The sequence below is a fragment of the Bemisia tabaci genome, chromosome 7, assembly GCF_918797505.1.
Source record: "Bemisia tabaci chromosome 7, PGI_BMITA_v3".
NCBI lineage: Eukaryota > Metazoa > Arthropoda > Insecta > Hemiptera > Aleyrodidae > Bemisia > Bemisia tabaci.
Genome location: NC_092799.1, coordinates 27,795,343 through 27,867,083, shown reverse-complemented (window position 1 = coordinate 27,867,083; position 71,741 = coordinate 27,795,343). Strand labels below are relative to the sequence as shown.

Genomic DNA, 71,741 nt, shown 5'->3' with positions numbered 1-71,741 from the left:
TTGCCTTTGACCGCCTCCAGAATTCCAACCGGCTTGAACCCTATTACTGCCACCACCCGTTGATGCAGTTCCTCCAACTGAAAAAACAAACAAAATTGCTAAACCAAGCTCTAACTCTGAGCCGACAAAAAATACAAAGCAGGAACAGAACTCATTGGAAAAAGATCTTCATTTGAAGGCACTGTTCATGCAAAAGGAAAGTCGATTTTTCAAAAACTTATTTTATTACGTCATTTTCAGACTGTCTTTATATGTTTACAAACACTGTCTGTAAGTACATTTAACTGGACATATAATGCAACAACATTTACATTGTAAATATTTTTGTTCTTTCTGATTTTCTCCCTTCTACAAACAATGCGATGATCTGATCAGCAGACTTGTAACAACATTTTGATGGAACATGACATGTGGAATGCCATGATACTGGTGAACGAAGGTTTGCTGGACACTTTTTCTATGAGCCTCCTCCCTTCAAAAACACAAGAACAACGTCTGCCAGCTAAGTTATTTCTTTCACCATGATTCTCACACAATCTTGAATTGGAGAATTTTTCTATGGATAATCTAAGTAACTTTATGCTTTTTAACCAATGCAGTACAGCTAACAACTCAAAAATTTCCACAGCAAATTCCGTGGTTAAGCTCCTATTCACAAACTAGCACTTCCAAACTGTGATGCAAACGGAGCTGAAAAACACAGACACTAGAGGGCAATTTGTTCTAAATACGGTTTTAGATTGATGACTTTGTAAACAAAAATCTTCATTATTGCGGAAAAGAAGCAACAACAATCTGTATCTCCCTGTTAAATATGGGATCTTCAAAGCCTTGAGATAAAATTTCATGCAAGATTCACAAGCATTTTGTTACCTGAGCTTGGACCAGGAGCAGAAGATCTTTGTTGCCAGCTTGGCATTTCTGGCGGTGGTGGTTGCTGCTCATGTGGGCGCCCACCTCGGTCTGGAACCTGATACACATGAAAATAGAATCAATGAAAAAAATCTGTTTATTCTATTCCACAAATTTACGGAACATTATTACAACATTAATATGGACAATAAAATGCAAAACAAGATGACATCAAGGTAGGAGACAAAATAATGGAAAATCAGAAGACACATCAACTGCGGAGTCGAATGATAAAAAAATAATACATCAAGGATGGGCATTAGCTTTTTGCTGTGCTGTTTAAAGGAGGCAATGGACAAATGGAGAAAATCAACACTGAAAGAAAATTCATTATCAATCCCACAAACACAGGACATACAGTGAAATCCCGCTAAGTCGAAATTCGCTCAGGACGAAGTCCCGCTTAACACAAGTTTTTTTTTGGCTCCTACACGCTTCCATAAGTGGCAATGTAAGAAGCATCGGGAGGATTTCAGATCAAGTGAAAAACTAATTAAGTTGAAGAAAAATTTCTAAAAAAATGACTTAAAATTTCAGCATAAGTATGAAACTATTGCATGCAATAGGGATTTACGATTTAAAAGCTTTTCTTTGTATGAAAGTTTGAGAGAGACCTAATAGTACCACTGGTTTTCTCTGAAATAGACTATCAAGCTAAAAAACAGCACTCAAAGTTAAGGCCACAATAGTGGAGACCGCCTACGTTATGGTGAGAGTCCACCTCTATATCGAATAAAACTCTCCAAGCACAGATTGGAACAAATACATTGGCAGGGTTGCGGAGGCTCCAGCCCTGGAGTACTCACACAAAGTAGCAACCCTGCTAATGCATTTGCTCCCTATCTGTGTATGATGAGTTCCGCTGGATGTGGGGGGTGAAGACTCACCATAACATTCCGTTATCGCCTACATTTTGAGAGCATTTTTGGAGCTTTGGAGTTCGTTTCAGGAGAAACCAGGGGCATCATTGTGTTTTTTACAAAATATAATGGAGAATAAAATACTTGAATCATAAATGGATTGCATTATGCAAAAAGGAACCACTAGCATTGCAATGTTGCTAAGATTGTGCAACTTTTTTTGTCTTGGAGGAAAAACCCGATTATCCATTATAGTTTCTATTTTACTCGCTAAAAACTGTGAATTTAAGACAAAAATTACCATCTAAATTTCATAGTTTTTCACGATTTCCGCAATTTTATTGCAAAGGATGAAGTTGCACAATCTTAGCATCATTGCAATGCTAGAGGTTCCTTTTGGCAAAATGCAATCCAAATCACCATGACATGCAATAGCTCCATAAAAGAGTAAAACCACAAACTGAAAATTCTTAAAACATTTTGCTTTTTGTCAGATACAGAGCCTTAGATATAGCATAGTGAATATGTGCTTTGAAAGTTAGTTTATGATCGAAAAAAATTCAAGGATCAGAAATTTTATTCCTCACCGCAACAAAATGACTATCAATTTTAATTTCCATACCATTTTAGGAACCTCCAGAATAAACGTTTTAATTCTTTTTGTCAAGCTTAACATCAAAATCAATTTTTGTCATCGATTAAATTCCTATAATCACTACAGGAATGCGATAAAATTTGATCATCCATTGGAAATGAGACCTCCTTTCATAAATAATCAAAATTTAATGACCGAAACCAGACCTTAACAGAAAGTTCTGTGAAAATTTGGGACAAAAAACGTCCAAAAATACCAGACTATCTGAGTGGGAGTTAACTACAGTTGGAAGTTAGAGAATCTAGAATCATAGTTTTGAAAAAAACGCTGCATCAAAGATGCGTTCTCTGGAGGCATCAGGTCAACTGTTGGTTACCCGATGAGTACCGTTGAGATTTGACGATTGTTCTTGAAGACTTGCTGACTTCTCGCTAATTGCCCGATTACTGTCATGGCGGGTTATCGGCCAACGCAATCGCCCAGCACCTTTCAAAGGTGTTGGGCAAGGCCGCTGAGCGTTGAGATAACCTCAATGTCTGCTTGAGCCACCATGATAGTCACATGACGAAAGTTGGTCACGGGGCAATTCATGAAAAATCAACAACATTTTTTCTCTGATGCCTCCAGAGACCACATCTCAAATTCGAATCTACCATGTTCAGGGCTAGAAATTGCTGGATACTACTGAAATTTCACTCCCTAAATTGGCATGAAAGATGATTAAACTGCTGGAAACTTATTCTTTGCTAAACAACAGTGAGTTTTCGAGTGAGCCAAGTTTTTCTCCTCGCATGATAGAATAATTCTGATAAAAAATTTGTCTTGTGGATTAAGGCCTCTCTTCCCTTAGAAGATTACAAATTAGAACAAAAGATGAAGATGATAATGGTGATAAGACCCATAATAAGACAATAATTCTGCCGTGCTAAGGAAGAACGCCACATGAACGTTCAGGAGTTGTCAAATTTCCCCGGATGAAACATGTATTTTTGACGAAATTCTTTTTTTTTTTTTTTTGAAGAATTTATTGATAAATTACAATTGTCGCCACTACCTTATACAATCTACAAACCTTGATGATAAGTTTACTTTTTACTTATCATACGTTCACTTAAAGTTATATCTATAATCTTTTATTATTAATACAGGGTTGCCAGCCAAATTATTTTTTTCCATTCCCTGACTTTTCCCTGACTTTCCAATATTTTTCCCTGACTTTTAAGTATGGATCTGACGCAGTCTGTTACAGTGAAACGCGTTCAACTTTAACCACAACGCGAGCCCGAGACCGCCCGCGCCTAATTCCACGAAAAATCAGAAAAATCCCTGACCAACACCGAAATTCCCTGACTTTTCCCGGTTGATTTTTTTCCCCTGACTTTTCCCGGTTTTCCCGGTCGCTGGCAACCCTGTTAATGCTAGTCGACGAAATTCATGCATATTTTTCCTAGAAATTATCATATATTTTAGATTACATTGCAAACAAAATAGTCTGAAAAATTGGAAGACAAATATTTACAATTTCCTCAATAAATTCGTATATCATCAGAGGAAAATTGGCAACGCTTGAAGGTTGATACAGCGTTTTTCCTTAGCATGGCAGAATTAGACTGAGCTGAACAAACATGCACAAAAATAAAAGATTCAAAAACGATTGAAGCAAATTACCATCCAACTGACAGGTGTTTCAATGATTCTGATGTGTACTCAATGTATATTTGTTCACTTTAAAAATCAGGCATAATAATAAGGAATACTTTTAATGAGATAATCCAAGGAGAGATTGACTACAGATTTGACCTTTTTTTGCATGGAAGTATGTTCAAAACTAAACGATCAGCAGCCAAACTTAATCTTCAGCGAAACTAAAAAACATGGATAGGTCTTTTTTTCTATGATCACTTAATCCTTCTCCCACTGACGAATGAAAAGGTGAATTCTTACCTGGCCGATGACTACTTTGTTGATTGAGGACTGAGTGTTGCGGCGCACACTGGCGCTGGATGTTTTCTCAATTATAGTCAAGTCATCTCTGGCGGCTAGTACATCAGCAATACTGATGTTCGGCTCTAATGTTAAGGCTTGCCGTTTTGGCGTGTAAGACTGGGTGATGACCTGTGCTTTGCTCTTCAATTTGTCTGACCACTAAACCAAAATTCAAAATTGAAAAATACTATCAAGGTTGGGAGGTTTGACATGATGATAGACAGAGGAGCAAAAAGTTTCAGAATAAAGACCGTTCTTTGCAATCTGGCAATTTTGCCTGATAGCGAAAGAGGAAAAATGCCCAATATGCCACATTCTTCAAAGAAAATTCGATTTTCTGAAAATTGCCAAACATTCCAAGATTAATCTCATGTTTGCTGCTATCAACCAATCGCAAGATCAGGCATATTTCATGCTTATGATGCTCAGAGGTGATTTTTCAAGTTATCGATACTTCTTCTAGAAGAGACAGATAGTAAAATGATGGCAAAACAAGAAAAACACATGAGTCAATTTGAGACAGTAGAAAGATCAACCATTTTATATTCATAGGTCAATATGAACAAAGGAACACACTTAGTTCAAAATTTTTGAGTTTAGGCTGTAAGACATCATTAGGTTGATGTAACTTTCTTGTAAAGAAACCTTGTGAAAGCTATTTTCTACTATGACTAAACTTCAATTTATACGTCTTATTTTAAGGCTGAGATTTTGAATAATACTTGTGCCATTGAGAAGACCATTCTGAACTACTGAATGAAAGCAGTCACAGGAGGACCTACCTCAAATGATAGTACGGTGACATCCAATCGTTTCAACAACATTTCTCTTCTGATTGTGTAATCGGTGTGAAGTTCAGTCTGTATTTTTGCGAGACGAAACCACTGCTTGTCAGTGAGTACGCCAGTGAATAGTGGTTTGCGGAGGAGATCATCAGGCACTTTACTTAAAACTTCCTTCAACTGAAATAGAAAGGACAATCAGAAATCAATTACTACTATTCGCAAAGATCTATGTATTACAAGTTTAATTAAAAGCACAAGTGTGCGACAAATTATTGAAAGTGACCAGTTCTTTTTCCTTTCCTTTTTTTGTTTGTTTGTAAGAAAGTGAATTTTCTAGGAGTATGAGATACGTTTAGTCAATTAAAAAGCATAATTTCAGTTTTTGACGAAAAATTCCCGAACATCAAATGGACCGCATTTAGCAGAAGGGAATTAAGCCTTATTTAACGGGAAATTTAATTTTTACAAGAGAACTTTTGTGTGGATTCCTTTGAATATTTCAAGGAATTTACTTCATACTATGCAGAATATTCACTCAAATTTGGACAAAAATCTGCATAACCGTTCTCATGAAAAAAGTTAAATTGCCCGATTAAATTTGGCAAAAGCTGATGTGGTTTGGTTTCTTTCTGCTGAAGGCAGTCCAAATGTGTCTATTGTCATGATGTTGAAGAGTATATTGCAGACAATTTACTTCAATTTTAAGCCAGTGATGAGCAAAACATTGGATGTAAACCTGAAAATTTTACACTTGAGATATTATCACTTCTCAAAACTTTTCTTTTTGCACTACTAACTTTTCACAGTTAAAGCTTGGATAAATTTTGACATTTAGGGGGTTTATTAAAAAAAATTTTCATGAAATACTTCCCTGCGTAATAGTTTTACTGACTCAATTTTGAAATTTGCAGATCTGAGACTGCTTTTTCTAAGAACGGTCACAAATTAATGAATGAGGGCATTATTTTCTGAGAGAGTTCTCATGCCATGCAGTATCTCTAACATTGCACACCTTTATGCCACTTCTGTACTGATATAAAAACTTTTTTTCATGATATTCTTTCAATTTGTGTTCATTATTCTGGATAATGTAGTGATTGTACGTTAAAAGTATTACAATTGTTGTGGCTAAATTTGACAAGAATGGTTTACCTTTGCTTGCACTTTTCCAAACAGCACTTCTGGTGTTATGTTGTCCGGTGGCTTGGCGAATTTCAATGTTATTAGCATGTTCTTTAAATCAGCCGCAACGCTACTTTCTTGCTGTAAAAACGAGCGAATATGTAGTGAGTCAGTTGAGCTCAGGAGGAATTTGCCTACAAATAGTTGATTACCACAGTGTTTGGCACAAGAAAAATAATGAGTGCAGAATAATCACGGTTTATGTTTGTTTATATTAAATTAATTTAAAATTTCCCTTACATGAAAAATCAAAACAAGTAAAACTATCTATTGATTATCAACTTGTCATTAGGAAGAAAATATAAGATGAATATCACAGAAATTTCCTTCTTTCTTTGATATTTTCATCCTGTAAGATTCAGCAAACTGAAAGAGGGATTTCACCATAAAGAATACTGCAATTAGTTTTGTGCTTGATAAGATTCAAGAAGACTTGGGTTTCTTCCGTGAGAGGAAGGTTTGACTTTACAATAACTGTAAATGTTAATTTCTCACACGTGTAAGTGAGTACATGATCACATTTTTAGAAATGTCCACCATGTAGGTATTGACAAAGATTTTGTGAGAAAACATGAATTGAGTGCTTAAAAGTGGACAGTAGTCCGTAACTTTCTTATGGGTCATATAATAATGAAATTAGGAGCATCTAATTGCATTCTTCAACAGTAAATAATTGTTTGATATGTAAACATTTAAAATTATGCTTTAAGCTCCATTAGTTCCTTTTTTTTCTCAAAAAGTTTATCAAAATGGTCCATAGAAATTCTTTGCCAGAAAGTGTTGCTTATGATAGGACCACATTAGCAGGCAGATTACTGAGAGTTTAAAGGAGCCTGATAAGAGATTTAAGTGCAATATATTGCATGGTCAAGGTGGGGCTATGTCTTGTCTTGTCGTCCTAACATGGTTTCAATAATAGGGCCGCTGATCAATTTTAAGAGGAGGGTGATTAGAGAAAGGAGGGAGACTTACCAAGTGAATAGACATAGTTTTTGATTCCTCAGGGCAGTGTGCTCGCATCATTCTTGCAGCCTCAACCTCCGAGATCAAATAATCAAGGAGAAGCAACCGTGAATCACGCGAGTTGAGACGATCATTGATGTGGCCCTCTGTCAGCGACTTGTAATTGCAACCTAAAATGCAACACTTTGTTTACTTGTGTAATATTAAGTGACGATCAAATGTAAGAAAAAGCTTTGCATCAACCTTTACTATTTCATGTTTTTAAAACCGTCCTGTGTTTTCCCAAGGAAAAATTATTACACTGAAGTTTCTTGCCAAAAATGAAATCTGGAGAAACTCAAGTTCCACTTCTGTACTCTCTGAGAAAATTCTCCATGAATTCTCTGGATGTAATGGATGATTGACCCTGTTAAAAAGTCTTTTTTGATGACTACAGCTTATGCATTAAATAAAAAAAATAAGATTCGTTGAGCAAAATTTTGTTGACAAACACAACTGATCCATTCTGCTCCAGAGAAAAATCATACAACTCAGAAATTTGAGGACAAATCATTACTTCATTGTAGTGATAATTAATGCAAAATCAGCGATGTTTTTAAAATATTTTACAAGATCAAAGTAAATGATTTATTTAAAATTCATGTTACAAGATAGCTTTTTTTAGAGAGAAGTGAATACTTCTGGAAGTAGAAAAGGCTGCAACATTTTTTTAAAGAAAAAAAACTAGTCCTCTAAGATCCCTGACTCTTCACTTCTTGCAACCATGAGCTCAGATTTGTAGATAAAAAACTTATGTCCACCCCCCCCCCCCCCCAGTGAAAAAGGTTCAAACTTTGAATGGCCTTTTAATTACATGATGAGAAGGTTCAAAGGTATTAATTGGATTATTAACTATACAAAAATACATCATCCACTTTGAGTGCCTTCAACAGATGTGGTAAGTATTTTTCTGACAGATACAAGAATCATTCCATTCTTAAACTGGGGTTTTCCAAATCTGCATTGTCAAAGGAATACAAAAAATGCCTGATGTTGCAGCAGGCTTGATGCAGATTATCTGTCAAGAGGCAATTTGCAAAAGCAACAACCTTTTTTTTCTTTTTCTTTCTTTTCTTCTTTTTTAAAGTTAATTAATATTTTTATTCTTCTGTATTACTTGCAGACGTAGAAGTATACAAATGTATTTGCTCAGGACCATTAACTTAAAAAACTAATTAAATTTGTTTAAAAAGTGTCACTATTTGTTCTTCTATACTCTCCTTACCATGTGATATGTTTATTGCAATAAATTAAAATCGCCGTCTTGGTGATATACTCTTGGCAAATCTCCTACTTAAGACTGTCTATCAGACAAATATGATCTGATTAACTAGTGCTTATCATTTGAATTACTTCAATTGAATTTTGCCTTTTTCTCTAAAAATTTGACAAGGTGCACATTATTGGGAACAAGTTCCTGGGGTGCACAAAACTTCTTGACCACACAACCAGGCGGGTCATGAAGGTTACATGCAAAAATGGGAGGACCTCCAAAACAGATTTTGAAAATTGAGAGGGCTGGCAAATTTTCTTTTTTTCCTTTTTTTTCTTTTTTTTTTTTTGGAAACACAGCTGTAAGAATCACAAGTTTTTATGCAAAATCACAGCAATTTATACAAACAGAGCCATTAAAAAGGTATCACTTTAAATTACTGAAGAAACAAGGGTTTTCAAATGGGGAGACTAATTAAAAAAAGGGGAAAGACAAGAATTTTGTCCATTCCTGATAAGTTTCAAGAAATTTAAAAAAGAGAAATAATGGTATTGCATTTTTATTTGTTTGAACAAACCAATTTCTTTGAGAAATCCACTAAGCTCAAGCATAAATGCACTTGAGTCATCCGGCGAAGCAATGGCATTGACATGATCATCTAGAGCACAAAGTGACCCCAGCTCCTTTGACAACCACTCAACCAGCTGCGTATACTTGACTGACTTGGGACCATCACTCAAGATGTCGTTCACATAATTTGTGTCCACATTAGTAAATCTGGTAAAAATAAATTCATATGAAAGACATGAGCAGAAGTAGATAAAACTAATTATTTTAAGGGATAAACATTTATTTTACGATAATGAGAATCTGCTCAAAAAAAGCCATTATCATCTCTTCAAGAGGGAACCTAGGAATATGAAGATGAGACCTTCAAATGAGATGAGCCTCTAGTTAGAGTTTAGACTCGAGTTCAAAGCTGGTTTTAATGCTGTAGCAATTTAAAGTAAACCATATTCAACAATTTTTCATACTTTGGACGTATGCAGAGAATTAATTTACTAACACTACTATTCCCACGTCCCGCTAATCTTCAGCAATCAGTAGGAAGTCCACTTCGAGATAAGCATTACAATGTTTCTACTAGGTTGACCTCAAATTTCTACCCTACAACTTGGTGCCTTGCAGGCCTTGCTTACACAGTACACTTACTTTAGTTACTTGCAATGCAGCATCTTACTGCACCAGAGATTCTATCACAATGAAAGTAACTTCTTCCACCAGTTCAATTCTAAAATTTCTGGCTCCTGATCTTAACATTCCATATAAGATAATAAACGTGTTGGTGACAACATCAAGTGCTGGCACCTGACAACATTTTGAATTTTGAAGAACGTATCAGGCATCAGTGACTGACAGTTCAATATCAAACTGTAGATTGATAAATCATAATCATCTACAGGTTGAAATCTCACAGTTCCACAAAGAGTCTCAGAAACATTTTTAGAGGGTGCTACTTTCAATGTAAAGTGATTTTGGACCTCAGCTCTAAAGTGAGAGGTAGTTTTACTTGGGAAACATTGTCAGGTACTTTGTGCGTAATGATACAGCTGGTTCACTTTCATTTCCGCCTAGTTTCATTAGTATTTCATTTCAGTTAAAAGAACCTTTGTCGTCAGAGTGTTAGTTATGGTAAATCAACACAGATTGGTTCTGAACTAGATTCATTGACACTTTAATATACAGCTAATTATGTGCTTCACTCTTCACAGATAGGACACAGTTAATTAATATTAGAAAATTATCAAGTTTTCGATTGAAATGCTCAAATATTATCACTGTGCCCAGACAGTGCATTCACCTACTTCTACCATAATTTTGTTTCCACTCTGATATTTTGACTTCGATATTTGATCATTTACCCTTGAGTTAAGTGGATTACAACTTTGTATCAATCACAACATACCTATCAACCAAATTGACAGAAAACTTGCACGGACCCTCTTGAAAAATATTTGTTGATTTGGTTTGTTACACATCAAAATAATACCAGATTCATACCACACTATTCATTGCACAGGCATAGAATACTATCAAAACATGAAATACCTAATGATGATAAGATCAGGAACTTCTTACTCCGAGACTTGATGGGCAAAAACCCACTAATCTCTCCTAAAGACACTTTCTCACTATTCATGAAAAGTACTCATAGATACCTTCCAAATAGCTCTGAATGCCTTTTCCCTCAACAAGCATATTGGAAAGGATAATATTATCATTCAGTCCTTCAGAAAATTCATCTCTTCCAATGCAAGATCTGAGCCTCGGAAGAAACAAATCATTATTGGATCTCACAGGAGTGGTCATCTCGAATGAACGTCATGTTCGTGATAAGGATTGCTGACATGTTAGTGCTTTGTTGTTGCGGCACGGAAGCATTTAACTCAAAGAGCGATTTGATGGTGAATTAATAGGACAGAGGAGGGAGCTTAGGTGACAAATATAAGCGAGAAATCAACCCTGCCAACGAGTCATGAACTGATGGAAGTGAGGTTAAACTTCGTTTACACAGACTCATGAAAGTGTATGGTAGCTCATTAGTAGGCTTGATATTCCTTTAAATTTGAGAGGGTATGATATGCGGTAGTGAAACTTACCCAATTTGCGTTAGAGCGTCTATTATGTTGTTCATTTGGCACGTGTATCGGCTAAAATCCACGCGAAAATTGATAAGCAGCCGGGACCGACCAAACCAAAACAAGAAAATTTGATTACGGTGGAGGCAAGGGGCAGGGCAGGCAATGAGAGTGGGGAGGTGAGGAGAAAAAAGTGGAAGGGTAGGGTGGGGTTCACTGACACTGCAAGGGGGGGGGCACCGGAGAGAGGGGGAAAGTTCAGGATTTTAGTTCTCAGCGTCGACTTCATTCGAAATGTTTTTGTTCGAAATTCACTGACACTTGTTAACTCCTTCGCCCAGAGATTTTAGTACAATTTCAAAATTAAAAGACGAAACACTCAAAATTATTTTTTTGGAAACAGGGCAAAGACAATAAAAAAGCGGGAAAATTCATTCGAAATTCAGGCTTCCTCAGATTGCAGAATGAGCATACCCTACAGTTTCGATTAAAAAAGTACGAGAAAAGGAAAAAACTATGAACTATTTTACATTATTTTTAGCTCAAAATACTGCAAAGTATATTAACATAATGTCATACATGAGAATACATTGAATCTCCAAATAATTCGGGTTGACCTAACCCGGGCCGGAAGGTTTTGGAATGTTGACGTTGGTACTAGACTATTATGCTGCCTCAGCCAATATGGCGACTAAAGTTTTCGCATTTCCCTCCGCATGAAAAGACCTTTCTTCTCTTGTGTTTACAAGTCACAGTGATTTTATCGTGAATTTCTCAATACTTACGTTTTTTCTGAAGTGCGTTACCTTATCATTTTATATCAAAGACTAATTTTTAATTACCGGAACGGAAACATCATCCATTTTTATTGTAGTGTTGTAATCCATCGACGTCCGAACTTATCCGGTATTTTTGAGTGCGTGCAAGGTATCTTTTGTCAAAATGGTTAAAACGGGGTCTGAAAACCGGTCAGACGACGGTTCTGATGGTGAAGAATTATCGAACGAATCATCCTCTATGGAAGCTCCGCCCGCTCCGAAAAGTCTTAAAGCTGAATTCGATAAACCTGGAGTTGACCAGAGTAAGCGCTTTGAATTCTTACTAAAACAGACCGAAATTTTCTCTCACTTCATGACGAATAGCAATAAGGATAAAACTTCCCCAACAACCACTGGAAAACCAAAAGGTAGGCCTCGGAAAGAACAACCAAAATCCTCGGACTCACCCTCTAAAGATTCTGCTGATCATCGTCACCGGAAAACAGAGCAAGAGGAAGATGAAGAACTACTGGCTGAGAGTAACGCAGCCACAAAGACCATAACCATGTTTGATTCCTCACCATTCTACATTAAAAATGGTGAATTACGAGATTACCAAAGTCCGTGGTCTAAACTGGATGATTTCTCTCTTTGAAAACGGCATTAACGGTATTCTTGCCGATGAGATGGGTCTAGGTAAAACCCTTCAAACCATCTCGCTACTTGGTTACATGAAGAACTTCCGTAACATCTCTGGCCCTCATATGGTCATTGTCCCTAAGTCAACCTTGATGAACTGGATGAATGAATTCAAAAAGTGGTGTCCCTCGCTGAAAGCAGTTTGTTTAATTGGAGACCAAGAAGCTCGTAATAATTTCATCAGAGACGTTTTAATGCCTGGAGACTGGGACGTTTGTGTAACTTCTTACGAAATGATCATTCGAGAGAAAAGCACCTTGAAGAAATTTAATTGGCGCTACATGGTCATTGACGAAGCTCACCGTATTAAAAACGAGAAATCCAAGTTATCAGAAATTGTTCGAGAATTCAAGACAACCAACAGATTGCTGCTAACTGGAACTCCATTACAAAACAACCTTCATGAGTTATGGTCTCTGTTGAATTTCTTGCTACCTGATGTTTTCAATTCATCAGATGATTTTGATGCATGGTTCAATACGAATACTTGTCTTGGTGACAATGCACTTGTTGAAAGATTGCATGCAGTTTTAAGACCTTTCTTGTTGCGTCGTCTCAAGTCTGAAGTGGAAAAGCGATTGAAACCCAAAAAAGAATTAAAGGTGTATGTTGGCTTAAGTAAAATGCAAAGAGAGTGGTATACTAAAGTCCTGATGAAAGATATTGACATTGTGAATGGTGCTGGAAAAATTGAGAAAATGCGGCTTCAAAACATCCTGATGCAACTGCGAAAGTGCTGTAACCACCCGTATCTTTTTGATGGCGCTGAACCTGGTCCACCATATACAACAGATGAGCACTTGGTATTTAACTGTGGCAAAATGGTCATTCTTGATAAGCTGCTGCCGAAATTACAAGAACAAGACTCAAGGGTGCTAATTTTTAGTCAAATGACGCGTATGATTGACATCCTTGAAGATTTCTGCCACTGGCGTGGATATAAGTATTGCAGGTTAGATGGTCAAACTCCCCACGAAGATCGACAGCGGCAGATCAATGAATTTAATGCCCCAAACAGTGACAAATTCATTTTCATGTTGTCAACTCGCGCTGGTGGTCTTGGTATCAACTTGGCAACTGCAGATGTAGTTATCATTTATGATTCTGACTGGAATCCTCAAATGGACTTGCAGGCCATGGACCGAGCTCATCGTATAGGTCAGAAGAAACAAGTACGAGTTTTCCGACTAATCACTGAAAATACTGTTGAGGAAAAAATTGTTGAAAGAGCAGAAGTCAAATTACGTTTGGACAAGCTGGTCATTCAACAAGGTCGCTTAGTCGACAACAAGGCTGCTCTCCAAAAAGACGAAATGCTTAATATGATTCGGCATGGTGCCAATCATGTCTTTGCTTCAAAAGACTCAGAAATTACAGATGAAGATATTGATACAATTCTTGAGAAAGGTGAGGCTAAGACTGAAGAGATGAAGCAGAAGCTAGAAACGCTCGGAGAATCCTCTCTTCGAAATTTCACCCTCGATGCTCCCACTGAATCTGTTTATCAGTTTGAAGGGGAAGACTACCGTGAAAAGCAAAAACTCACCGGTATTGGAAATTGGATTGAGCCTCCTAAGAGAGAGAGGAAAGCAAACTATGCTGTTGATGCATATTTCCGTGAAGCGCTCAGAGTTTCAGAACCGAAAGCACCAAAAGCTCCAAGACCTCCAAAACAACCAATTGTCCAAGATTTCCAGTTCTTTCCAATGCGTCTATTCGAGCTGTTAGATCAAGAAATCTACTATTTCCGCAAGTCAGTGGGCTACCGGGTACCCAAGAACCCTGAGTTGGGTGTAGATGCAAACAAAATACAGAAAGAAGAGCAGAAGAAGATCGACGAGGCACAACCACTAACTGAAGAAGAACTATTGGAAAAAGAAGATCTTCTGACGCAAGGATTTACCAACTGGACGAAGCGTGATTTCAACCAATTCATAAAAGCTAATGAAAAATTCGGTAGAGACGATATTCACAACATTTGCAAGGAAGTCGAAGGCAAAACCCCCGAAGAAGTTATAGAGTATAGCAGTGTATTTTGGGAACGCTGTCAGGAATTACAAGATATTGAACGAATAATGGCTCAAATAGAACGTGGTGAAGCAAAAATCCAACGCCGTGCCAGTATAAAGCGAGCCTTAGATGCTAAAATGGAGAGGTATCAAGCGCCATTCCACCAGCTGAGAATATCCTACGGCACAAACAAAGGCAAAAACTACACTGAAGAAGAAGATCGGTTTTTGGTTTGTATGTTGCATCGACTTGGATTCGACAAGGAGAATGTGTATGAAGAACTACGATCTGCAACAAGATTTGCCCCTCAGTTCCGCTTTGACTGGTTCATCAAGAGCAGAACTGCGATGGAATTGCAGCGACGATGTAACACATTAATCACACTCATTGAGCGAGAAAATCAAGAACTAGAGGAGAAAGAGAAAGCAGCTGACAAAACAAAGAACAAGCGAGGGCCTCGTGCTGGCCAAGGCAAACGGAAAAGCGAAGCTAACGCTGTGGCCGATTCGAAACCAACCTCAGCTAAAAAGAAGAAAAAGAACTAAAAATCCTCGAGTCAGGTGTTTCTTCTCAATTTCTCGGTGTACAGTCCTGAACTTGAAAATTTTGAGCTGTTTTAATTTTGTCCAGACAGAAATTTCAGTTTGAAGCACACTATTTGCTTTAAATAAGAATCCTCCTCCTTTCATCTTAATTTCTGATAAACTTATGAATTTGTAAATAGTCATTTGATATCTCTAAAGAAACAACTAAGTAAAGTGAGAATAATATTCTCAGCTGCATATTTCATGTGAGAAAAAGGGCATAACTGAGAATATATCTGATAAACTCATCTTGGCATCAATGGTATGCCCTCCTTACATTGATGAATCAGTTTCTATCAAGGTGGCCAATCAAAATGATTCGGTCTCTTTTTCCTGTACCTGTGATTACTTAGAATGTAGGTATTTTAAGCTTTATGTCAATCTGTATTATTTAGCCTTGAGATGTGTCGTCCTAAAAGGGTTGAAATATGCTGTTGTTTGTTTTTTTCAATTGAAATTCTTCATGTGTGCAAAATATTTTATTATGTGTACAAAGTTTTTCATAAAAAGCCTCACAGTATTTTAGTAAGAATTTGAAATAAAACAGCTCAGAATTAATTCGTTAATCATTCCTTTCAATGACAAATTTCTTTTGGCTGATATTTTTACTTTTATTTAATCTGATCTTGCGTCAGTAACGACCCTCGTAAATTTTCAATCTTTCAAGACTTTTCCTGTAGCATCGTCTATGCTTTCATTCACCTGTTCTCTGTAAGTAGATGATACTTGAGGGGCTTGAAGGACAAGTGGGCTAAGTGCAGTTTTTGGGGAAAAAATTGAGATATCAATTACCTATTTCAACTTAAACTAGTCTTAAATTAGGCTCTAAGAAAGTTTCAGCACTTGAATCAAATTTTTAAGCATCGAAACGTGAGTTTAAACTTTCTTACTGCTAAAAGGATCTATGTAATTCTGAAACTTATTACACGTATGTATTTCTTGAAATATCTAAAACTGCACTTTTTCCACTTGTCCTCCAAGCCCCAAGAGCATGTTCATGCTCCCAAAGCTCTCTTTTATTGCTTTAAAAATGAAATTTCAAAAACTATCTGTTCCGTCTTTTCAATTCTTTGGATTCGCCGAAGAACCGCCCCTCTTCTCTTGGCATCGATCAAGAACTCACAAGCCCCTTACAATTGTTTCAACATCCTTCTCTGTGTTTTTCGTTAGATGATTCTGTACATAGTGTGTCAATCTGGTTTTTAATTTATTAACATCATATTTTTATGTTTGCCAAAGGTCCTGTACCTTCTCCTCGATAGTATACTCATTTTTTTTTTCTTTTTTTTTCCTTTTTTAAACTCAGTGGATTTATCTTTATATTCTGAATAAAATGTCAATACGCATTTCTTGCATTATATTATTTGTCCTTCTTATGATACTGCATCACTTTGTGTGAAGTACCTTGGTCTATTTGATGTTAAAGAGATGCGAGAAACCTACCTTTAAATTGCACCTTAAAATTTTGATTATCATTCTATATAATCAAATTAATCACTTATAAGGTAAATTAATTTTTTCCATTTTATTAGAAGATCACTTGATTATAATGTGAATTTTATTAACTTTGTCAAAAATGCCTGAATTAACCTGAACAGACTAAAGCTTCAATTCATCTGTCCTGTTATATTATTTTATCAAATCAATTAAATGAAGTTCTACTTCACAGCTTACCTGCCTATAATGTATCTAAAAACTTATACCTACCTAAAATGTGAGAAGGCATATTTATGTGATATAGGTAAAAAATAAACGTGATAAAGGTAATGTATAAATTCGCAACAAATTGCTTTTCAAAATTTGAGCTGTCCTTGGCAGCAAGGACTCTTGAAAAAATTGTTTAAATGTTCTTATTAAAAAACCTCTTTTGGCTGTTTTTTTAAGTAAAATTTACGAGCAGTAAAATTTTTACGAGTAATAGGTAAAGTGTGAAAAAAAACTTTTAGAACATCAACTGTAGTTATTCGACACTAAAAATGTTTGAATTAAATGTGAAATAACTACAGTGATATTTTAAGAGCTTCTTTAACACCTTTTTCCTCTATACCACTCGTAAATTTTACTTTAAAAAATAGCCAAGAAGGGTTTCCTAATATCTATACGAACATTTTAACAGTTTTTTAAGAGTTTTTGAATAATGTTTTTACAGATCATATTGTTACTAGGGATTATATTATAATTTTAGTTTGACAGAGGAGAGGTCAAATGCCAAATTAATAGCAAATTTTCGAAAATTGCTTTTCATTTATGGCATTGGAATTTCACAGGTAGAAAGAAAATCACAATTAAAATAAAGTTACATAGCATTGAATGTATTATCTATGCTGTACAGTAGATAGCCCATTTATCACTATCAATTTTGAATTCCTTCTCCAAGAGCTATGCTTTGTGGGTTGCACAGAACTTAAGCTTCAGAAATTCTCAAGAAAGCACTAGATTGAGTTGGTTGCTTGAATAATTAATGCTCGTGACAATGGAAACTTTCAAGGCAGGCCTTTGAAAGACTACTCTCAAATATTCAGTGATGCATGGCTCATTGGACAAGTAAATCAACTTAATCACTTTCTCTAGGTGAAATAAGGTTTGGAAGGGGTCTCTGCCTGTCTCAATTTGTGTGCACATAAACGTCCTCTTGACAGCAGTTATCCCAGTGCGTTACCATTTACTTGATATAAAATATCCTCTGCTTTCTATTTGATTCTTAAGCTTGGCAGCTATAATGATTAGACCTGGTTTAACAGAAATGCACCAAGTTTGAACCGAGAAACAGAGGTTTGAAGTTTTATTCCCCGTGAAGATTCAAGGCTGAAGACTAAGTTTAACGAGTGTTTTACGGAGACTGAATATTTTTTCGTGACAAAACATTTTTTGACAGGAGACTAAGCGCGTAAAATTTGCTAGTTGAATGCAAAATTACTTAAAAATTCATTAATTTTCAAAATATGGATTAAATTTTGCAACAAGGAACCACTATCTCTGGCTTTTCCATAAAAGCACCTTTCTGCGGAGGGAAACCAATGGCTTAGGTATATGGACTACTTTTTGTAACTAGGAACTAAAATATCTAGCTCATCCCTGAAAACACTCATGTGCATAGGGCAACTAATGGTACACACATCGTTTCTAAACTAAGCCTTATATTCTAGTTCCGAATTGCAAAATGCAGTCCATATGTTGTTTCTAAAATGAGGCAGTAATAGTGGTTTCTCATTGCAAAATGTGGTCCACATAACCCAAAACTCGGTCCAATTCATGGAAGCTTGGATACCTATTAAAATTGCTCCATGGAATACCAATATGTTAAAAGTGCGTGTAACCATTCCAAGGCGAAAGGAGAATACTGCAAGAAGAAAACAAAATTTTGGAGCATACTTACCTACCTAATTTCATAGAGTTGGACCGGATAATCAGAATCAGAGTTCTGGACGACATTTGCGTATTCTAGTGTTCCAAAGAAATAGTCACGACTAATTAAATAAATTGTCACGCTAATAGGGAGACATTTTTGAGACCCAAATACAGCAGATGAAAACTTTGAATTGTTAATCCTAAAATTTTCGTGAGAACATGTCCATGGGGCTTTCATAAAGACAGTGATGCCAACGTTCTAGTTTCGAGTTCATGGGCAATATAAAGGTTTCCTACAAATGGTCACATTCAGGAATTGTACTATACCAGTTTCATCTCTCAAGCTGAAACATCCTTTGGAATTGGACTACCCACAAATATGGCTTCGTGTAAACAGTGCAATGTGAACAACAGTTAAGTTTCCAAATAACGTCTGTGAGCATGTTGAAGACGAGTAAAAAGAATCACTTTAAAAAGCAAATTGCAGTTTTGATAAATTTCTACAAACTTTTTGGCGTGTCAGTAAGAAATAAGGATGAGAAAATATTTTTTTACTGTGAATATATATTTGCCATCTGTGTTTGGGCGATAACTGTTATTGGCTACACAAGAGGCACTCTATGGTTGTTGGCAAACTTCCAAAATCTCCTTAACGCAACCTTCATCGTCCTTGTGATCAGCATTCAAATGAGCACGATGCCATCAATCTATACAATGGCAATGTACATCCTAAAGGGTGACCAAATACACGAAGTTCTGAAGAACTTTGATGAAATAGACCAATTATTACTGGAAGAGGGTGTCGTCTTAAATTACAAAAAGTTTGCAGGATATGGTGTAATAGTAAGTATCTTTGTCTTGGGAATCATGACTATTACTGAACTACTTTACGTTTTAACCAGTGCTCAAAGAAACAATCTCCCATTTTATGCCTACGATTACTTGTTTATCAGTGAAACGGTAGTCCTGCCTGCAGCACCTCTACTGCAATTTGCACTGGCTGTCATGTTGTGTAAGAAGATATTGATGAAAGTGAATGAAAGAATACATGCCCTGAAGAGATCATCACGTAATTTGTGGATGGATTTTTCCGTCACAGATGACTTTTCTGTTGATGAAAAACTGCTCCAGTTATATTTAAAAGAAGATAACTACCGGTATGTGAAACCAAGGCAAAATCTGCAGGTGCGGGTATCATGTTTTAAGAAGCTCCACAAGGCATCTTGTCAAAATAAATTGACTGAGTTTCAGAATTTATTTAAAATACACAAAAAGTTGATGATTCTGGTGAAGAATATGATGAAGTTTTACGGCTTTTTAATTTCACTCAACATGTTTAGATTTGCAACATCAATAGTTCCAAGTACCAATCAAGTCATTTTTGCAGACCAAGATATTGTGGGCGATGGTTTAATGGTTTTTAAAGTGATTGGGGCTTTTTCATCCATTCAACGATTGGTTTTCCTGTTTTGGATAGCCCACACTTGTGAATCTGTTTTGGAGCAGGTAAATATATATTTTGTAACTTACTCCACATCCTCCAGTATTCTAAAAAAAAATTTGCAGAGGATCTTGGGTCTGAGAGAAAAACAGAAAATAGTTAAAACAAAGACTGATTTACTTCAAGAGATCATGACATAGAACATTAAATCCTAGACAACTTTAATGGAGATTTATCCTGAGGTAATAGGATACTTAAAATACTAAACAAGACAGGAGTTACAAGGCAGAGATGTGACCAAAAGAATGAGGAAAGGACGTCTCACATAAGGAACACCATTTTTCAGAGAAATGTTAACTTATTTTCAATATTTTAAATTTTTTTCTGGACAAGAAGTTCTGACTTCCATCAAATAAAATGTCACCTCCTTTCCCCTTTCGGAATTTGAGCAACAATCCTCCTGAACATATAAGCAGAACTTACACAAACAAAAATCATGTACTTTCAAAATAAATCTATTTTACCACAAAAGATAAAAAAATTCTCATGGTCAGTCATTGAGAATGGAAGGGTAAAAGGGTAATTCATTCTTCCTCTCTGATCAGTGATCAATGTCTCTGATTACAACTGACCATTATGTTGATTTCTAACTCATTTTTATACATGGATTTTTTCTACTTGGTAGTACCCATTTCATTTACATGGCAGCAATGAGCGGAAGGCATAGAGCACCTCCCAAATTAGAGACAGAGAAGTTGACATAAAGTTATAGCTTTAGTGTTCCTCCAAACAGAGTAACTTAAAAAGGAAAATTTTACTCAAATGAGTTTTTTCCCTTTATGATGAGTACACGTATCAATGGCTATGACTTTAAGTCAACTTCTTTCTCTGTTGTGACAATAATGACATTCAAGAATTTCATAGCAAGGATACACTACTGATTATAACAATTAGCTGATGCAAATAATTACTGTTTTTCAGCATCGATTGACAAAAAGAATGATTCACAAGATGCTAAATCAAAACCCGGAGCCTTGCTTGAATAAACAGGTAGGTTCAATACATACGAGATTAATGTCTGGAGAAATGAAAAATTAAAATCAGTTATTGCATCAAACAAACAGTCTGAGTAAAAGTAAATCAAATCTCTTTCCCCTTTCAAATTTTCTCGTAGTGGGGTGACTCCTGCACAGTTTCGGCCAAAAATGAAAATAATCTGTCGAGCTCTTCGAAAATAAAATCGATTTTGTATTTTTATACATGGCACAAAAACTTGCTCATTTTTGGCGCAAAAACTTTAAACTGGTTTGACAACTTCAGTCTACTCAATTGAGAGACAATTATTGAGAATTTCAGGAGCTTACTTTGATGTTTCTTGGAAAGACACAGGCTAACTTTTCATTTAAATTTCCTGGTGCGTACAACCACGCTTCAATTTTCATTCCCTGATGAATCTCGGAATTTTTCGACTAACCCAGGTCCTAGACTTCATGGCTTAAAACCGTAAAGATGATTGTCCATAACCTTCAGAATGGTCGACAAGCACATTTTCCTCTTTTATCTACATTTCAATTAGCTGAAAGTTGGATTTTACATTTTAGTTACTGAAAACTCAACATGCTCATTTTGATTCTAGCTAATTTTGGCATCACTCCAACTGAAACATGACCAGCTGAGGTTTTCTGCTCATGGATTGCATGATATTTGCTTCAAGCAAGTTTTTTCTGTGAGTTTGTCACTATAACAAATTTTCAAGTCGTTTTAAATTTTTTCACCTGTTTTTTTTTTTTTTTTTTTGAAAATTAAATTATTTACTTATTTTTGTGTTTAACTTTTTCCTTCATTTCTCAATATAATGATGGACCTACACCTTCGATTAGTTAGGATTCACAGGATTTCTCATTCTACTAAGAGCCATTTTTTACACAAGGGAAGAAAATAGAGGATGCTTCAACAATTTTGCATGGTATTTCTACTAAAATTAGCTACTGCTGCTGTAACTTCGTGGAAAGGAGACAATATTTTGTGTACCATGTACTTGGAAATTAATTTACTGTGATGCATTTATTGTGATGTTACTTTCATTGTAAACTTGCACATCTCTGTATAATGAGTCGTGATTATATCTCTAGACGTCCTGGAGTTATCCTTTTGCTTCTTACTTAGCTAAGTTCATCAAGCACTGTGACACTTTTCTATTTCATTTGCTGTAGTTTTTGTTGCTATGTAACATTCTTTCATTTTGTTAAAATTTAAGATTGACCATGCTCCAAAAAGCATTCATGAATAAACACTATCCAAACCGTCCTCCAGCACAGAACCTTTTTGGATAATCTTTGTGTTACGAATCCTTGTTTCAATAACTTCATAAACTTACTTATTCTTCACTCATAATATTCATTACAAACTGATCCTAAAGCTCTGGGCACCTAAGGGCGCCTATGTTGAATTTAACAACCCCTGAGGTGAAATTGTGTTCAAGACTTTAACTTCAGTTGCATAGAAGACCATAGTTTCACTATCACTCTCAACCTGCCTCAGATGAAAATATTGTCAGTACTTTCATCGAAATAAGTTCTACTGTTATGTCATGGTTCTCTGTTACAGCTTTTTGTGGTCATTATCGCATTTATGATCATCCAGTGTCAACTCAGATTAGCCTCAAATATTGGCGGAATAATCAGAGCTCGAGAATAAGGTAGGCAACCAAGTAGATAATGGTTGTAAAATGTCATCTTTCCATCTAATATAAAACATCCCTGCATTCCATTGATGCTCTCGGGTATCTCCACCAATTGCAAATCCATGAAAATTTTATAGTTTTCAGTAAGATTCGATCAATAAATTGAGTTGTTCCTTAACTTTGCATCAAAAACAGTCATGCAAAAGCCAATTTGTTTTATCTGAGATTTAGAGGTATCAAAGCACATGTTATCGTTTTGAATAGAGTAAGATACCATTACTCCATTACTTTAAGTAAAAGTTTGAATGCAAATAAAATCTTAGAAGATTGTGGCATGGACAAACGTAATCCTTGTACAGCACCATCAATAATGGTGGATTTGATTACGATAATAAGAGTGAGCTGATTGTTCAGACATCCTACAGAAGAGCAACAGACAGCTTGTTTTATCTATAAAATAATACTAGACCCGATTGGACTTCTGCTCTGAGCAAAGTGAGAAGATATAATGAAAATCCGTCCAGAAAAAAAATGTAGCAAAATATATGATGAGGTACTTAAGAAGGACTTCACTACAGACTTAAAACTAAGATATCACAAGTCCTGTCAGCCAGTTCATGCATTTTATGGTCAATTGCATCTAGGACAAAAAATCTCTAAGTGGATTTGTAGCTTTTCTGGTCCAAGCAGCAGTAACTTGGCAAATTGGAAAGCAAATAAATAATGTCCGCTCCATCACTGAGGCTGAATACATAGAAATGGCTGTGACTGTATCAGACTTAAAGTGGCTAGTAATTTTTTTTAACCAAGATTGACTGATCCAAACTCATTCAAAATCCAAATGTGGTATTTGCTGACAATCGGAAAGCTATTTCACTCAGTAAGGATCCTTTACTGTTTGAAAGGACCAGGCATGTTTATATTTAATCATATTGACAAAGAAGAGGAGAGGAAAGGTAGGATTTGATTTGAATATGTACCTTTGTCTCAAAACGTTGCCGATATCTTTACAAAAGTATTTCCTAGCCCAAACACTGAACAGCTCCCTGAAAAACTAGGGCTCAAAAACCCTACAGTGTCTATAAAAAAAACTTGGGTTTCATTCCCGTTGAATTTGATTCAATTAAGAATTCCGAAACTAAAAAGAGACAACATCACCAAATAAACGGAGCGCGTTCCCTCAGAATTTTGATACTGTGCTTGCGCCACATTGCAGGTGTGAGCCACAGTTCTTGCGCAGATTCCAGGAACGACATGACTGAGGCACCTTTCCAGGTAGCGATTTCAGGGTCCACTTCTTTCGGGACGGTGATCACATCAATTTGTTCTGAAATTATACATGAGTAATAAATTAACAAATGGAAAATCAAAGATTAAAATTAGTTTGAGGTTCTTTAGGCGAAATACAAAACCATACCAAGAATGCTTTACTTTTTGCTGATGGCATTTAGTTTTATGCTACTGTTGTATTAGTAGTAGTGTATAATTATTAGTAGTAGTAGTAGTGTATAATTATAGTAAGTTGATTTAGGATGCTACAGTAAATACTGAAGGTCGATCATGTTGAAGTTACTTTTTTTTAAAATTTTCATTAAAGAAAAGATCCTTTCGAGCTAAGGCCATGTTAACTGAATTATTATTTACTTTCTATACTATCGTTGTCTCATTTTATTTTTTTCTGTTCATGGCGCTGTATTGTTTCAATACTGTGCATCATATACACTTGGAATATTTGTTTGCATGAGCTGTTAAACTGTCAGTGTTACAAAAAGAATAAACAAATAAAAAGTCCTGACAGAGAAAAGAAGGTTCTGCTTTCAAAAGCTTATCCTCGTCAGTCTTGCACTGAAACTCATTAGAGATTTGGATTTTTAAGCTCTGATTTCTCCATAGAATAGTGTGGAACCTCAAGTTAGGTTAGGAACAAAGAGTCCTGCACCATCCTTATGGGAAATCTCCCCCCCCCCCCAGTCAAATCTGATGAAACTTTCATATGTTGCTCAGCTAGTCATTCTGATCAAAAGCTCTTGCAGGCCCATGGAAATCAAATGTGCGGTTTTCCAGATATTCGCCGTTTTGTATGCTTGAACGGAGGTCCCTCCAGCCGGATCATTGTGCAGCACTACTCGAACCCTTCCCTCCCAGTCCACTCCGGCCTTTCTCCGCTTCTTCGTCACCCATACTCGAGGCTCGGACTCCAACGGTCACGAGGTGGCCCACTGGCCCAGGTGGTCTAACCACCACCCAGATAAGGCCACTCGGGCCGGCGACGATGAGCAAAGCCTTGTGAGCGTCGGAGTCGGAGCTTCAGGTATGGGTGGCGGAGAAGCGGAGAGGAGCCGGAGTGGACTGGAAGGGAAGGGTTCGAGCATGCTGCACAATGGTACGGCCGACGGGACCTCCGTTCACGCATATAAAACAGCGAATATCTCGAAAACCGCACATGGGATCTCTTTGGGCCCGTGAGAGCTTTTGATCAGAATGACTAGCTGAGCAACATATCAAAGTTTCATCTGATTTGACTGGAGGGGATTTCCCATAAGAATGGTGCTGGATTCTTCTTGGTGTTTTTTTTTCTTGTCTAAAAATCAGATATAGGTTGGTCGTTAGGAAATTTTGTGTTTAATTTTCACCTGGACGATGTTGAGCTGGTATTTGCAAAGAGAGATGGTTTTGAAGCCAAGATCCAATATTGCTAAATTTCATTCCTCCTCCAACAATTAAGATACAACTGTACATTTTCTTCTTAAGGTCATCAGTGCCTGCAGGGCAAAATAAAACATTAATGACACAGACATTCAAGTCTTGAGAATTATTTACCATTCTTCCAATACTTAAACTAATTTAACTAATACTACTCTTGAGCTTATTATTAGAGTTAGCTCTGTATTAAACACCAATTACATGGGGGAAAAAATACAGGAATCAGACATCAAATTTAACAATGTTGCTGCAAAAAAGCTGACATTAATATTGGCCAGATTTAGCAGCAGTGCCTAATAAATCCAGTAAATTGAGCTTTACCTATAGTTTCTTCCCCCACCCGTCCTATTTATTCCTTTCTGAATGAATGTGCATTTACATAAAATCTGTCACTTCTGGAAAAAACTAAAAAAAAAAAACAAAAAAACATACAGTTCCTTTAAACATTAAAGAAATGTAATTCCAAGCACACCACAATTTAGGGAAAATTATATTGTTTCTATACCACACTGAAAATACAACTTTTTTGGATTACCTAGGTATTCTGTTCGAATTGAGCTGTTAAAAATTAAATTAAATTTTTTTTAAAAAAAAGTCTGTAGGTAATTGTTTAATGATAAACTAAAGCAAAGCCACCGTGTGCATTAAAAGTGACCTTCATGATGAATAGTTGAACAACACTGTGCAAAAAGGTGAACTACCATTGCGGTATTGTTGTAATTGTACAACTTCTATGTTTCAGTAAATTAACAGAGAACAGATGAGAACATAAGATTTACAGCGTAACTTCCTCATTCAATTAAAATTTTTTGGTGCTTGAAGAGAAACTGGGGAGAATTTGCAGATTGTTATTGTATACATAATTTCGTCCATCAGATTTAAGCACAGGCATTAATTCATAAGAGTCAATTAAATAGTCAGAAACATGATACTTACCGCAGCGTTCTATGCTGTCCAAAATAAGAGTGTCTAAGCCAGGTAACTGTCCCGAGTCTACAATGAATTCACCACCTCCACTGGGCTCGTCAACAACAAGCTCTTCCTCTCCGCCAGTTACAACAGTCGTATCACCGCCAGCTTCCTCCATATTTTCTTTTGTCCCACGCCGCTAATGACATTACATCTTTTGTTAGAATGTTATTTCCTGCCGCTGTTTAACCATTTTAGGCACTTGTAATAGAAGGCTTGGTCCAATTTTTTATGTATCATTGTTCATTTCAGATCAAGTAGAATAACTTTTTGCCCACTAATAGATATGTCCATCTGAGGGGTCCTTTTTACGTCAACACCTAGTTTCAGGGACTTTCTTCCACTTTAATTAGGTTAAAATGAAGATTTACAGGGCTGAGCAATTGATGCTACACATCTGTAAATCACTGATTTTCCTCAAAAAAATAAATTTTCCTGGTGAATGAGTCCAACTTACCAGTTGAAGTTAGTACACATAGCGACAAACAAATTAAACACATTTTTGAAACTCCTGCCTCCATCTGGCGAGATAAACATTCCACTAACTACTGCAGCTAAAGTAGTCTCTTACACACAAGAGATGCAGCCAAATAAATGAACTCTGTCAGAAAAAATCAAACGAAAATAACGCTGGGCATGTTAAAAAAGTCTGAAATCTATTCCTCAGCTCACAATCTGCGTAGTTTGTAACACGCTTGTTCCAGTTTCAAACGTCTTCCAGTCACCACCAACCAGGTTTGCACAGGCAGAGGAGTAAGAAAAAATTAACCTTAGTAAACAAACGATTTCACTAATTTTATCTATTGTATGATTTCAATCATTTTCACACGTTTGTTTCTTTCTTCTTCCCTTACTTTACAAGAAGAAAAGCTTTGAATCAGTTTAAATCTCACGAGAGTTGAAAACAGTTCACAAGATTGTTAGGTAATTTAGGTTAGGTCTCACTCTGGGCAAACTTGACTGCCGGCCACCAAGAAAAACCGCCCACATACGTGGTAAAATTGAGTGAGCAAGTTACGAACTACGCAGATTGCGCGCTAAGGAATGGATTTAAAACCTTTTTGGAGTGCCCAACTTGATTTTCCAGCGAATTTACACTTAAAGAGTGTATTCAGTTGGTTGTATTTCTTGCGTTTAATGGACCCATTGTGTTGACAATTATGGCAAAACACCTTTTTGATGATTTTTCTCACAGCAAAATCATAATTTTAGTTCAATACTGCAATTCTTGTAAACATTAGAAACCCTTTTCAGAAAGTATTGTCAGCGAGTCCATGATCAATACTAATTTATTGCAAAAAATTACTCATTTGCTTCAGAATCAAAGCTGCAACATTGTAACCGACTACACATTTTAAGTCTTTACAGTCTCATATTTTTAAATAAAGTGTAAACTTTTCATGATTTTTTGCAGTGACAAGTTTGGGATCATCATTCTTTTTGATTTATTACCTCGATTTTCAACCTTTATGCCCTATGTTGTTCATGGTCATGGCTACACAACTATTCCTGTTACCGTGAGATTACCCTCGCCAAAGCTTAACCTAAACTTTTGGGAGCATTTATTTTGTACCAAAATGGCTTTTAAAGTTTAGATACCTACACTAGTTTCTCGAATGAATTCTGCATCAAAAGGATCTTCAGGGTCACTGAGTGTCCTCTTTTGCGTTGTTACAGTTTTCTTGCCTGTCAGATCAAATAATTCAGGTTGGAATAGTCCTAATGGTGCTATGAGACACTCATCGCCAACCTGTAAAATATTAACGATTTCATAAGACATAATATGTACTTTGAATTAGTTTGTTGAAAAAATGTATGTGCTGACTGGAAAGAAAGTAATCAGCATGAAATTTTACAGTTTCTACAGAAATGATGTTCTCCCACTGAATATATTTCTTCTTTCACTATAAAGAAACCTGCCAGAAATGAGATAATCCCAATTTTTTATTAGCGAGATAGTGCATTTGAATTCAGTGCATTCTTAAATGATACAAAATTTGTGACACTGCATGCCACAATTCGTGGAATCATTATTTAAAATCTTGGGAATTCATTTGCATGAAATCTTCTAAGTGAGTACTTCCATTTTCCAGGAATTCAAAATGGGTTAAAAACGGTTCGAATCTCACTTGTTGCAACTTTTTCTAGAGGAGGCGTTTCAAGGCGGCAGTCAATAATCAGTGTGACTCAAAATTTTCTCTCTAAATCTGATTTTAATTAAATTAGATAGAATTTTGATGGGTCTGAAATATGAAGATTTAAAAAAAGTCAAGTTTGTTCTGTCAAAGAAGCGGTCTTTTGAACTAAAGGTTTGGCTTTTTAGTGCAAACTTTGATCCAAAAAAAAGATGTCTTAATAATACTAGATTAAATACCTGCAAAAGAATTATCCATAATGTTTACTTGAATTGGTACACCAAAAAAGTAACAACTGTGAAGACAGAATGTAAATTTACTGGATCTAGTTTTTCTCCTTTTTAAAATTGACACTTTTTTGCGCAATTTTTTCATTTTATAGACCTAATACAAGATTTAAATAGACATACCTGAAAGGTGTAGCGCACGGCAGGTTTACCCGGCTGCCGGACTGCAAAGTTCTTTTCCTGACAGCCGCAGATGTCCATGTTAACATGGCAAAGGTCATGTTTTAACTTCTGAAGCAGTACAGCATCATGGTAAGAGATGGTTGGATTGGCAGTAGTGTACGGAAAAGCTGCACGCTGAAGGAGCCAGTGCAGCGACTGAGTTATGTCCCCACCACCATAACTCACTCGGATTCGGGTGTTTGCTTGGGATAAACCATCTTCAACACAGCTCACTGACGTTTTCTCATGGCCAACGTCGACAACGCAAGCGTACGCGAGACCAGCCCCAAAAGTTGCTGCAGCATGATCCTGTGATTATTCCATTGCCAGCAAAATTTTGTATTAATATTGACATTCATTGATTTATATAACGGCTGAAACTTTACAATGAACTTGAACAGTAAGTGAACTTCAACCTTGAATATTAAGCAGGGGTGCAAACAATTCAGCGGGCCAAATAGTCAAGACTTGACTGTGGACATGTTCCTTAAATTATACACACAGACAGAATCTTTTTCTGTCAGCGATTATTGCCTCCTGCAAACAACACGTTCAAACAATTTGTGCAAATATCAGTTAGCAAATTACAAATCAACTAAAAATTGGACGAAATTTTAATCAGCATGTTGTGTTGACTTTCTTGCAAAAACCCTTCGCGTTTCAAAACATTGTGGTGGCCTTTTCAAAAATCGCAGAGGCCTACAACTATTTGCTCCCCTGCATTAAGAGCAAGAATCAGCTCTGGTTTTAATTTTTGTCACGAAGAATGGGGCTTTGGAATAATGTTATACAAATAAATTAACAAATGAGAAGGTCCTTGATTCAGTTCCTCTGGGTGCAAAAGGTAGATTGGGACCGATGAGAGGGTCGAGGGATGGAGTGGAATCTAAAATGGTGGCAGTTAGGGTTTGTAGGATAAGAGGGCGCCCTCTAAGACCACTGACACACAGTCGCAGAAACACACTCTCAACCTCGTTCTTTACACTGAAGTAGCAGTGCAAATTCCTGAGGCTAAGACCACTTAATTGCTTTGTAATGAGAGCCCCAGAAAGGATGGCAAAAATGGAAGACAGGGTTCGACTTATCTTGGGTCATATGCTGTATTGTCATTTTTCTCGCTTGCCCTAGTTGTTAGGCACTTTTTATTCTGTGTATTCTTCAAGAACTCAAATTGTGACTCCTATTAACGGGCTGCACGCGGTTTCGTCTGGAATAGTTCGTCCCCCCGTTGCTAAGGATGGGAGATCCCGGGGCCTTACCGTCAACACCCGCTCAAGGTCAAGAACTCAAATTAAGCTTAAGAAGAGATTCTACATGGAGGACGGGTTGAGGGCAGGTTGTTTCAGAGTTGTCTTTGACTGTCCTAGGCCTTAGAAGTTTCTCTAATATTTCTGTTGAGTGAAAACGTGATCTGAAGATGAAGTATGTTTCAATAAAATGATAGTGTCTGAGAGGAAATTGAAAAAGTAAAAAAAAAAAACCTAAGAAAGTGGTTGTTTTTCTGATTGGTTCAATGCTTTTGCCCATTATATTTAATATTAACTTCAGAGTGAAGAGTTTGAGAGCTTGGTTGTGTATTTGATGAGAATTTTATTGGAAAATTTCAGGGTAGACAAGAAAAAGCTCATAATTGTTTATGAACTTTAATGCATCAAGTACTTACAAAATTTTGTGTTAAGTCCATATTCCGTGGGGTTTTAAAACTGGTTTTACTATAAAGAAAATTATATGAGTGTTGCTGATTTTTTAACGAACATGCATTAAAATACAGTATAACTGAAATCCTCATTACAGAGCAAGAAAGCTCATTGGACCATAATTTTTCCTCGTAGAGAAATGCTGCATGGTGCAACACTAGTTAAAACTGATCAGGAAGGCAACTGCAGACTTGCTTCTGGTCTAACTCGACCCATCATTTGTGCATCGCAGCCTCCTGATTTCCTGCTTCCAGTCTCGAGGAAGTCTTGAAAACCAGACCAAGATTTGGGCATGCAGCTGTGGCGGCAAGCGAATCTACTGCCAATTTTAATGCATCCACAGTTGCCTTCCTGATAAGTTGTAATAAGTATTTCACCAAACAGCATTTTTCTACAGGGAAAATTGTGCTTGAATGATTTGTTTCCCTTTATAATAAAAATTTCAATTTAATGACATAATGTAACGCACATTTGCAAAAAAAAAATCACCAACATGGTTGTTAAAACGACTTGTGCGTCAAACCGCTATATGTTTCAGTAAAAACAAAATGCTTGAGTACTCACCTGAACGAGGAAGCAAGCACCAAAACCCATACCATTTAGCAGCAGAGAAATCAATTCTCGCATATGAGTTCTATCACAGATATCAGGGATAACAAGAACTGCTCGGTAGAGCTATAAATGCAACAAATACATAAATCAACTTTTAAATGACTTATTCAATGCACAATGTCACCAAATTAAAAGAAGTATGATTAGAAAAACTTGCTGGGTGTAGAATGTTCTTAGCTTTTGAAATTGAGATCCTGACTTATTTATTTGCTCTTTGCTTACTTTTGCATGTTTTCATGCTGGCATGAACCGGCCTTCCAATTTTTAAAACCCCTTTGCGCGATCATCTGACATTTGAGGCTGCTTGACCTGCGCAGTCGAAAAGTTTCTACTACTTGGTGGGCAATACTAGAATCAAGGTTGAATTTAAACTTAAAAAATTGGATTTTAAAAAAGCAAGGTGAAGAAGAGGGATGAACACCAAACTGTGACATGGAGTTATCTGTAAAGTGTTTGAGTCCAAAAGCAATAATTGAAAATTGTAGCATTTGCTGCATGACTAAATAAATTTACTGAGGTTTCTGGTGGTCCAGAAAAACTAAAAAAAAATCTAGGGCAACAGGAATCTCGGCTCCTTTAATTTTCGAGTAGAGAAGGGAAAAAAATTAAGTTAGGTTAATTTATTGGAGAGGATTTTACCTACTAATGTACTTGCCTTCAGATCTTTGATAGAAATATCTAACTTGTTCCGAATTAGATAAGTCCATATTGACTCCATATTTGCTAATACTGAGGTGAGAGATCCTCCTATTCCTGAGTGGAGATTCAGCTGGCCTCTCTGCATCGGAAAATGGATGTTGTAATCTAAATCTGGGTTTAATAGTAGAACCTAAAATCATAGATCAAGCAAATTGTTGACAAGATTTTCACAATTGAATGGGCACAGAGGCTTGGAACTAAATCACTTCATTTGTTTTCTCAGGGGTACATTTAGTTCTAGGCCTCCACAATTTTCTGGAACGCGCTGGATTTTTACAAAAAGGTTAACACGACAGGCTGATGAAAATTTTGTCAAATTTTCCGGTTGATTTGCAATTTTAATTAAGATGTGACCACACATGATAAAATTTTTAAATGAATTGACCACTGTGTACCCTTCACAGGTATATGTTTATTTACTTAACAACCGCAGTTGTAACAAGAGATGTATCCAGCCCTTGCACATGATGTCATCATTGTTTGAAGTTAATAATTATGCTGTTTTTCTGGAAGAAATAATTTGATCTTCATGTGAATTGTATGACAGTCGTGTTACTGTGAAATCACAATGGTTAAAACTATAGGTCTTCACTTATTTTATTTATTTATGTTTTTTTCGTTTTACATGATGTCATTCATAATAGGGCTCGTACAGAGTTGTTTAATTTAATGATATATGAATTTCACTTATAAGAGGAATAGATAGCTTTTATTTAAATTTGTGTAGAAGTAATAATTACATTTAATTTTAAATTAAAAGTTGGGATGAATAGTCTTCACACCAAGTTGGTAAAATATATATATGTAATGAGTTAAATCATAGAAATTATGAAATGGGATGTCTCACTAAAGAATAACAATAAAATAACGATATCGATGTGAGTTTCTATTTTAGATTTTGTTGGGTGAATAATTATTTTGTAAATCAGATGTTTCGCAATTAACGTTCGAAAAACTTGGGGGTTGGTTTTTTCTCCAATTTCCCTCGATAATTTATTAAATTTTTTTAAATCTTTAGTCATGATGGAATTTTCTTCGTTTTCTTTCCTCCTTAATTTTCTCACCTCTTCTTCATTGCTGATGTTACAATGGTATACGTCTTCATTTTCTCATAATTTACCTTGTATGTTAGAATATTTCATAATTAGACGCTAAATTGTAAGTGGTGGAATCAATATTAATTTGTTCTCCTTGAAAATTTCTTTACTTGATGCATCTTTACAGTCAAACCTCACTAAATAGGAATGCACGGGACCAAGGGTTCATTCTGACTAAGCAGGGTTCCCGAGTTAAATGGACTTGGTATTCGCAAACAAAAAATCGGGACCAAACCATTAATCCTGAGTTACCGGGGTTTTCGATTTAAAAAGTTTCTGACTTAGTTAGGTTTGACTGCATCCCAATTATACACAATTGTACTTGCTTTTTTTCTGAGCAAGAAAGACCCTATCAAGACCCCTAGTTTCACAATGACACCAAACCTGAGGACAGTAATTTAAAGGTTTAAAAAATGATTAGCAAGCTTTAGAATATGACATCATAAGATACGGGCCTTTACGATATGTACTTGGTATTTCTATGACTTTAAACTCCTATTCATGTCAAAAAAGCTGCTTGGAGCTTTTATGATCTCTGATGTGCATTCCTCACTAAAAAGTCGAGAAACACCTACTTTCAAGGCGATACCTAGATTACACAGCAGCCTCACTCTTGTAATGGAAGATCTCATTTTCTTCTTACAAGGAGGGAAGATAAAAAAAAATGGAGAAAGTTATTATGCTTCCTGTTAAAATTTATGAATTTGAACTAACTTACATCATCGCCTATAACAGTGTCTGATTCTGGTTTGACCCAAGCTCCAATAGTTGTGCTAATTGTTTGCGGTTCCGTCCTCCTGGCACAAAAACAAATTTCATAAAAAAATTGGTTTCAGGTTGTCAACTTTATCGTCTCAAAAATAGGGGGAAAACTGTCGCAAGAATCAAACAGCACACTACAACACTTTTGGCAGATTTTTTAATCGAGCAGTCTCCCTTCCCCAACCTAAGTTGCTTAAAGAGTAAACCACCTGTGACAGCAATCCCAAAGTGTTGAGATTGAGCTTGCAATATTTTCACACCGCAGAGACTGTTACGGTAACTTCTAGTGTGCCATTAAACGTCTGTAGATTATGGCTTTTTTTTCTTAAAATATGGACAGGAAGTTTAAATTTGGGGATCAATTTATTATTTGGTATGAGAGTAGCTGATTTAGGAGGTCCGTCGAACCTAAATCTGCCTTACTTCAATTTATTCCCTCGCTCCCACAGACACTCCTACTAACTATTCCTCCCCGGGTCGGTGCCAAAAGTGACAACTCGGAACAGTTCGGATAGTTACGGTGGAAGACAGGACAGGCCATTCTACGATTTCAACGCGGTTGCGGCTGATCAGACCCATTGTCACATGGTTAGTATCTGGGTGAAGAGTTACTTCCAATACTTTAACTGCACAAATGGTGTCTACGTGAAATTTTGGTGTACAAACTTATACCATATTGCTTGCTTAAAACTTTTTGTCTGGTGGTCCATTGTGAGCCCCAAACATGTCAGCTGAAAAACTTTAAAACTGGTCTTCTCTGAGCATATTTTTCGACTTGCAAAGTACAAAGGGTAATAATTCCACTTGAGTGTGAAATTTGTGTTCTTTGCACCAAAAAAATTCCGACACTCTTCCATTCAATAGCATCAATGACTCAATTGCGATTTTATCAACAACAAAGCCTCTTCGCTTGCAGACAATCTAGTATATGTGCAAAACATCTGGCAGTAATTGTCAAATTCTTTGGGAAACACTTTGAAATTTTTTAAAAACTTCTACATTCATCTATAGGCTCTTAAGGTTTGGTAATAAGGTCTGCTGTTATATATAACAATGGAACTTACAAATTATGCACCTAAAAATAACAAAAAAGTGTTTGAATCCGTACCTGTTGAAAGCAGCAATTTGTTGCGGAGGAGTGGCATATCGTCGTTGTCCGTTTGATTGTAGACTTGATTGTAACGTGTGCGATAACTGCAAACGGCAATCCTCCATTACTTGATGCGAATCTTTCGCCTGCAAAATCAAATGTAAGAAATCATAATAAATACATAGACGATTATCTTCAACAAAAACTCTTTTAAGATGAGGCAACTTTTCACTCAGCATATTTGAAAATATTACCAAAATAAAGCCTCTCTGGTTTGCCATTCTAAAAAATATGAGAATCCAAGATGTCACATCAAGCATTTTTTTCGATCACAAATTGATGGTCAAAGTGCAAAACCACGTGTTTCCATTGCAGTGTTTCAAAATTTCTGCTTACGAAGATATGCGGTTCGAAAAAATCAAAGAGTAAAATTGTGCCCTGAACTGGCAATTTCTAACCTTATTTGTAACTTTGTTTGTGTGTACAAAATGCAACCATGAAAGTATGCAGAGGATAGAACTTACAGCGGTCTTGCTGAACATGAAAAAGAAAAAGGTCCTTTTTGTAAAGTTGAAAATTAAGTTTGTCGAATTTCAATCATCCTCACAATTTCTCAGTCTTAGAATGATGGGTGCCAATAATCCAAAAGAACGGAGGCTTCCTTCAATAACATTTTCAGCTCAGAAGCTACTAAGCCCATTTTCTTTAAACTTCCTTTTTGCACATACTGCTCTACGGCCGTGTTTTCTCTCAATTGCCTATTTGATAGAAAGGAAAACCACTGTTTGTAGAATTGTTTTTAGATGCTGTATCAAGAAAGGATAGTGTGTAAATTTGAATTCGGCATCAATTCACAGGGTTGGTCCTATTTTCCCCAGCGGCGGGTTTCAGCAAAACAACCTGCCTCTGGGGAAAATACCCTAAAAAACACCTGTCTTTAAAAAAAGCCCCAAAAAACCCACATGAACAAAAGAAACCGAAAATAAGTCTCGGACATTGATAAAATGTTTGATATGATCATCTTACTTCTGATCTTCACTCGCTCACTGAAGAATGGGCATTAACTAAAAGGGCCTCCAAACAAGGTATGTAGGAATTAAAGCATTGTGCTACATTTATTCTCTTCATAATTTTACAAGGAATGCTAATCACACACCAGGAGCTCTAGAAATCAATGTCTCACCAAGATATGAATGCTTGTAATTGCTTGATTGATTTGGATTAATAGAAATAGAATATCGAAGAAAAAAACCCACCACATCCATTAAAACTCCATTTTTCCCGCAGGTAGGACTTCTTTAAAAAACTCGGGTTTCTTTCGAACCCTGTAAATTCAGAAATGAGCCTTGACCGGATGAACGAAATAAACAAGGAATCCTGAAAATTGATGATCAGATGATCCTACTAACCCTAGAGACAACTGGAGGTAAAACTGTGTCTACATGCGTTGCTCCACCAATTGTCCTGCGCTGTGCAATTGCATGAAGCACTGTGTGGGGGTTGTGATCTGAAGCTCGCCCAATACGAACGTAGAGCGATCCTGGATGAATTACAATGATTTTTTGAGCCTGTACATGCTGTTTATAAAAAAAAAAAAAAAAGACACCGAATAAAGCAATAATTGAGATAACTAGTTAAATATGTATTACTTTGTGGCCATGGTGGAGGCCAGGAAAACAAAACAAATTGCAAATTCATTTTGAGAAAATTGTAAGTGATAATTTTACAAAAAAAAATTACCTACTTCAAGCTGTTTTAGTAACATAAAATTTTTGTTTGATTCCCAAAATGTTTGCTGAAAATGGACTTTCAGTTGTGCTGTCCTTGATACTAAAGATTACCCTTTTCATTGCGTTCCATTGAAAAAAAGAGCCTTAGGAGCATCTTAGTATTTATCTGAACCACAGAGGATCAAAATGGAAAGTGGCAAAACGCTTCACTTTTATATTCCAGTCCACAGACACTATTCAGCCTGTTCCTTGCATTCCAATGGAAGGTTTGGAACCCTCTTTCGAGATGGGTTCAGATCGCGGTTACACCGAATTCTAACCTGTACAGGTTGTTGTTGTTGTCGGTTGATTGGCCTAATTCCGCGTTGCAGATAAACAGCCACTTACAAAAGAGCGGGATCACACAGATGATCATTTCCCTAGTAAATAAACTAAGTTTAATTGAAGGTTCAATGTCTAGAATCAATGCATAAAAATGTAAACTAACATATAACCACTGTAACAACCGCCCTTTGAATTTTTTCCCTGTAGTACGTTCTGAAACTGGTCCTAATTGTAGAGGATCCCAATCCAGTCCATTCCGTGGATTAAAAAAAAGCTCTCTTGAAAGGGTTTAATCTGTTCAAAGAGTCATGGTAAGGATGGTGCAAATGAAAAGAACTGGTACTTGGTATATGTAAGAGAAATCCGTCGGGTTAATCTTCTTTTTTGTGGAGTGGTTTTCTCTGGGTGTTAACAGTAAACTGATTAATTTCTCAGCAGCAATCCACTTATTAAAACTATATCAGCAAAACATGACAAGACATAGCCCTATTTCAACCATGCAATAAATCGCATTTCTATGTCTTATCAGGTTGCTTCGAACGGTCAATAATCGGCCTGCTGGAGTTGTAATGCTTGACCTCAGCAACCTGAGAAAGACGAGGAATAGAAAAAAAATCAGCTATATTATTACCTCAATGCTCCCTTCCTGAAAAGCAGGCATTTTGATGAGATGGTTTCCAAGTTTGCCTTTTATCTGGCCCTCAACAACACCTGGAATTGCTGCAGATGAATCATTCTGCGCTAAATTGAAGGTTTGAAAAATTCACAGGTGTAGCACTGGCACGGTGGCACTAATCTACATGATCATTACGGCAAATGAAGACATGACTGAAGAGGAGAAATACGAGCATGTAATACAAGTGCACGTGTTGCACTTCTTTGGGAATTCTTCAATTCTTAAGAAAACGCACAGCGATAGCGCCGGCACAGCAAAATTCATCAAAATTCGGCTTCGTTCGGCCTGGGCCGCTGCGACGACCTCAAACAAAAATAATTTTAGGATTTCAGTTGGAAAAGCTAAGAATGAGAAAAAGTTAATCAATTACACTTTTTATCGGCATTCGGTACTCACAGGAATAAAAACTCTTTCACTAAAAAGATCCGTTCTCCATGCCGTTCTCCTCAGCCTCAGATTTCTGATTCTGAAGTTTGGACATATGGTTTGGAGGCTATGTTTACATGTTGAACCAATCGATATCGATACATCGTATAGATCGATGGATCGTATGTGGCCTCGAAAGTTAATTTACATACCTAACTAGTGATACGGGTCCTCTGTGATCGAATTTTTATTCTATCGTGTATCAAATGAAAACGTGAAATTGGTAGGAATTTTCTCATCTTCAGCTTTTTCAAAATTTTTGTCTGGTTATGTTCTATTCTATTGGTATGAACCAAACGATACATCGAACCACTATCGAATACGATCTATTGGCGATAGCGATACGATGGTTGCGTTCCAGAATTCATCGCGATGTAAATCGATTGAATCGGTTGTGCATCAAAGTGTTTCCGGGACCGATGAATAGTAGACGATTCATCGGTGCAGATCCATCAAAGCGTTTTTGGAATTCTGATTGATTCCATCGCTATGACGTAGAGTAGATCAACCGGATCAACCAGATCAATCGTACTCCGGAGTTCGATGAAGCCGATGTAGATGACGTCGCATGACGTAATTAACCTCCAAATATAAACTAAATAAGTAAAGTAAATAATATTTCCTGACAATAGACAATTTTTCCATTATTCAGTATTCTCCTTTTCTATAAGATGTATTAGGTTTTTTTAGTTTATTTCGAATGGGAATAATATTGGGAGCCTGTGATAATTCGTGGTTTTCATCTATTGACTATGAAATTATGTATGTATCCAGGAAGTTTTGATCATCTGAAAGTGTTGTGTTGCCATGGTCATGATATTACCCGCGGACAGATTGGTACTAAACAGATCAAAGGTCATTTCATTTTAATTTTATATTCTGCTGCAACTAGGCTCCAAGTTAATTGGCTGTAACATTGTGTAAGTGCAATATTTGAATACCTTCGTCCTTTGACAAAAGCAAAGTGCGCTAGTGGTTTTCCATCGGCACTATGAGCTATCAATTTGATACATTTTCACGGTTATTCTTTACTTCACGGTCTGCTATTTTTTGTCAATTAAATTGATTAAAGCATTCACATACGGCAACCAGGTTATGTTTTGATCAAATTAAAATGTTTGTCTAAGGCAACCATCTTGATTTGAGCCAACTCACACGTCATTCTAAGCTTTGAAATCCACTTAAACCCGTTTTGCATGAGAGATACGAGCAGACTGCGTTATAAAGAAGCTTCCCCGGTTGTTTCTTTAGAACACAGTCTGTTTATCTTCATTCGCTGATCTATTCTGGCGAGAGAGATTGACTTCTCTCATCACAGTTCAAAATTCAAAGACAATATTTTTGAAATTTTCTCTCTTGAAGGTGGTTGTGCACATTTGCCTGAATCTACCTAAAATGAACGCTTCTCTCCTCTTGGACGGATACTTATTATTAGAGATCATATTTTTGCCTTTAATTTCCTCGCAGAAAGCATCGTAAAGAATCATTCCCCGATTGTTTCTGAAGAATACAATCTGCTCTTCCTCATTATTGATAGTGTTTGGGTTTTGAGGTACGCAGTTAGGTACGACAACCGTGATGGGTCCTGATAAAATTAAGATATTTGTGGATGGCGACCATTTAGTTTTTGATGTTGAAAACTCATGATGACGTAAAATTCCTTGCCATCCACCCCCCCTCTTACATTTTCCTATTCCAGTTGATGTCCATATTCCAGACTCGGAACGGAACGTGTGAATCAACACTTGATTGGAGCTTCCTCAGTTCCTCCGTTGGAGCGCGGTAAAATTCAAAAAAGTCGATATATTTCAAACGTTGCCGCTCGTAGTGAAGATGTTTGTGGGGAAATGGGAGTCATCAGATATGATTGGAGTGTTTGAATCTTTCATCATGTTAAAAAGCGCGGTAAAATTCAAATCTACCTTTCTTTTTTGAATTTCTCCGCTCATTTTCAACTCCACGCGCGATAAAAAAGTATTAATGGCCGAGGAGTTTTGTTGTTTTTTTTTTCCGTTCTATCGTTGGAGGGCGGTAAAATTCAAAAAAGTCGATATATTTCAAACGTTGCCGCTCGTAGTGAAGATGTTTGTGGGGAAATGGGAGTCATCAGATATGATTGGAGTGTTTGAATCTTTCATCATGTTAAAAAGCGCGGTAAAATTCAAATCTACCTTTCTTTTTTGAATTTCTCCGCTCATTTTCAACTCCACGCGCGATAAAAAATTATTAATGGCCGAGGAGTTTTGTTGTTTTTTTTTCCGTTCTATCGTTGGAGGGCGGTAAAATTCAAAAAAGTCGATATATTTCAAACGTTGCCGCTCGTAGTGAACATGAGACGTAGTGGGGAAATGGGAGTCAGATATGATTGGAGTGTTCGAATTTTTCATCATGTTAAAAGGCGCGGTAAAATTCAAATATACCTTTCTTTTTTGAATTTTTCCGCTCATTTTCAACTCCACGTGCGATAAAAAATTTTTAATGACCGAGGAGTTTTGTTGTTCCTTTACCGCTCTATCGTTGGAGCGCGGTAAAATTCAAAAAAGGCGATATATTTCAAACGTTGCCGCTCGCAGTGAACATGAGACATAGTAGGGAAACGGGAGTCAGATGTGATTCGAGTTTTTGAATTTTTCATCATGTTAAAAAGCGCGGTAAAATTCAAAACTACCGATATTTTTTAAATTTTTCCGCTTATTTTCAACTCTACGCGTGATAAAGATATGATGCATGGCAGGTGAGTTCTAGAGTCCCTTCATACTGAGAGTCAAGACAATTCGGCTCATGGATGTCACAAACGGGAATAAAAATTACAGAAATTGAACGTTTATCATAATCTTTGATCGGCCCATTCTCAAATGCCTTTCTCCGTTCCTCCTTTCATTCCGTTTGTTCTTTGCCGAACTCGTAATTCCCTGGTCCATTCCAGATTATGATCTTTGCAATTGGTGTAAGTGTAATCTTATTCCCGTTTGTGACACTGTGGAGGCCTAAAATACGGGAACCAATCATAAATGGATTCAAATTGTCTTGACTCTCAGTATAAAGGGATTCTAGTGAGTTCTATTGCTTATCTTCGCTCCTAACTGGAAACGCGGTAAAATTCAAAAGTCAGTCGATTTTAAACGTTACCGCTCGTAGTGAACATAAGACGTGGTGGAGAAATGGAAGTTAGATATGATTGGAGTGTTTGAATTTTTCGTCATGTTAAAAAGAGCGGTATAATTCGAATCTACGGATCTTTTTTAAATTTTTTCGCTTATTATCAACTATATACGTGTTAAACTCGATAATCAAAGTTTGCAAAATGGCGTCGATCCGCCATTTTCAGTTACCCGCTCAACGATGGCGTAAGCTTGTTTTGTTAGTAAACAAAAGACGTCATCTTGTCTGCAAAATCGATCTACGGCAATGATGCGGACCCCTGGCCCTCGCCAAGTCACTGCCAGATTTTGCTGACGAGATGGCGCCTTCTGTTCACAAATGACATGTGAGACCATCGGATAACTGCATCGAACGTATAACTTAGGCTGAGCTGAGCAAAGAATCATATGATTAATGCTTAAAATATAAAGTTTAAGAACACGTTTTTAAAATGGAGTACTTACCAGTGCTTCTCTTTTTGCGCGCGATAAAATTTAAAAAAAAACCGGTCGATTCCAAATTTTTCCGCTCGTGATGATCCTAAAATATATGGGGATAGATATACGAGTACATTCATCTAATTGAAGAGTTGAAATTCTTAGTGTCGTTAAAAAGCTCTATAGTGATAGGTATACTTACTTGATAATTATAACTTCGGCGTGAGTTGAATGTCGTTACTATGAATCGAGGTGGCATTGCATTACACATACTTACCAAGAACAATAACAAATAGTACTGAAAGTAGTCCTTTTTTTACGCTGGGATATGATAGCTAGGTACTGAATTACTCGATACTACTATGTGAGTATTTAAGTACGCATTTTGTTGAAAGCGTGACGAAATTCGGGTCACTTGAGCTTTTCCATTTTTTCTGTTGGTGTTTGAAACTAGATGGTTTAATTTATGTAAACCTTGAAATTGGTCAAGTAAAAAACTAATTATTGAAAAGAAATTATGAACTATATTTCGATTAATACTCTCCAATTTTGCTACGCTAGTGGAGTCAAATGAAATATAGAAATCTGATGGATACTTCAATTGGAATATGGAGTTAAACTTTTGATGGACAAAGAAATCCAAGCGAAAACTTGCACGAAGCATAGAAATATAAAAAAAAAAAGTTTCTGCACTAATTTCTCAACTTAACCTAAAAGCTTTTAAACAGAAGTGTCTGTAAAATTGTAACGAAGAAAAAAGAAAAAAAAAGAATAAGATGCCTAATAAAAAAAAAATTAATGAAAAACAAATAATTCAAATTACCTACAGACTTTACTGAGCAATAGAGAATAATAAAAATTGTATGTTTAAATCCTGTCAAATGTAAAATAATTTTCAGTCTTTACCAGTTTATTTTTACAACGTTATAAACTCATGAATTAATAACTAGCAATTTTACTGAACCGTGGATGAACTCCTGGGTGACAGCATTCTGCCAAATGCAAGGCACCTTTAATTTATCAACGGTTGGAAATTTGTCCTGTTAAATATACGATTAAAAATCAATTGTATTAGGCTCACAATTGATTACAAGAGAAAAAAATTATTTATTGATTAAATTAAAAAAAAGAACCCTCATTCGTTGTTTCAAATAATGGCTCGTCAAAATAATAAGAGAAAACTTATGCTGGATTAAATTCATCATAACATTCAATAATACGAAATGACAAAGTGCATACATAGCCAAAAAAGCTAAATCCCCCACACATCCTGCCAGATGCGTGCAGGATCAAGAGTACCCCTCAGAACCCTAATTAAAAATCCTAACTTTTAAATGATAATTTGGAGTCTATAAAAAGTAAAAATTTTCTAGTATTGGTATATTTGATTAATAAAAAGGAAAATTTTGCTAGAATGAGATTACCATTAAATTCGATAAGATGAAATCGAAGAAGGTTTTCAGAGTTCAAAAAGCCAGTAGACAAGAGCAGGTCCCTCACGCATCCTGCCAGATGCGTGAGGATCGAAAAGGACTCTGAAAACATTACTCGATTACTAATATTCTGTGTAGGTATGTTCAATTGTCAAAATTTGAGAGGAGAATTGTGCTGGGTTAAGAGTACCATAATAATTGAAAAAATCAGATCGAAGAGTGTTTTCAGAGCTCGAAAAGTCAGTAGACAAAGCCAGGTCGTTCACACATCCTGCCAGATGCGTGAGGGACCGAAAAGGACTCTGAGAACATTACTCGATTACTACTTAATGTTTTGGGTAGGTAAATTCATTTGTCAAAAGTTGAGAGGAGAATTGTGCTGGGTTAAAAGTACCATAATAATAGGAAAAATCAGATCGAAGAGTGTTTTCAGAGTTGAAAAATCCAATAGGCAAGACCAGATCCCTCACACATCCTGCCAGATGCGTGAGGATCGAAAAGGACTCTGAAAACATTACTCGATTACTAATATTCTGTGTAGGTATGTTCAATTGTCAAAATTTGAGAGGAGAATTGTGCTGGGTTAAGAGTACCATAATAATTGAAAAAATCAGATCGAAGAGTGTTTTCAGAGCTCGAAAAGTCAGTAGACAAAGCCAGGTCGTTCACACATCCTGCCAGATGCGTGAGGATCGAAAAGGACTCTGAAAACAATACTCGATCACTAATATTCTGTGTAGGTATGTTCATTTGTCAAAACTTGAGAAGAGAATTGTGCTGGGTTAAAAGTACCATAATAATTAAAAAAATCAGATCGAAGAGGGTTTTCAGAGTTGAAAAAGTCAATAGGCAAGACCAGATCCCTCACACATCCTGCCAGATGCGTGAGGATCGAAAAGGACTCTGAAAACAATACTCGATTACTAATATTCTGTGTAGGTATGTTCATTTGTCAAAATTTGAGAGGAGAATTGTGCTGGGTTAAAAGTACCATAATAATTGAAAAAATCAGATCGAAGAGTGTTTTCAGAGTTGAAAAATCCAATAGGCAAGACCAGATCCCTCACACATCCTGCCAGATGCGTGAGGATCGAAAAGGACTCTGAAAACATTACTCGATTACTAATATTCTGTGTAGGTATGTTCAATTGTCAAAATTTGAGAGGAGAATTGTGCTGGGTTAAGAGTACCATAATAATTGAAAAAATCAGATCGAAGAGTGTTTTCAGAGCTCGAAAAGTCAGTAGACAAAGCCAGGTCGTTCACACATCCTGCCAGATGCGTGAGGATCGAAAAGGACTCTGAAAACAATACTCGATCACTAATATTCTGTGTAGGTATGTTCATTTGTCAAAACTTGAGAAGAGAATTGTGCTGGGTTAAAAGTACCATAATAATTGAAAAAATCAGATCGAAGAGTGTTTTCAGAGTTGAAAAAGCCAATAGGCAAGACCAGATCCCTCACACATCCTGCCAGATGCGTGAGGATCGAAAAGGACTCTGAAAACAATACTCGATTACTAATATTCTGTGTAGGTATGTTCATTTGTCAAAATTTGAGAGGAGAATTGTGCTGGGTTAAAAGTACCATAATAATTGAAAAAATCAGATCGAAGAGTGTTTTCAGAGTTGAAAAATCCAATAGGCAAGACCAGATCCCTCACACATCCTGCCAGATGCGTGAGGATCGAAAGGGACTCTGAAAACATTACTCGATTACTAATATTCTGTGTAGGTATGTTCATTTGTCAAAATTTGAGAGGAGAATTGTGCTGGGTTAAGAGTACCATAATAATTGAAAAAATCAGATCGAGGAGTGTTTTCAGAGCTCGAAAAGTCAGTAGACAAAGCCAGGTCCTTCGCACATCCTGCCAGATGCGTGAGGGACCGAAAAGGACTCTGAGAACATTACTCGATTACTACTTAATGTTTTTTGTAGGTATATTCATTTGTCAAAAGTTGAGAGGAGAATTGTGCTGGGTTAAAAGTACCATAATAATTGAAAAAATCAGATCGAAGAGTGTTTTCGGAGTTGAAAAAGCCAATAGGCAAGACCAGATCCCTCACACATCCTGCCAGATGCGTGAGGGACCGAAAAGGACTCTGAGAACATTACTCGATTACTACTTAATATCTTGGGTAGGTATATTCATTTGTCAAAAGTTGAGAAAAAAATTGTACTGGGTTAAAAATATCATAATAATTGAAAAGATTAGATCGAAGAGTGCTTTCAGAGTTGAAAAAATCAGATCCTGCACACGTCCTGCCAGATGCGTGAGGGACCAAAAGGGACTCTGAGAACATTACTCGATTACTACTTAATATTTTAGGTAGGTATATTCATTTGTCAAAAGTTGAGAGAAAAATTGTACTGGGTTAAAGGTATCTTAATAATTGAAAAGATTAGATCGAAGAGTGTTTTCAGAGTTGAAAAAATCAGATCCCGCACACATCCTGCCAGATGCGTATGGGATTCGAAAGCGGCTCTGAACATACTAATTAAGTACTATAACCATTGAATAATAATGTAAAGTCTGGAATCTGAAATTGTGCCTCAAGACTAAATTTTTAGGGTCATTTACAGAAGAGTATTTGGAGGGTTAATTCATGATCATAAGAACTTCATAAATACCATCAATAGATTATTAGCAAGGTCATCAAATTAATTCGAACATTCCTCACAAACAAAATGTGTCTGTAAAATGATTAAGAATTGATGTTGGACTTGGAAGAATGGTAGACATTACAGTAGGATATCATTCACCCAAATCCATTGAGCAAATGTAGGAACCTTACTTCCATGTAGCATTGAATCTTATCTACCTACTTATTTTTTCCTCGTAGACATTCAAGATGGCGTATGTAATGCAATGGCGACAAGGTAAGGTATCTCTCAATATGATTGAATTTGAACTTGAAATTGGATTTATTTCAATGATAGGTAATTAGCCGTAAATATTTGACAACCACATTAAAACCTAATTAAATTTTAGTTATACAAACCAAAGGGGAACACAACACGAATCGAATAAGCACTTTGAATAAACAAGAATTGTACCGTGGAAACATACTTCATTGAATAGGATCATGGTTTCATGAAAAATCGCAACTCTTCCGATGCTTGCACCAAACTTCATGTCGAGAGATTAGAGAGGTGGAAAATGATGAAAACCTACGAATTATTATTCTTGACATCTACCTAATTTAAGTTATCTAGGTCACGACGAAACTCAGTGCTACGTTAACAGGATGCGATCAAGTACATTGCTCAAGAGATTTGCGGTCCGTGGTCGATGAAAGTTCAGTTGTTGAAAGGAAGAGATGGAAGAGAGAACTGCAGATACGCTGTAGGCGGGGCAGAGGCCACAGACAGACACAGACACACCACAGTTCATGGAGGAAAAGCAGAGGGTAAGCAAAAGTTAATTTTCATGGTTTATGCCAGTGCCACGATAATTATTTGAAACGCAGTGAGCTTATCACAAACATTGTTCAGTCGAATCATTATCTAAATTTAAATTTATTAAAATAATGAAGTAATGATAATAAGAATTATTGGCTAATTATAATTGGCACGTAGAGTTTTTTAATTGGCTTGCATTCGCACTCAGTGACGACAGTGGGTACAAACACGACCAATCCATTCAGGATGAAACCCTACTGGGTGTTAAAGCGGGAAATTTTAAGGTGGATCTTCAGTTTTTTGGTTTAGGGTTTAGAAATTTCTCCGCCCGGGGAAAGCCACCGTCGATGTCCGTCTTCGTCAAATTTCTACAGACGAAGCTGATTTTTAAAAAATCTGAGCCTTTATTCCAAAATCGGAAAATTTAAATCTGTAGATTAGAGTATTGTGAATATTTTGAGCCTTTGATCATCAAAATGCATGGCGTTGTGGTTGAGAAAGTACTGTTTCCCGACATGAAATCTCGGCCCTCGGCCGACGATCCTCTCAGTTGACGGTAAATTTTAAGAATTAGAACACTTAATTTCAAAATCCAAGGATTTCAGCCTGTGGATCAGAGTTTTTTCTCTCAATCAAGTTCAAATACTTGCAATTCCATTGCGAATCGACGAAGAAAGTACTGTATCCGACCAGCCGGGCAACAAGCTTTTTCAATCGGTCGGTCATTCAAAATTAATTGCCCGCCACAGCAACAAACAACAGGTTTGTTGACATTTGATCAAAAGTTCAATTTCTGCAAAAGTTGCGCCAACAAAAACTTTGAATTTTTGGTGATGGATAGTAGAGCAGTGGTTAAGTTCAAAACGATACATAACTCAATTTTTTCCAAAATGTGCGTTGGTTCCTTTCTGCTTAACTCAGTCCATTTTAGGTTATGTTTCCGTTCTTCATCATAGTCAAAAGCTATTTCTTTCATGGTCAAAAGCTCATAAGCTCGCACAGTGAATTTCAAGTTTATTGCAATCATTTTGATCGTGTCGTATGAACTAAAAGAAGGAACAAGTGTGCTAGTATTCTGTGTTCAGTGTGTTAATTTTTATTTCGCCTTCAATTTATCTTCTAGCGAATCGTTCAGTGCCGTACCAAAATTGGTTCTTGCTGGGTTGCGGAGCTCTCTTTCATCAAGGTCCCACATTTTACCTTAACACTGGTTGCTGGTGTCTAAACCTTGCCGGACACACCAATCATATTTGCCGTATCTCACTCCAGGTAATTCATTCACAGTACTTGACACGGAAAGATAATTCGCACCGTACAAATCCACTCAAACACATCATCACTATTCATTACCAGTTTGTATTGTTGATTGCGCATCAGTAAATGACACATAGTACAGCTACAGTGCTGTCATACTATAAAAATAGTTAGTAGAGATCAGTAATATCAAGATCCTCTCCGCCATTCAGATCCAGTGATAGAGTATCTGTCAAAAATGCCTATAGTGCATAGAGAAAAATAAGGAGGTGGTCGCATCTTGAGGATTGTTTACCCTGTAACGAAGGTCAGCACAATACGGCTCGAAATTCCGGCAAAATTTGAAATTTGATTAACAGACAATAACAACCGACTGTTTTGCTTAGATCAACTCAAAATATAATTTCAAGCACTTAACCAGAGACTTAAAATGACTTTTTTCCGTAAACCACATTATAAGATAATCCAAGACAATCTGGGTAACAATCGTCCGTGTCATTCTACATCATCTTAAAAATTCAAGATACCTGAAATGTGACTGCCTCTTTTTTTCTCCATGGATATAGTGTATCTAAGTGATGGATGAAATGGGTAGAATCTAACAGAAACACACCAAACCTAAAATATCATAATTCGAAAGAAGTCAAAATCTTCATTGTCTTCTGGGTAGGGGAGGACAAGGGGCTCATTGACCTCCTCTTCCTCCTCCTCTTTCTCGTGGTCCTCTTCCTCAGACTCCACTTCCTCATACTCCTCTTCATCGATGGGTGGAAACTCTTTCTCCCACTGGGCTCTCGCCTCATCCTGCTCTTGCTTCTGTAAGAACACAAAGAAAAAGAATAATTTTCCGACCAAAAATCTTCTACTTCAAAACTACATGTTCATTGCCTGCATGTACAAGCAACAATCATAAAGGGAGCATCTACGAGAGTAATATTGCATACAGAGAATTCAAAATTCTCTGAAGCATACTGAGAAACTTTTGCACTATACTACAGTGCTAACAAAAAAATTGAACACAGAGCATAAAAATCTTACCCAAGCTTCATAGCCAGAGAGAGGGCGAATATCGCCCTCCAAATTAATGACTTCATATGGAGGGTCATAGATGGGATACCAGGCGAGTCGCTCCGTTCTTTCCAGTGCAGCCTGGGGGGTGTCTTCAAAGGATCTCAGGACTACGGGTTCGTCTGCGTAAAATAGCGGAGGTCTATGAATTGGAATGTGTTGGCGGAAGCGGGCAGGAATGTCAATTACAATCCGTAAAAGCCGCTCTCGCCAACGCTGCACTGTCTTGTATGACTGAGTATGATCTGGCATTTTAATTTTCTGAAACATAGGACACAACAAAACCATAGAGTACATGTATAAGAGGAGAGTGCAAATGTGACTCAGATCAGTCAGCTCCGTCTTCTCAGAAGAGTGCTGCCGTCAAAATATATTACCAAAATGAAATGACACAGAGTGTCATAAAATTGTAGCAGTAAAAGTTGTCAAAAGGGTCTTTTTTTCTCAAGACTACGCAAAAATTTGGAGTTCTCTGAGGGCGTAACTGAGCTAATCTCGCGATTTCTATGACTCCCTTGGCAATTCATTATTTTTTCACTACCTATGCCTTTCTAAAAACTGACATCATGTGCCCTCCAACATATTTTAATCAGCGATGTATGTGTGTCTTTAGCTGAAGTTGTTTTGAACACCCTGTTATCATTTGTGACAATTGATGCATCATTATGGACCTATCTCACCTGCAGTGTTACCTGCATCATCCAAACAAACTGCCCGTCTTCTACTTCTTTGGCGCACACTGTCATTTGAGTTTTCGAAAGGAAAAAATTAGCGGCAAATCGCTACTACATCTCTGTCAGAAGAAATCCATGGATTCACAATTAGAACAATGATAGAATGTTCCTTTCATTTTATCGGCTTAGGTGAGTAGTTTGATGCATGACTACGCTTTTAAGTGTACATTTTTAGCAGTAATTTGGAATTCTTTGAGACACTCCGATAACGATGGTGTAAGTCGGCAATTACATAACTCGTTTGGGGTTTCTGAAAATCTCTGCCTCCATGTTATTTTCTTAAAGGAGAATATATTGACATCATTCCTTGAAGTTCCTGCAGAATTTTCTTTGCATGGAGAAAAAAAATCATGGAAGTTTCAAAGAATTGTTGTTGAGTAGTTTTCCGTTTAAAAAATAAAGTATGACAGGAAGTCTGCGATGTCCCAAACCAAGTCGTTTGATTGCTGACTTACACCATCGATAATTATGTTATGGAACTGTATTGTAACCTCATATATGTGGATAGACGTTTGGTCCATTAAGCTTTTAATCATTCCGATAAAGTTCCGTTGGACACTTGAGAAGTCACATGAAAGTGATGTTTATTCCCACGGTAGAACAAGGGATTCTGTATCAATTCTCACAGGAGATTCTTAACAGGTACCTTACTAACCCATTGACAACCAATTTTAGGTTTTAGTGTCCTTGTATTGCCTCAAGTAGTTGTGCATATTTTTTTTGGCGAATAATGAATCTCGACCAGGTTCTATTGAGCAAGGCTCATTACAACGTAAAAGTAAATTTATATTAAAAAAAAAAAAAGAAACATAAGAGAGTAATTAATTTAAAGCACATTTTTTTCCTATTGCACCAAAGTCGATAAGCTTTCTAACATCGTGGGTGAACTATTTTCTTAAAAGTTAACTTGTCCATGCCTGATTTTCTTGGGACAGAGCTGGCAAGTCGATGCCCTTCAACTGTGGGGTCTCAATTGCATCCCTTGTCAAAGTGGGCAAGAAAATATGAGTGTAAGTAGGCGCTTAGCGTAATAAGTATAAATTGTTGATGCAAAAAAAAGAGTAAGATTAAAAAGAGGAAATCCTAAGTATTCGCACTAATGGTTTTTTATAAAACTACTTCTCAATATACATTTATTTTTCAGGTCATGCTGCATTCGTCAGCCATGCAAGAGATGGTCAATCTCATAACCGGATGTCCGATGAGTCATATGGATCCTCCAGGTAACAATCGTAAATTAATATTGTATTCTCTCACTGAAGCTTAATATTGTTGTTGTTAAGATACCTTCCCTTTTTCGTGAATTTCTGTATAATTTCTCAGTGTACAGAAGAAAAGAATCAGAAACAGACTTTAATCTTAAGGACATTTTTTTCTTCTCTTCAAAGATAATTTATAGTGCTAGAATAAAGAACCGGTTTGGTGGGGACACCGAATCAAATTTGAATTTATAGACCAATGGCATTTTTTTCAGTTTATTCATTCCTTTGGAAATAATAGGTGTTTTTTTCTCTCTCTCTTTTTCTCCATATCAATTTTGGAAGGATGCCTTCAGGACAAACTAGATTTATCGATCAGCCGTATTTCTCTAGCTATTTCATTCCTCTAGAAATAATCTATGTTTTTTCCTCTCTTTTTCTCCCTAGTACCATTAAGAGAATGCCTTCACGACAAATTGGACTTATAGTTAAAGCCAAAGCACCACTGCGTATTTGACCTACTTAGCGGCCGACTAATCTGACGTCTGAGATGCATCATGCTTCAAAGAGAAAAAATGTTAACAAAGGGAATAATTTGAAAGCCTTTTTTTGCATCTTCCTTTTCCTTTTTTTTATTGATTTTTTTGAAAGGAGGGTCTCTTAATTTTGAAATTTTTTATTGAATATCCACTTCACATCCAGAAAACTATCAGCAGGTAAAAGTATATTGGCGCTCAAATATTCTAAAGTATATTATAAAGTACATATATTCCGTAGTGGATTCCTGGGTTAAAAGAAACGGGTAAGAACATTTTATTGTTTCAAAAATCTCACCTTAAGATTGCACTTTGTAGAATTACTGTGAAGCGTTCTTAACGTAAGATATATATAATTTTACTTATGATTGCACCTACGCAGAAATTAGTAAAATCAAAAACAAAAATAACGTGGTAATTATTTTTTGCCAAAAATTGAATTATTTTAAATTTCATTTTTGCCACCACTGAAAGAAAGTATAGTATAGTCTTGTTCAGAGAAGAGCAAGACTAGCAACGCTCCATAAAAAGGTGTTTAGCAAGCATTTAGGCGAAACAAAAAATGCTCCAAGCTATTCTTTCTAAGCCTGAGTTTCAATGAATAGAAGTTTGCAGTTAATATCTATGTGTTAGTCAGCAGTGTCAGGGATTACAATCTTGAAAAATGTGTTTTGTCCAAGGCCTTTCTTAATTAATTATTATTTTTTATGAAATTTGCTCTTCCTGTATGAACTAATGCCATTTTACAGAGCATTTTGTAACGGACGTCTCTCATCAGTAAAGTGATTCATCAAAAGTTTTAATTGATTCCAGAAATTACAAAAATGTAACGTTTATAATGAGGGAGTCAAAATATAATCTCTACTTTCGATTTGAAGACTTCCGGCTGGTGTCAAGTGAATGCGCTTCCTCATTCCTAACTGATTATGACAACTCAAGTGGCGTTTATCTACACGACGACAAGGTACTTCCAGAACTAGTTTTCATTTCATTAATAGACTGATTCAGTAGATTATTCCCCCTTCAAACCTTAGCACCAAATACGGAAGGCATAAATTTAGAGACTGTTCCATAAAGAACTGAAACTGGTACAGTAATTTTCGGACTTAAAGCAACTAGAGCTAGTAAATCTTAATCTAGTTTTAAAGAACAAATGATTTTCTATCTATTGACTTGCCATATTGGCGTATCCAACATGTACGAATTGTCGATGTAAAAAGTCAGTTCGATTATTTTTTCCAATGGAAACCTTGAGAAAGTCGAGGATTTTTTTCAACCCGAATTTGTAAACACCCCGAAATAACCTTCCAAAGTTCATTCAAAAGTCTTTTGAGAAAATTCAAAAATCCTCAGCAAATGTAAAGTTTCTTGCTGCACGCTGCCAACTGGTAAGATAAGACAGACACAGTGTGCAGTGCAGTGTGCAGTGTTCTTGTTGTAGGTGTAACAATCTAAAAGTCATTTTCCAAAACTTGGAGTAACTGTGGAAAGCTAAGGTGTTGCTTCTAATGTGTATTTAATGGGTCTGTATGTAAAAGTGAATGGATTTTTTTTTATTTTTTTTTTTTTTAGTGTGCAGCAAGCTTTTCATTAATAAGAATCATTCAAATATCAGTTTTCATTTATGAGAAAAGAACATACAGCCATCGAATTAGTTCAGAATTTTTTACTCCTGGGTATTGATCTTGGTAAGAGTTCAAGTCCTTTCTTTACTCCTTCTTGTTGATTACTCCTTAAAGGCAGTCGCTTAAAGGCTTTAAAAAATAATCAAAAATCCTGCCCAACTACGTGATATATTCTAATTTATTAAATCGGTTTGCGATTGAACAAAACAATCAAAGAGGCTAAGACTAATAAATTTGTGTATGGTCAAAGTTTATTTGATACTTTGCAATCATAAGCAGACTCAAGTTTTGAGTCTATTCAGACTAGAATGAATGTTTACTACCTAAGATTTTTACATTCAAATACTTAAAGTAAGTAGTATATCGGTATCCAAAAATTTCCTCAATTTTAGATTTAGAATTATAAACTTTTTTTTTTCTATATTCCAGGATATTTTATTTTGACCAAGTTGACTTGGAGACCCGAGATCACCGGGTCCGATGATGTTAGTGAAACAACAGCGATTTCAGTGCCCCCTCCGGCAACCTGCAGATGAGCCACTCGATTCGGCATCATATGGCCATAGGACGCTGTCTCTCTCAGATCACTGGTCCTTAAGGGTGATCGGTCTGTCCCTCGCATGTTAGCGATCCTATATCCGCGACATGATGTCACCATGTCGCGCGTGATGTGTAGCTGGACCACCCGAGTGACATCCCGACCGCTGGCGCTTTCCCTCTTCAAGGCCCTTCATAGCTGATTCCTACAAGTAAGTTCATCAGAGCGTGCACGCTAAAGCTTTAAGCTCGAGCTTTCCAGGGTTCATGCAAGCTTGAAAAGTGCTTGAAAAGTGCTTGATTTTAAAAAAAAAATTCAAGGCCTTGAAAGTGCTTGATTTTTTGGAAAGTGCTTGAAAACGTGCTTGAATTTCTCAGATCCACTTTTCGGAGGTCAAATGAGAAAGCATTCGACTTTTCAGACGTACGCTGGAAAGTATTAAAACGTGTTGAAATTGAAACGAACTACTCTGCTGAGTTGCCTGCTCAGTCTTTCGTCGCTGCTGAAAGTGGCTGAAAAAGATAACTTTGATCTAATTACTAGCGCTATTAGATTTTACAAGAATGTCTTGTCAAAAATTTTAGAAAAATCTCCAATATCACATGCCTTAGTTCGAAATTTGTCCTGTTTGGATCCGAGAAGTATGATTCACCTAGATGCAGATTCTTCTCCTGTTAGTCGGTCAGCTGTTTGCAAGAAGAAAATGAGGTCTGTCTTAAATACATCGTGTGATTGTAAAATAGTCGTAGCTGGTAAAGTTGATATTATTCTTGATGAATTTGATTCATTTTATCAAAACGTTGTCTTAAAGAAAGCTGTCACCTTTGCACACTATGAGCCTTATAAAGAGAAGTCAAGAGTTGATGAGTTTTATATTAACTTTATGGACAAGGATGAATACAAAAATTTATGGAAAGTTGTCAAAATAACTCTACTCTTAAGTCATGGACAAGCATCAGTGGAGAGATTTTAGTGTAAATAAAAACCTAGAAGTAGAAAATTTAAAGGAGCAGTCCTACATAGCACAGCGTTATGTACATGAGTTTACCGATGAAATGGAGAGCTTATCCAGTATGGTAATAACCAAAGAGTTAAGACAAAGTGTATCAGGTGCTCGCAGTAGATATGCTACCTATTTAGAGGAAGAAAAGAAAATCAAGGCTCTCACAGCTATTAAAAATGAAAAGTCAGAAAAAACAAAATCTCTACAAGAGAGAAAAAGACGCTTATGTGAAGATGTAAAGACCTTAGAAAAAGGTGCAGACGACCTGGCAGAACAAGCTGAAAAGAAGCAAGATCTCTCATTAATTGTTAAGTCCAATAGTTTCCGCCAAAGTGCCAAAAGAAAAAAAGAAGAGTTAGCAATGGTTGAAGGAGAAATTTCGAAACTCTCCAAACAGTTGTGAAAAAGAACCATAAGTCTCGGTTAAAATCTATAACTTTTTAAACTGCTTGTAAAAACATTTTTCTTCATACCTACATTTATTTAATTTCACATTAACATTTTTTTCTTTTTACTTCTGGTTTTTTTACCTTATTTTTTTTCAATGATGTGGGTCCATTATCTTCTTGAAAGTGTTTTTTTTTCTTCTTTCGTCCGGTTTTTTAGTGTTCATAAAGACTCTTTTTTCAAATGATGTGCCGTTCCATACTCCAGACATACTCCTTACGTGTAGCTTCAAATTAAGAAATCCCACTTTTAAAATTCAAATATTTTTACAATAGTGAAAGACTATCAGAAAACATCTTGCTTCAGCTTTATCAAGAATGAATCTTCAATTTTGAGCTTCTTGTCCAAGTACCCTACTATTCTCATGAATTTAATCCATCGGGTAGCATGCAGATTTTCTATTAACTCTTTCATAAGTTGCACCATCTTCAGCCCATCTTATACCTATCGATATCCATCGGATTTAACCCATCGGATAGCATGCAGATTTTCTATTAACTCTTTCATAAGTTGCACCATCTTCAGCCCATCTTATACCTATCGATATCCATCACTTCTTAATGATTAACGTTGTCTCAATGAATATGAAGGTAAGATATTTATTTATTATTATCATTTATTTTTCTTTTTATTTTTAAACCAACGTTTTGAATAAATTGGAATAAAACATTCAGGTGTAAGTATGGATGGGTAGTTGGTCGAAAACTTATGCGGTGAGCCAGGATTTTACTTTTTTTTGCTTAGAATTTAGAGGTATTTACTTACTGGGTTGTCAGTATTGGTACTGATACTTGGGATGGTCTTTCATTTATACATCCGTGTATTTTTTAATTAGAGGAAAATACTCATTTTAGTTGGTTGTTGATATCTGTCTCGCTATTAGGAGTTTTTATGTCAAAGGTCCTGTGGAAAAATTTCTTGAATCTCGCGCAAAACTGCTTCCAAAAGGCTCTTGAAAGTGCTTGAAAAGTGCTTGAAAATTCAGAAAAATGTGCTTGAAAAGTGCTTGAATTTTTAGCACTGAAGCTGCATGAACCCTGTTTCACTCCCCGACGAACTTACCAGTTTCAGTTGTAATACAAATCGAACCATATGAATAATAAATGAAACCCAATAAATACGGTTCGAATCTTCAAAACACATTTTGATCCGTTTTCAAATCGCCTTCAAATTGGCGTGCGGCAATTGTCGTCTCTTCCATGTTGAGCGCATTGTTTTTCACTCTTTAAATATTCGCTCGTTTGAAGGCGTTTTATGCGGGTAAGTACAGCGCACTCTGTAGAAACATAATTGAGGCACAGTCTTACACACCTTCGATTTTCTGTTCACAGGTCGCGCCACATAATAGATTCGAACAAGGAAAGTCTGAACGATTCCTGTTCTAATTGACACTCGACCGCAGAAGAATGCACCAATCCCACGAGTCACACTTCGGCGCGAAATTTAAACCTATTCCTTCCGTTTCATTGTTCACGACACAGGCAGGATATCAGTGGATGTTGAAATGAAAGTTTTTTTTATTTTTAATTTCTATAAATAAAGATTATGATCATATGACAAAAGAGGTTGAATTCTATGGTATATTAGGGTACAATGATAGGTTGTTCAGTACATTCTTAAACTGTTTTTCTAGGACAGCATAATAATGTCTCTTCGAGAGCAAAAAAAAATTTTTTCGATCCATCATTCTTTAGTAGTAACCTAAGAAGTTCCAGAAGAGCTTTGAAAAAGTTTAAAACGATGCTTTTTATGGGATAATTATCTCTTCTCGTAACATGACTGGTTTTCCTGTGAAAGTTATCCTTGTATCAAGCCGGTAGGTGGAAGCATGCCCTCCTGACTTAAATGCCCCTTTCTCAAAGTTGTTGTTATTAAATCGTACCTACATAAGTAAATGCATTTCAAGAAACTATCAACACTCAAAGTCTTCTAAAAAAACCCTCTACAAGAATGATTCCACGGCTTACCATCAATGATCGTCAATGCTTTTTTTTTTGTAATAAATACCGTGTTTTTGGCAGTTGGGCAATTACCCCAGTGTTATGCCGCAATAAATAAGGAATTGGAAGTTCGGATAGGTCATGAGCGTTTTCTTATCCATAATTTTCGCTTGGTTTCTAAGGATAAATTCATCTCAAACATTTATTTTTGAATTGTATACTTAGTAAACATTAAAATGCCAAGTCTGAATTTGATAGCTCCTCGCACTGTAGAGTGAGAAAGGGGGGGGGGGGAGGAGAAAGGCATAGGTAGTAGAAAAAAATGAATTGCCAAGTACCTACGAGTTTGATGACTCTTCTTATTGAGAGTAAAACGAAAAGAAATGTCAGTACGGATCGGGTTGCTAAAACACATATTCAACCGTTTTCGAATCTCCTTCAAATCGGCATGCCGCAATTGACGTTTCCCCCCGGTTAAGCGCACTGGTTTGAACCCAACGTATATTCACTCGTTTGAAGGCGTTTCATACGCGTAAAGTAATAGAAACTAAAGAATATTCAATGTAGCTCTGAACTGATACGGAGGTTTGAAAATTCTCAGATCACAGACCACTCAAAACTATTGTAGCTTTTTCTGATGATTAAAAAACAATTGTGAGTAGGTGCAAAATAAGTGAGTCTCGGGAGAGAGTGTAAAAGTTTCCGTGTTCAAATTTTGCGACAATATTCTTTTTTGAGTAAAAGGGAAAGAAAGGCACAGGTAATGAAAAAACAACAAGTTGCCACTTACCTACGAGTTTGATGATGAGAGAAAAACGAAAAGATACGTTAGTATGGATCGAGTCGCTAAAACACTTTTCCAACCGTTTTCAAATGTCCTTCAAATTGGCTTGCGGCAATTGATGCCTCTTCGGTTGATTGAAAATCGACTGTAAGTAGGTGCAAAAATAAGTGAGTCTCGGGAGAAAGTGTAAAAGTTTCAATGTTTAACCCTTTGTTGCATGAACTATTCGTTAATTTTGAAGAGAAAATTTACATTGTTCAGTATTTTTCCAACAATGGAGTCAGTTGGAATTGATTTTGGTAGTTTTCTTTAAAATTAGGAGAGTAGTCTTAAAATGCTCCCCAAAAATTATTTCTTGCTTTCATTCAATTTAATACTCCAACATAGAGATAAAGCTGAAAACCATTTGTTGCTTTCATGCAACGCTATGCATTAAAAGGATAAATTTTGCAACAATACTTCTTTTTGAGTAAAAAGGTAAGAAAAGCATAGGTAGTGAAAAAAAAATAAATTGCCAAGTACCTACGAGTTTGATGACTCTCCATTAAGGAGAGAAAAACGAAAAGAAATGTTAGTACGGATCGAGTCGCTGAAACATATATTCAACCGTTTTCAAATCTCCTTCAAATCGGCTTGCCACAATTGACGTTCCCCCCCGGTTAAGCGCACTGGTTTGGACTTAACGTATATTCGCTCGTTTGAAGGCGTTTCATGCGCGTAAAGTAATAGAAACTAAAGAATATTCATGTAGCTCTGATAGGTAACTGATACGGAGGTTTGTAAGTTCCCAAATCGCACACCACTCAAGACTATTGTAGCCTTTCCCGATGATTAAAAAAACGACTGTGAGTAGGTGGAAAATAAGTGAGTCTCGGGAGAGAGTGTAAAAGTTTCCGTGTTCAAATTTTGCTACAATATTCCTTTTTGTATAAAAGGGAAGCAAAGGCATAGGTAGTGAAAAAAAAAATAAATTGCCAAGTGCCTACGAGTTTGATGACTCTCCAATAAGGAGGGAAAAACGGAAAGAAATGTTAGTACGGATCGAGTCGCTAAAACAACATATTCAACCGTTTTCAAATCTCCTTCAAATCGGCATGCCGCAATTGACGTTTCCCCCCGGTTAAGCGCACTGGTTTGGACCCAACGTATATTCACTCGTTTGAAGGCGTTTCATACGCGTAAAGTAATGGAAACTAAAGAATATTCAATGTAGCTCTGATAGGTAACTGATACGGAGGTTTGAAAATTCTCAGATCACAGACCACTCAAAACTATTGTAGCCTTTTCCGATGATTAAAAAACAATTGTGAGTAGGTGCAAAATAAGTGAGTCTCGGGAGAGAGTGTAAAAGTTTCCGTGTTCAAATTTTGCGACAATATTCCTTTTTGAGTAAAAGGGAAAGAAATGCACAGGTAGTGAAAAAACAAAAAGTTGCCACTTACCTACGAGTTTGATGATAAGAGAAAAACGAAAAGATACGTTAGTATGGATCGAGTCGCTAAAACACTTTTCCAACCGTTTTCAAATGTCCTTCAAATTGGCTTGCGGCAATTGTTGCCTCTTCGATTGATTGAAAATCGACTGTAAGTAGGTGCAAAAATAAGTGAGTCTCGGGAGAAAGTGTAAAAGTTTCAATGTTTAACCCTTTGTTGCATGAACTATTCGTTAATTTTGAAGAGAAAATTTACATTTTTCAGTATTTTTCCAACAATGGAGTCAGTTGGAATTGATTTTGGTAGTTTTCTTTAAAATTAGGAGAGTAGTCTTAAAATGCTCCCCAAAAATTATTTCTTGCTTTCATTCAATTTAATACTCCAACATAGAGATAAAGCTGAAAACCATTTGTTGCTTTCATGCAACGCTATGCATTAAAAGGATAAATTTTGCAACAATACTTCTTTTTGAGTAAAAAGGTAAGAAAAGCATAGGTAGTGAAAAAAAAAAATAAATTGCCAAGTACCTACGAGTTTGATGACTCTCCATTAAGGAGAGAAAAACGAAAAGAAATGTTAGTACGGATCGAGTCGCTGAAACATATATTCAACCGTTTTCAAATCTCCTTCAAATCGGCTTGCCGCAATTGAGGTCCCCCCCCCGGTTAAGCGCACTGGTTTGGACTTAACGTATATTCACTCGTTTGAAGGCGTTTCATGCGCGTAAAGTAATAGAAACTAAAGAATATTCATGTAGCTCTGATAGGTAACTGATACGGAGGTTTGTAAGTTCCCAAATCGCACACCACTCAAGACTATTGTAGCCTTTCCCGATGATTGAAAAAACGACTGTGAGTAGGTGGAAAATAAGTGAGTCTCGGGAGAGAGTGTAAAAGTTTCCGTGTTCAAATTTCGCTACAATATTCCTTTTTGAATAAAAGGGAAGCAAAGGCATAGGTAGTGAAAAAAAAAATAAATTGCCAAGTGCCTACGAGTTTGATGACTCTCCAATAAGGAGGGAAAAACGAAAAGAAATGTTAGTACGGATCGAGTCGCTAAAACACATATTCAACCGTTTTCAAATCTCCTTCAAATCGGCATGCCGCAATTGACGTTTCCCCCCGGTTAAGCGCACTGGTTTGGACCCAACGTATATTCACTCGTTTGAAGGCGTTTCATACGCGTAAAGTAATAGAAACTAAAGAATATTCAATGTAGCTCTGATAGGTAACTGATATGGAGGTTTGTAAGTTCTCAAATCGCAGACCACTCAAGACTATTGTAGCCTTTTCCGATGATTAAAAAACGACTGTGAGTAGGTGGAAAATAAGTGAGTCTCAGGACAGAGTGTAAAAGTTTCCGTGTTCAAATTTTGCGTCAATATTCCTTTTTGAATAAAAGGGAAAGAAAGGCACAGGTAGTGAAAAAACAGAAAGTTGCCACTTACCTACGAGTTTGATGATGAGCGAAAAACGAAGAAATACGTTAGTACGGATCGAGTCGCTAAAACACTTTTCCAATCGTTTTCAATTGTCCTTCAAATTGGCTTGCGGCAATTGTAGCCTCTTCCGTTGATTGAAATCGACTGTAAGTAGGTGAAAAATAAGTGAGTCTCGGGAGAAAGTGTAAAAGTTTCAATGTTTAACCCTTTGTTGCATGAACTATTCGTTAATTTTGAAGAAAAAATCTACATTGTTCAGTATTTTTCCAACAATGGAGTCAGTTGGAATTGATTTTGGTAGTTTTCTTTAAAATTAGGAGAGTAGTCTTAGAATGCTCCCCAAAAATTATTTCTTGCTTTCATTCAATTTAATACTCCAACATAGAAATAAAGCCGAAAACCATTTGTTGCTTTCATGCATCGCTATGCATTAAAGGGATAAATTTTGCAACAATACTTCTTTTTGAGAAAAAGGGTAAGAAAGGCATAGGTAGTGAAAAAAAAATTAAATTGCCAAATGCCTACAAGTTTGATGACTCTCCAATAAGGAGGGAAAAACGAAAAGAAATGTTAGTACGGATCGAGTCGCCAAAATACATATTCAACCGTTTTCAAATCTCCTTCAAATCAGCATGCCGCAATTGACGTTTCCCCCGGTTACGCGCACTGGTTTGGACCCAACGTATATTCACTCGTTTGAAGGCGTTTCATGCGCGTAAAGTAATAGAAACTAAAGAATATTCAATGTAGCTCTGATAGGTAACTGATACGGAGGTTTGTAAGTTCCCAAATCGCAGACCACTCTAGACTATTGAGGCCTTTTCCGTGGATTAAAAGTCGACTGCAAGTACCTTGGACCGGAGTGAGTAAGAACAGATTTGAACTTTAACAGTGAGGAACCCTCAAAGGCAGTAACGAATATAATTTTTTTTTACATATAATTTGTAGTCTCTATTAGTACTGTCGATTTCCAGAAGATTGTTGCTTTTCAAAAAAAATTACCCCCCCGATGTTTAATGATTGTTTCCATTCTTCTAACAGCGGGATGAACAGGTCTGGTGGCGGAGTTTTAAAAAAAAAAGAAAGACCATAATTTAGGAAAAAACGACGGAAACAACAATTTTTATAAAAAAAGAAATGCATTCCATTTTCATGAACAAATGTTACTTTTTTTAGCGCTTCACTCCAGGGGCAGGGACGAATTTCCTCGTCATTTGTTGATCTAAGAAGGAGAAACCATTAATTTTGAAGAGAAAATCTATGTAGTACAGTATTTTTCCATTAATGGAGTCAGTTGGAATTGATTTTTGTAGTTTTCTTTAAAGTTAGGCGATTAAACTTAAATCACTCCCCAAAAATTATTTCTTGCTTTGATTCAATTTATTATTCCAGCATAGTAATAAAGCTGCAAACCATTTGTTGCTTTCATGCAACGCTATGCATTAAAGGGATACATTTTAAGACAATACTCCTTCTTGAGTAAAAGGGTAAGAAAGGCATAGGTAGTAAAAAAAAAATAAATTGCCAAGTACCTACGAGTTTGATGACTCTTCTTTAAGGAGGAAAAAAAACGAAAAGAAACCTTAGTACGGATCGAGTCGGTGAAACACGTTTCCAGCCGTTTTCAAATCTCCTTCAAATCGGCTTGCGGCAATTGACGTTTCCCCCCGGTTAAGCGCACTGGTTTGAACCCATCGTATATTCACTCGTTTGAAGGCGTTTCATACGCGTAAAATGAAAGAAACTGAAGAATATTCAATGTAGCTCTGAGAGCCGAGCCACGAACGGAGCATCGGTTCGAGGAGCCGTACTCTATCAGCGGAGCCGCCTAGGCTGGAGCCGAGCATGTAAGATTGTCGGCTCCGGTCGGTAGCTGGCTCTACACGAGGCGAGCTCTGTTTCAGATGGGATGAAAAGTGATACCCTGCATGGAATCATACAAATCCTTATTAGCAGTTGCGGACCCAATGTATCTCGTCGCGAAGGGACCGAACACTTCGTTGATACTATTGATAGATTTCCTCATTTCAGGGTTATGAATGTAATATGTACGATCGTCCGTTGCGACAGTGGGATAAAATGAGGCACGTTTAGTAGTTTTCATCGTTGACGACACGCCGCTTGCTTGTTTGAACAAACTATCCGGTGTTTCATGTTTGAAAATAGGATGATGCGAAAGATTCGGTCATTCTTCCTCGTACGCCGCGTCGTCAACTATTAATCTGGCTCGAGTTTTGCCATTTTAGTTTTTACATTATTCTTATCAATTGCCAAACTATTCGAGGCTATATTTTCGAGAGGTTCGACAAGCGGTTTGAAATCCCTCGAAGTTTTTCGCGATCGAAATTATGATCTAATTTCGTTTAGAAACTCGTTAAGATGTTGAAAAATTTAGCTTTTAAAGCTGAAACCTATGACCATACACCGGTCCTTTTCCGGAAAATTTAAAAGATTCATCCCACATCATTGAAAGAGGTGTAAGTTTAACTAATGGTCCTTATTTATTCTAGCGTGCAGGAACGTTGATATGAGTGCTCCAGTTCCGATGTATGTCTGCATCAGTGCCCAGAAAGTAGGAATGAAAACTTCAAATGCGTTTTTCTCACAACGCATTTTTTCGGTAGGTACGTGTCCTTTGCCCGGGAAGCTCCTTATTGTCGTTGTTTCTTCGACGGGTGGAACGGTAAGTCTTCTTTTGGAAGGACCAAAATAGTATCTTGAATCGTAAGATTGCATACTGATTTTCAATACAGGAAAGTCGAGAGTAAAAAGATCACCGAACTTTTATACCCAAAACTTTTGTCCTCTTCAATTTGCTCTCTCGACTCGTGCGTTTCGGGCATGCGACTTGACCAGTTCGAGAGGGCTATACAGACACGTATATTTCATCAGCAGCACCGCGAGTTAGACGGAGAATGTTATCGCAGTGACGACTCGGGTCTTTTAAAGGTGCACTTTGTCGAGTACCTGCCACCGCTACCGTCCGACGACGATGCGCGACTCTTAGTGCGCCATTTGAAAGACACTCTGCACTCTATGTGGTCGCAGGAACGTTTGCCCGAGTGGGACGGAGACCAGCGATTCTACATTATATACGTAGAATGTCACGGAGTATTAATAGGAGAGCACGGAGAGCAACAGGCGGTGACGTACCGGTCTGATTGCTGGTACTGTAAAATTAGGGGAAGCGTCATGAACCGAAAGGCCATCAGAAACTTTATCATTATATCAATCTACGATCAAGTCTGGGATCAATATTCTTCAGGCGCACTACGGTTAACGATATCCGTGGTGCACAAACGAGCAACGAAACTGCCACCCGGAGACCCCGCAGTGTCGTAAAAAGTGAGTTTTATTATTTTTTCTCCCCTTCCAGCTTTGAAGAGTCCCCGAAAAACCGTCAAGACAAAATAACCCAACGAACGAATTAACGCAGGTGCCAGAGATATTGACAGGTAGAGTCGGCTAAGAAAAATGGGTCATTAAAGGAACCTCCTACCGGCCCGGAGCGGGAGCCTTGCCGCACGAAGTCCAACCGGAGCTAGGCATAATACGGAGCTGGTTCTCGACCAGGCTCGACTCCGATCCAGGCTTTAATTCGAAACGGCCCGGCTCCACTGTAACGCAAATTTCTCACTGCCGCGGCTGCAGCCAGGACAGCGGGCGGCTTGGAGCGGAGCTACTGCTGTACCGTTTTGAGTTCACTCGTTTGGCGGCGTTTTATCCGCGTAAAGGAATGCTAAGTGTCAAAAGAAGACTAGAAAAGTTTGAGAAGCCTAAAACCAATATTACTGAAGTCAGACATGATGATTTCAATAAATTCTCGCTGAAGAAGAACCGTGCTATCATGCATTGGAAAAGCTGGGTGCACTGATCCGTTCTAACAAGTGCAAAAATGAAATCTTAGAAAACGCGCGCAGTTGCGTTTGAGCAGGAGCTACAATTAAAAGAAACTACTTGTCTTTGTCGAGAATTGCCAAGTGCAAATTTGATGACTCCTGCTCGCATTTGAGAAAATAACGGAAAGAAAAACTAGCAAGACTAGGGACCCGGAGCCGGCTCCGACTCCGTCGCTGGCTTTACACGATGCAAGCTCCGTTTCGGATTTTCCGTCATCCGCGAAGTCACCTGGGCGACAACTGAGCATGTAACATAGTCGGCTCCGGCTGGTCGCTGGCTCTACACCGAGGCAAGCTCCGTTTCAGATTTCGGCGAGCCTTGCTGAATCAAAGCCGGCTCCAGCCCATGTGATTATCTTATATCTTTCGTCTCCTCACTGTCGCCGTTGTAATCTGCTACAGCCTTCCACCTTCCCGCTTTCCTCATACGTACGGAGCCGTCGATTCGCCACTTTTGCGTTGTCGTTGTCTGTGTGCCGACTCCAGCTCCGGGTTCGGAGCTCCGATTGAGAGTCGAACCACGCACGGAGCATTGAAGCGAGGAGCCGCACTCTGTCAACGGAGCCGCCTTAGCCGGAGCTGAGCATGTAACATAGTCGGCTCCGGCTGGTCGCTGGCTTTACACGATGCAAGCTCCGTTTCAGATTTTCCGTCATCCGCGAAGTCACCTGGGCGACAACTGAGCATGTAACATAGTCGGCTCCGGCTGGTCGCTGGCTTTACACGATGCAAGCTCCGTTTCGGATTTTCCGTCATCCGCGAAGTCACCTGGGCGACAACTGAGCATGTAACATAGTCGGCTCCGGCTGGTCGCTGGCTCTACACCGAGGCAAGCTCCGTTTCAGATTTCGGCGAGCCTTGCTGAATCAAAGCCGGCTCCAGCCCATGTGATTATCTTATATCTTTCGTCTCCTCACTGTCGCCGTTGTAATCTGCTACAGCCTTCCACCTTCCCGCTTTCCTCATACGTACGGAGCCGTCGATTCGCCACTTTTGCGTTGTCGTTGTCTGTGTGCCGACTCCAGCTCCGGGTTCGGAGCTCCGATTGAGAGTCGAACCACGCACGGAGCATTGAAGCGAGGAGCCGCACTCTGTCAACGGAGCCGCCTTAGCCGGAGCTGAGCATGTAACATAGTCGGCTCCGGCTGGTCGCTGGCTTTACACGATGCAAGCTCCGTTTCAGATTTTCCGTCATCCGCGAAGTCACCTGGGCGACAACTGAGCATGTAACATAGTCGGCTCCGGCTGGTCGCTGGCTTTACACGATGCAAGCTCCGTTTCGGATTTTCCGTCATCCGCGAAGTCACCTGGGCGACAACTGAGCATGTAACATAGTCGGCTCCGGCTGGTCGCTGGCTCTACACCGAGGCAAGCTCCGTTTCAGATTTCGGCGAGCCTTGCTGAATCAAAGCCGGCTCCAGCCCATGTGATTATCTTATATCTTTCGTCTCCTCACTGTCGCCGTTGTAATCTGCTACAGCCTTCCACCTTCCCGCTTTCCTCATACGTACGGAGCCGTCGATTCGCCACTTTTGCGTTGTCGTTGTCTGTGTGCCGACTCCAGCTCCGGGTTCGGAGCTCCGATTGAGAGTCGAACCACGCACGGAGCATTGAAGCGAGGAGCCGCACTCTGTCAACGGAGCCGCCTTAGCCGGAGCTGAGCATGTAACATAGTCGGCTCCGGCTGGTCGCTGGCTTTACACGATGCAAGCTCCGTTTCAGATTTTCCGTCATCCGCGAAGTCACCTGGGCGACAACTGAGCATGTAACATAGTCGGCTCCGGCTGGTCGCTGGCTTTACACGATGCAAGCTCCGTTTCGGATTTTCCGTCATCCGCGAAGTCACCTGGGCGACAACTGAGCATGTAACATAGTCGGCTCCGGCTGGTCGCTGGCTCTACACCGAGGCAAGCTCCGTTTCAGATTTCGGCGAGCCTTGCTGAATCAAAGCCGGCTCCAGCCCATGTGATTATCTTATATCTTTCGTCTCCTCACTGTCGCCGTTGTAATCTGATACAGCCTTCCACCTTCCCGCTTTCCTCATACGTACGGAGCCGTCGATTCGCCACTCTTGCGTTGTCGTCGTCAGTGTGCCGACTCAAGCTCCGGGTTCGGAGCTCCGATTGAGAGTCGAACCACGCACGGAGCATTGAAGCGAGGAGCCGCACTCTGTCAACGGAGCCGCCTTAGCCGGAGCTGAGCATGTAACATAGTCGGCTCCGGCTGGTCGCTGGCTTTACACGATGCAAGCTCCGTTTCAGATTTTCCGTCATCCGCGAAGTGACCTGGGCGACAGCTGAGCATGTAACATACTCGGCTCCGGCTGGTCGCTGGCTCTACACCGAGGCAAGCTCCGTTTCAGATTTCGGCGAGCCTTGCTGAATCAAAGCCGGCTCCAGCCCATGTGATTATCTTATATCTTTCGTCTCCTCACTGTCGCCGTTGTAATCTGCCATAGCCTTCCACCTTCCCGCCCTCCTCATACGTACGGAGCAGGCAATTCGCCACTCTTGCGTTGTCGTCGTCAGTGTGCCGGCTCCGGTACCGGGCTCCGAGCTCGGGTTTAGAGCCGAGGCGCGCACGGAGCATCGGACCGAGGAGCTGCACTCTGTCAACGGAGCCGCCTTAGCCGGAGCTGAGCATGTAACATAGTCGGCTCCGGCTGGTCGCTGGCTTTACACGATGCAAGCTCCGTTTCAGATTTTCCGTCATCCGCGAAGTGACCTGGGCGACAGCTGAGCATGTAACATACTCGGCTCCGGCTGGTCGCTGGCTCTACATCGAGGCAAGCTCCGTTTCAGATTTCGGCGAGCCTTGCTGAATCAAAGCCGGCTCCAGCCCATGTGATTTTCTTATAATAATAATAATAATAATAACAATAATAATAATTTATTGTTTCTTTTGATTTAAAACAAAACAAAAGATTACAAAGTCAAAGTAAAAATTGTTATAAATCTAATATACATAATTTACTGTAAATATTCATCAATACTATAGAATACATTCTCCTTACAAAATGTATCTACTTTTCTTTTGAAGGTGCTTCTCTCTTCAATTTCTTTAATATATCTAGGGAGTTTGTTGTATATCTTATATCTTTCGTCTCCTCACTGTCGCCGTTGTAATCTGATACAGCCTTCCACCTTCCCGCTTTCCTCATACGTACGGAGCCGTCGATTCGCCACTTTTGCGTTGTCGTTGTCTGTGTGCCGACTCCGGCTCCGGGTTCGGAGCTCCGATTGAGAGTCGAACCACGCACGGAGCATTGAAGCGAGGAGCCGCACTCTGTCAACGGAGCCGCCTTAGCTGGAGCTGAGCATGTAACATAGTCGGCTCCGGCTGGTCGCTGGCTTTACACGATGCAAGCTCCGTTTCAGATTTCGGCGAGCCTTGCTGAATCAAAGCCGGCTCCAGCCCATGTGATTTTCTTAAATCTTTCGTCTCCTCACTGTTGCCGCTGTAATCTGTTATAGCCTTCCACCTTCCCGCCCTCCTCATACGTAAGGAGAAGGCAATTTGCCACTCTTGCGTTGTCGTCGTCAACGACAACGGCGTTGGCGGCTCCGGTACCGGGCTCCGAGCTCCGGTTGGGAGCCGAGGCGCGCACGAAGCATCAGACCGAGGAGCCTTCTCAAATAAAATGAGTCGGTAGGTTTACAGTCATAAAAACTGAGACGGACCATGTTAAAATTTTTAAATTGAGATGGCGGCGATTTACCAAAAAAATATGCATATCAGACCAATGGTATGGAAAGCACACACCAAAACCATAGACAAAATTGTTTTCCTTTAGGGATTTTATATGTAATACTGAATCTCCTGCAAATGTATCAGCCTCTGAATTTTTAAACTGCATCTCTGTCACTTTTTTACCCTGAGAAAAAGTACTACTTCCAGCTTTTCTATGAATTTAGGAAAGAAAAAACGTGTACTTCAAGAATTCCTATACATTTAAAACAAATGAAGGATATTTCAAAATGACTCCAATATATTCCGAACAAGCACAAACGCTTTTGTGATGAAACTAGCGTTCCTGGACGCGCTTCGCGCCTCCGTCACAGAGCCTTGTTACCGGAGCGTGTCATCACTTGCGCACAAATACATGTAAATATGTGTAGGTGAGGCAATGATGAGGATCGATCTTTTCTTCAAAAATCGCATTTGACTGGGACGTTAGTCCCATCGGGTGAAGGAAAGTGACAACCGTGGATCTTTGTATACTGGGCGATTTGACTTGCTGAAGTAGCAAAAGTTCATCTTTACTTCTTAAGAAAATTAACGATGGCGTAGGGATCTAAAAATTTCTCAACGGCAGTATAGTTCGAGTTCCAAATAACAATGAGCCCACTTATATGTGTGAGGGTGTGTGTGTATGTGTAAGTGGGGGTGAGGGTGGGTATGTGTGTGTGTTTTTTTTTCTTTTATAGTTTCATTGGATACAAATTTCTCTGATGTTTATGTTTTATTCTCTCTGAGTAGGTACGTAAATAATATATCCTCATTACACTTCTTTTCCCTTTCCTTTTTCCATTTTTTGTAGGTTGAGTATTTACAATTATTTTTATTTTAAAATAACTTGCGCCCAGTATACAATTAATGCTTCAAATGGATCAATTTGTTTTAATGACATTTCCGGCTAAATCATGGGTTTTCCCAGGAATAAAGCAGCCTCTCGTTCCTCTTGGACTCTACTGTTGCCAGATAAGTTTCTTTTTCAGTATTTTTCCGAATTTAAATCCATGTAAAATATTCACATTTATCGCACACTCTGGCAATGTCTCAAGTGAAATAGAAGAAGGTGGAATTGGCTGAAAGTTTGGATCCTTCGAAGTTTATATTAATGATGATGATGATAATGAAATGGCTAACCACTAAAGCTAAATATAACATTGAAAGTAATGATGAATCTTAAGAAAAGAGATTATGAGATATTAACATCATCATGTTCAAACTGCTGTAATTTTTGACAACCCACGATCCTCATTTATTTCTCATATTGTTCCTAATTTATCATCTTATAAAATTACAGTACTTACAAATAGCAAACTTTTACTTGATTTTCTTGTCATTTTTTCATCAGAACGGGATATAAATTAAAAGGTAAAAGAGAAAATTAGGCAGTACAGCTAAATTTGCATATATTCGTAAAACAATAATATAGTTTACACTTAAGAAAGGTGGTTGTATCACAATCAATATATATATTTTAAAAAAAATTGAGAAATGTTGAATTACCAAGTAAATCATCAGTCTCGCTTGAAAGAAGAACCAGTCATTGAAAGATTCAATTAGGGGTAGGAAAAACAAGATGATGTCTTCATTAAACATTACCGAACAATTACCAAGAAGTGTTTGGCACTTTACTCATATTTATTTATTTTTGTGAATTCTGTCAAAGTAAAGCTCTTGGCATCACAAACAACCATTTTTTTTCTCATCAAAGCAGTTCACTCTGACGGTAAACTGCGCAAAAAAGTTTATCAATTTAAATTAAATTAGGTAGGTTCTTTTGAATTAGGCGCTGCTCTCTTGATTTAAATGTGTTAACATTAAATGAATTAGGTAGGCAAATATCATTTCTTTTGAAATCGTACGCCGTTGAACCATATTTTCTGCACCATTTAATACATTTTAATGCTTCTGTACACCAAGTTAAAACAATTACCTATACTAGGTAGGTATACGGCCTGCAACCACAGACATTTACTTACATGCCCATTAAAATATTCATTGTAAGAGCACATAAGTACTTAGACACAATATCCAAACAAAAATAAAATTCCTTCTTCGTGTTTTAAACGCAATTTCCTTGTCTGGATGTATCAAATTGTCTTAATTATTCGATAGGGAACCACAATACTTGGCACATTTTGGAAGTAACTTATGCGTGACAATAATTTCCGTACGAACGTAAGTGCTTTAATGGTTAAGCCGGAAACATTGATTCTTCATTACAGCATTATGAAAATGCACTTTATTTTGCAATTAATAACTAGAACTAGAAATATCTCACCAATGAAAACACTGATGTTCGTAGGGAAACTGGAGATACATGCGTTGTTTTTTAAACTGAGCCTGTAAATTGTGGTTCTGAATTGCAAAATACAATAGTCCAATGAAATGTATGCATATAGGTAGTAAATTTACCTCGAAACAATTGACACACAGTACATGAATCAGAATTAAGAGAATTAAAAGCATAAGACTTTTTACAGAATTTCGTGCAACATAGGTTGGGTATATATTACAAATAAGAGCGAGGCTTTCAAGACAATGAGAAGAGAGATGGATATAAGTTCAGATCAGCAACTTTTCTGTCACTCCTCTGACGCACGGGCCTTTTAACGTGAGCCCTGGAAGCAGTGCAATTATACGTGCAGACGACGAGGATCGCCATAGAGTGCCGCCATGTCTTTATACCAAAAGAGCAAAAAATGTACTTTCCAACTCCGTTCTTCGTTAGAATTCTGATTTTACAGTAATTTACGATAGATGATTCAAACAAAAAATCCTCCGACTAAGAATAAAAAACAGTTTTGAGGACGGTAACTTTTTTGCCTCTTAGTAGCAAAACATTTCAGATTTATGACTCATCATCAGGAGTTCATTTTCAAAGACAAATATATTACACAAGCAAAGAACCGAAAATCTTGAAAGACAAAAATAAGACAGAATTACCCAAACCTACAGTTCATTCTGAGGAACAGGATGTCTTCAACTAGCTGACAGTTCAAATTCATCCTGTATTCACTCAGAATGAACTTTAGGTTTGAGAACAGGCGTTCCACTGACGCCTGGGTCCCCGGAACTGCCAGTAAAACGCCTGCCAGCAAGGCCAACTCAGGATGATCAAAATTTTGGTAGTACCAGTAGCTTGAGATATTTTCATCAGAGGAGAGATTCGGCTCCTTGAGGCACTGGTCCACTAGAGCTACAATGCTCCTGTTTGCAAGGAACGAATCTTCGGAGTTCCTGAAACACGCCTCAGTTTCCTCGTGTTTCCTCATGATAGCCTGTAGGACTCTCTTGTTCTTCTCTTTTAGACTTTTATCGTTTGAAACTCCGGTTCCGCTCATGGCAGCCGCCGCGGTTATTTGAGGTGGGCCCGGCTGAGTCGCCTCGTGGACGTTGCGCATCTCCTCCCAGATTACCTGTAACCGCTGAGACCCTAGCAGAACCTGGCGGCCCGTGAGGAGTGACTTATACCGTTTGTCTAGAATGACAGCGGCATAGAGGTCATGGGTGAAAACATGCTTCGACCTCTTCCTCAACGATGTCAGCAGGTCGGCAGTAAACAGAGGCTCTGATTCTGCCAGGGCCTCGATGTGGGAGATAAGCAGCGTCCACTCGACGAATACCT

The 71,741-nt window shown here is 37.7% G+C and overlaps 4 protein-coding genes across 8 annotated transcripts in view; 2 read left to right on the top strand and 2 right to left on the bottom strand.

Annotated features, from left to right (window-relative positions):
* The window catches only part of LOC109032054 (protein FAM98A), a 15,209-nt gene extending 3,858 nt beyond the window's left edge, over window positions 1-11,351 (bottom strand). Inside the window, exons 1-8 of the mRNA XM_019043966.2 lie at window positions 11,196-11,351; window positions 9,113-9,312; window positions 7,293-7,453; window positions 6,291-6,401; window positions 5,136-5,315; window positions 4,312-4,512; window positions 874-970; window positions 1-77 (exon numbers count right to left, since the gene is read on the bottom strand). The exon at window positions 1-77 is cut by the window's left edge and continues 3,858 nt beyond it. Of these exons, the coding sequence (XP_018899511.1) occupies window positions 1-77; window positions 874-970; window positions 4,312-4,512; window positions 5,136-5,315; window positions 6,291-6,401; window positions 7,293-7,453; window positions 9,113-9,312; window positions 11,196-11,230 (1,062 nt within the window). The 5' untranslated portion in view covers window positions 11,231-11,351. The remainder of the gene's footprint in view (window positions 78-873; window positions 971-4,311; window positions 4,513-5,135; window positions 5,316-6,290; window positions 6,402-7,292; window positions 7,454-9,112; window positions 9,313-11,195) is intronic.
* Window positions 11,352-11,835: 484 nt separating this feature from the next.
* LOC109032053 (chromatin-remodeling complex ATPase chain Iswi) lies at window positions 11,836-16,571 on the top strand. Its single transcript, XM_019043965.2, is given in 2 exon segments — window positions 11,836-12,551; window positions 12,553-16,571. Coding segments are annotated over 2 exon segments (3,069 nt in total). The 5' UTR covers window positions 11,836-12,116; the 3' UTR covers window positions 15,187-16,571.
* Window positions 16,572-20,170: 3,599 nt separating this feature from the next.
* On the bottom strand, window positions 20,171-38,120 carry Arp8 (Actin-related protein 8). 2 transcript variants are annotated; one of them, XM_019043956.2, is made up of 11 exons: window positions 37,596-38,120; window positions 36,320-36,487; window positions 34,929-35,056; window positions 33,777-33,855; window positions 31,918-32,091; window positions 31,215-31,325; window positions 28,915-29,262; window positions 27,973-28,119; window positions 26,337-26,508; window positions 25,331-25,459; window positions 20,171-24,024 (listed from the first exon to the last, which is right to left on the bottom strand). In XM_019043956.2, the coding sequence occupies exons 1-11, from the start codon at window positions 37,623-37,625 to the stop codon at window positions 23,852-23,854; spliced, it is 1,659 nt and encodes a 552-aa protein (XP_018899501.1). In that variant the 5' UTR covers window positions 37,626-38,120; the 3' UTR covers window positions 20,171-23,851. The 2 variants fall into 2 exon arrangements, with proteins under 2 accessions (XP_018899501.1, XP_072158858.1); XM_072302757.1 differs by lacking the exons at window positions 36,320-36,487; window positions 37,596-38,120 and adding an exon at window positions 36,167-36,290.
* Window positions 38,121-38,647: 527 nt separating this feature from the next.
* On the top strand, window positions 38,648-56,446 carry LOC109035608 (uncharacterized). 4 transcript variants are annotated; one of them, XM_072302758.1, is made up of 8 exons: window positions 38,648-46,488; window positions 47,604-47,749; window positions 49,416-49,665; window positions 50,681-50,759; window positions 52,085-52,235; window positions 52,844-52,959; window positions 53,326-53,645; window positions 56,216-56,446. In XM_072302758.1, the coding sequence occupies exons 3-6, from the start codon at window positions 49,632-49,634 to the stop codon at window positions 52,952-52,954; spliced, it is 375 nt and encodes a 124-aa protein (XP_072158859.1). In that variant the 5' UTR covers window positions 38,648-46,488; window positions 47,604-47,749; window positions 49,416-49,631; the 3' UTR covers window positions 52,955-52,959; window positions 53,326-53,645; window positions 56,216-56,446. The 4 variants fall into 4 exon arrangements, with proteins under 4 accessions (XP_072158859.1, XP_018904857.2, XP_072158861.1 ...); XM_072302759.1 differs by lacking the exon at window positions 38,648-46,488 and adding an exon at window positions 46,511-47,242; XM_019049312.2 differs by lacking the exon at window positions 52,844-52,959 and having other exon boundaries at window positions 38,663-46,488.
* The last annotated feature ends 15,295 nt before the right edge of the window (window positions 56,447-71,741 follow it).

What these genes read in the sequence shown, in the direction of transcription:
- Arp8 (XM_019043956.2), bottom strand. Translation starts at nt 37,625, where the DNA reads ATGCCTGCTTTTCAGGAAGGGAGCATTGAG. An exon ending in TACCTCCAGTTGTCTCTAGG is followed by an intron (nt 35,057 to 36,319) that starts GTTAGTAGGATC and finishes TTGATTTTGCAG; the next exon opens with GCGAAAGATTCGCATCAAGT. An exon ending in GGACAGCATAGAACGCTGCG is followed by an intron (nt 25,460 to 26,336) that starts GTAAGTATCATG and finishes TTTGCCCTGCAG; the next exon opens with GCACTGATGACCTTAAGAAG.
- LOC109035608 (XM_072302758.1), top strand. Translation starts at nt 49,632, where the DNA reads ATGATAGAATGTTCCTTTCATTTTATCGGCTTAG. An exon ending in CTTTCATTTTATCGGCTTAG is followed by an intron (nt 49,666 to 50,680) that starts GTGAGTAGTTTG and finishes TTTATTTTTCAG; the next exon opens with GTCATGCTGCATTCGTCAGC. An exon ending in TTTATCTACACGACGACAAG is followed by an intron (nt 52,236 to 52,843) that starts GTACTTCCAGAA and finishes TTTTTTTTTTAG; the next exon opens with TGTGCAGCAAGCTTTTCATT.